We start from the raw sequence: 72,089 nt of genomic DNA on the forward strand, positions 1-72,089 counted from the left end.
ACAGAAGGAAGTCAGGGTATTTGCATATTGAACAGAATAGAAATTGTTGCATGATGCTCCCCAAAGAGCAGATGAAAATAGGAGCATTTATTTGCAGCTGCCAGTGGAACAGAGAGATATGAAACTTTGTTAGTATTTTGCCAGAAACTGGAAACCAGTGGGGAGCAAGAGCCCTGAGGGCTCTTCCTGACACATGGAGCAGATGAATGGAGGAGGTAATACAATTAGAGAAGCCATGAAATGTTTGGAAATGCCAAGAACTAGCAGGCATGCTAGTCAGGTCACTGCTCCAGACTACCAAATACCCTGGAGAAAAGGAAATGACAAATTCTGGGAGTAGAGATAAGCTGCAAGAAAGCTGTAGGGTTCTAGGGTTTTTCCAATTCAATGTGTTTCCAATGACATAGAATCAGAGTACCCATGAAGATGTAACCAAAACTGTCATCAGGAAAGTAATCACTTCAATTAAAAATCTGCATCAGACTCTGAATTTGAAGGGGTTAAAAAGGAAAGGGGTCTGGTTCCAACCACTTAGAGCAAGAAGAAAACTGAGAGTGTGTGAAAAAGTGGCTCAGAAATGCATCCTTGGCAGTTAGAATTGATTTGATACTGAAAGTGTATTTTCCCTGTGATGTGGTAAGAAGCAGAGGGGTAAGGAGGACGGAAATTAGATAAAATCTGGATGCTTTAAGAAATATGAATATGCTATGGCAAGCCAGGACCATAACTTGTTAGCTGTACAGAGCAGTACCTGCCCAAAGGAGGGATGTGAAAGCTCTTTGTGCTGTGACACTGGCAGCCTGTGGCTCAGCACTGATGGCAGGGTTGCTTCTGTTGCTCACATGCCCCTTCCTCTTTTTCAGCCAACACTATAGTCAGAGACTGCTCCTCAATTTCCATGCAATCCTCCCAGCATTACCCTTCACTGCTGCAGGAGCAGTGTCCCTCTGTCAACTGAAAAATTAATCATTAAAACAAATTAATTTTGAGCTGGGTGACCAACTGTCCACACTTTTGCTGTAATCACATGCAATACAGGAGGTTTTAAAGAAACTTCTCCATCTTGTTTTTGAGATATGACAATCTATTCATTGTAGAAAGGTTTGTCTTACTGCCTGGGAAACTGACATAGGACTTTATGAGCTGATTTCTACTCCAAACCAAGGACCTTGTTTCTCTCAGGCTTGTCTCAGCTGAAAAATATGGCATATTTCAGTTTGTATCTACTGAAATTTGATGGCAGCCTTAGAGATGCCAGTGTAAAGACTGTCTAAATACAGCTTTAATATAGCTTCGTGTTGCCATCTAAATGATCTTAAAAGAAAATGGTACATTTACAAGCAAAACCTGAATGGAAAAGATGTGCAGAAAAATGCTCAGTGATGTTGTCACGACAACAATAAAAGTCAATAGATTACCACTTAAAAGCATCTGTAATTTGAAGCTTTTCCTGGGAACAAAATGAAAGATGCCTATTTTGACATGTGATGAGTTTGTAAGAGTGAAGTGTGTTCCCTTTCTGGAAGAAACTACCATATTTTAAAAAAATTATGTTGATAAAATTGAAGACTAAAAGTATCAAGGGATGCATTGCACCACAACTAAAGGAGTCACATCCCTAGCAATTAGACTGAAATTAAATAGTTTATAAGTGTTCTAGAAATGCAAATTCCCATATAAACCTGAAAGTTTTCATGGAGAACTGCCACTGAATACATTATAAATAAGTAAAAGCATTATTCTGGAACTAAGTAGTTCAGAATTCTTCAAGATATGTTTATAAAAAATTGTAGAGGTTTTAATCAGCCAAAAATATTCAAGTTACTTAGCAATCTGATATCAGATAAACATGGAAAGCAGAAAGTGATTTTAGCCAGAACTCTCTTGCAATGAAGATTGTGCAGGAGACAGACCTTGCGTCTCACAAAGGATTTTGTAGTTTTCAATCTTGACTTGGTTTTGAATCTAAATGAAATAAAATAAAATATAGAAAGGAAAACACACACAAAAAATCATATCAGTTTTTTAAAAAACCATTTCCATTTGCTTTTATCTGTTATATTTTTCCTCTTTGCTTCATGAATAATCTCTCTCCCCCATCCTTGGCTATGTCTGTCTTAAATCCTGGCTATTTATTTTCTCCTCCTAATCTCTTTATTTAACTGCTCACTCTTCAATTGCTCTTCTTGCTCCACTGAGACATTTTTGTCAAAGCTCTTAAAGACTTTTATATGCCTTGTTCCATCACCAGCTCTCCATTCTCATTCTCCAAAGTCTGCCAGCTATTTTGAACCTGTCAACTGCACCTTTCTTTTCCAAAGCTTGTGCTCTCTTCCCTTTGCCTGCTTCTAAGACCTGCCTTATAGCAAAGTCCTCTGTGGTTAGAGCAAGTTCTCTTTCCTTCTCTTGCCGTCTACAACCAATCTCTCCGTCTGAACCACAAATATAATTGTCACATTACATTGACTCATTACCCCAATTGTTCTAATAAAGTCTCTTGTGTCCAGCTAGACCAACAGCGATGACTTATCTTTGTATCCAGCAACATATTGATGGATTCAAGGATAATCCAGCCTGTGGTACAGTTTTCACAGCAACAAAATGGAGGAGACCTACCACAATACAGTGCAAAATTCACTTCCTGCCACCACAGTTTTCCAAAGACACTTTTTGTTCTAAAGTTGTTAATCAAGAATTTTCAGGTTGTGGATGAATGGAAAATTATACAAGGATATGAGGACATCTTGTCAGTTTTGCTTGGAATCCTCTGGATACTGTGATATAGCCAAGAGTTCCAGCACAACACTCTTAGAACCTAAATTCACAAATTGGAGAGAAAAAGGAATATAAAAAGAAGATACTTATCTACAGTCACACAGCAGCCCTGTAGCAGATTTCTTTACAGCCTGCCGGAGTCCTGAACTACTGACTCATACACAAGGAATAGTTCTGTATGCATTGATTAATGTATTGTCCTACCAACTCTATACAAAGCTAAGGAGAATTTAAAAAAAGTAATTTTAAGCTTCCATAATCCATTGCTGAAAGCATTCTTGGAAATAAACCCTTTGTTTTAGCATTTACTTTATGCCACAGCTCCTTCAGGGGCAGATTTGTAAAAATGCCCAGGCATCTAATGTTGTTGACAGATTTCCAATTACATTTCTAAGACAGAATGTGTATAAATTCCATCATGCAGATCTCTGCAGCATTTAGGACTGACATTAATTTCCTTTGCTGCAGTTTTAAATTTTTCAGTGTTATTTTTTTAAACTTTGTCTATTTATTTTTTGTTCCAAATATTTTGTAAATCTTGAGAGAAAAATAGTCTTATGACATTGAATTGAGTTTTCAGAGTCTGAGAAAACTTGAGACAAAATAAGTACATTGGGCCCTTCCTTATCAGGAGAAAGGCATCTCAGGCCACAAAAGTAAGACCGATAATCTGAGGACTGAGGTGCATACTCAACTGCTGTGCCAGGGCTCCAGAGTGATGAGTTCCCTAAATTGGAGATGTAGGTGATCAAAAATTATGAACAGGTCCTTAGTTCACTTGCTGTAGAGTGTTTGTCTGCAATTTTCTGCCATGGTGCATTATGTGTGGTTGTTCTGCCTTTTAAGCAAAGGCATTTTGGCTCCACTGTGTCAAAGCTCAGTGCTGTGCTGTGCTACCTAGTGGTCCAGATTTTCAGTCCTAATTGCTAAGAGCTGTATGGCCCAAAGGAAGTATCTTGGCTCTCCAGAGAACTGAGAATGCAGTGCCTTCAAACAAAGGTGCCTCTGGTTTACGTCGTGCTGGTGTTAGCTTCCCCAGGGACTCAGCAAGCTGGAACAAGTGCAGCTGCCTAGCCTGTCAATGGCATTGTAAGGTTTATGCCTTATACGAGATGCTGGGAAAAGGTATATTCTATGAAACCTTCAGATGAAAGCTTCTTCAGGAATGCAGGGAATGATGATGAGTATTCCTGCCCCCATTGGACCCAGTGCTGGTTTGGTGATGTGTGTGTGCCTCAAGGAGGAAAGGCTGTGCTGTGCCCCTTTGCATAGCTGGCTGAAGGTAGCAGGGAAAAGCAGCTTTTAATGGGGCTGTGTTGACACTCAGTGAACAATCTAAATGAACTGATCATCTCTTGCCTGTGCAGGGAGGAAAAGGGAAAGTAATTAACTCCAAGCCCAAACCCATGCTGTTGTTTTCATGGTGGCAGCATTGGCAATGTATCTGTGCTGCTCATTTAGACCAAGAAGCAGCAGTCTCCTTCCATGTCCTAACTGGGCACTTAAGCAGTGAGGATTGAATTAAACAGTGTCACACAAACACTGCTGCTCACAGCATCAGATGGCTTTGATGTAGACGATACAGGAAGCAGCGGCTCTCCGTGGTGAGCTGATACACAGGGAAAGTGAAATCTGTAGAAATGGGATTCAATTGTGGGAACTTTGTGGGTGTTAAATGAACCTGATTTGGAGGACTGCCAAGGGAGGAGATGCAGGAAAATCTGATGAGAGATACCAGGCATGAGAGTAAATTGTGTTTCGGAGGTTGGTGAAAAAGCTAAAATTAAACCATTATCAAAGAAAAGCCTTGGACAGTTTGTTTTAAAACAGAGTTAATGGCGAGAGCCTACAGAAAACCTAATTAAAAGAGAAAAGAAAACAAATGGAGTTTAGGACTGATGCAGTGCATTCAGAAACAGTTTTATATGTGGATTTTCTCCTGTTCCCTGCTGTATTTCTGTGACTAAAAGAGCCATTATGGTGGGGCTCATTAAAAAAGGTTTGTATCTATGTAAGAGTAAGGTGTTTTGCATAGGGCTGCAACATGAAGCCTCATTGCTATTTTTTGTCATGAGAAAGGTAGAAAACAGACTTTTATCTTGGAGATGATTCTGAAGAAAAGGTACCTTAGAGATCCTTAGAGCTTTGCATCCTAGGACTGCAGCAAGATCAGAGCTGCCAAAAAAAATGGAACAAACTGTAACCACTACAACTGCCTTGAGATGGAACACTACAACTGCCTTTTCCTAAGCTGTGTGATGATGTGTGGGAGTTACACCATGTAAGTTAACCTGTTTGTACTCTGGGTGTTTATATCTTTACACACCATCGTGACCTATTTTTTTATCTGAATAAGAGAGGTTGGCATTTTTAAGTTGTGATTTAGCTGGCCTAGTTAGATATTTACCTTAGGATGACATGAATCACACCCTGAACGTGTTTGTCTCCACTGACTTGTTGAAGGAATCTAGAGAAATAGTGTGGTGTAACTACATTTACATTCGATCAGATTTAACACGTTGCTGTGAATCACCTGGAAGGGAGATTTACTTTGAATTTGAGATAGTTTCTCTTCTGACTTCCTCAGAAATACAAGTCCTGGAGAGAAGCAAGGATTGCTTTTCCTTACCGCTGTGCTTTTCACTTTCTATGCTCAGTGGGGGTTGAAACAGTTTCCAGAAAAAGGTTAGCCAAAATTTGAGACTTCTTATGAGTTTCTCAGCTGCCTAGAAATACCTCTTGTCTGCTAAAACATGCCTGTCTTCCAGTCCTAGCCCTGTGTAAGTCTTCCCTGCAACTTATGAGTTGACAAATTCAGCCTTATACAACTGTCATCCACCCTGTACCAGTCTGGGCCACCAATGCTGTGGATACCTCATCTTCAGCTCTCTGCTGTCATTTTGGTAAGGGTTGGATTCAGAGAGCCACTGAGCCTACATCTGCAGGAACACTGGGCCTGGAAAAGGCATGAAGGCACCAGCATTGGTCCCTCCACACCCTTCTAATGTGGGCCAACAATGGTGCTGGGCACCTCAGCCTCAGCTTCCAACTGTTATTAGGATTAGCATTTGGGTTTAGGGAGCCACAAAGGCTGCAGCTCCAGGGTCACTGGGGGTCCAAAAGGCATGAGATGGAGATTTCTACAGGTTGTTGTCAACCGCAACTTGATGTTGCTGCCCCCAGGAGGCAGCACCTAACAGCAGTGACTGGTGCCTGGGCACTAATTCCTCCAGGGGTCCTTGTCCAGAATCGCTGAGGTAATTGGCTCCTGTGGCAGAGGAGCTTGTTGGGGATGAAGGGTTATGTGCTCCTTGTGGCTGACTTGGTGCTTATCCTGGCACTGCCAGGGCTTAAAGAAGTCTTGACATCTACTGGAGTGTTTAGCAGCTCCTCTCCTGTAAGGCTGGGACCCATTTGATCCCCCTTTTCAGTGTCTGGGCTCCAATACCATTGTGTAGTGGATATCTAGAGGGAAACATAAGCACAGGACGGCTGTGTTGGTGATGCATCCCCATGATGATCTCCCAGCCTCAGGACACCTCTGGCTAAGGAACCTGAGGGATGAGAAAAGGTGTGTGCATAGCTGGGAACCCCTGACAGATTTTTCTCCTGTTAATATGTCTGATGGCATCCATGTAGACTTAAAACATCTAAAGATGCCAGCGATCCCCAAAGACTGCTCAAGCTATTGCTCTCCAAACCCTTACCTGTCCCTTTCTGTCTCCTTTTTACCTTTGACTGGTATAAGAGAAGACAAGGAAGAGCTGCTTTATGGCACGGTTAGGACCATACTCACCAGAGACACTCCGAGCTGTTTCCATGGATTTTCTGTAGCCTGTGACATTGATGTTGGTGTTTACCGACCCAAGTTGTTCATCCTGGTCACCATTCTTTTAAAAACTATTGTGCATTTTCTATAACAATGAGCTGGTTGTTCTTTGTGAAAGCTCCATCAAATATATTGTGCATATATCTGGCTGGCTGTCACAGATAATCTGCTCTTTTTGCTAATGGCTACAGTTCTCTCAAATTGTTTTGCACCTCTAGACTCTCTGAATAGAAGAGTTGTTTGCCATGTGCTCATTTCCCGTTTTATTACCTATGTAATGGTTCCTTTGCAAAGATTAACTGAGTCACAGGGCCTCTTAATATAAGCAACCTCAGAGCAGAAGAAAGAGAAATTGAATAGTTTATCCTACATCTAAAAAATACTTCAGATGTTTATTTAGTAAGTGGTGGCATGAATAAAATACCCACTGTGCAAGGTCAAAGGAGCATCAAAAAGGTTACAGTGAGAAAACTCCAGATCTCACCAGAAATCATTCTTATTATATAAACATTACACCTTTTTTCTTATATTTATGCATAATTAAATCTGCTAATTGCAGATAAAAATTCCTGTCACAGACTTTCCTGGTTCATACACTATTAGAGTCAAGTATGCCTGCCCAGATAAACTTTAAAGAAAAGGATAATTTGTTTCTAAGGAATCACAGGACACCCTGATGCTTATAACCTGTCCTGATGAGTGACACAATAGCAGAAGAGAGGGCAGTAAAATACAAATAAACTAGAGTAGGTTTGCCTGAGATGAGTGTCTCTTCAGTTGAACATGGCATTCATAGACTGTGCTTCATACAGCTGGTCTGAGTCCAAAATAATAGTTATGGTCCTTGATACATGCAAGAGCAAATGGGTCCCCATGAACTTCATGTCACATTCTGCTGTGTGGTGTTGACAGTTGATTGCTGTTGCCAGACATGAGGATTTCCAGAAAACCTCAGGTCTCCATTAGGGAGTGCCTACAAGAGAAATTAATGTCTTATTACACAGTGCTCTGTTGCTCTGCCAAACCTGACCTTCCCGTGCCCTCCATGAGTGCCCATCCCTAGGTGGGGAGGGCTACCCCATCACTGCAAAAAATCCCTATCAGTAGTTTGTGTTGGCCCCAGTCCCCAGTGAGTGATGTAGAAATAAGGTAACAGAGGAGTTCCTGGCTATAAATATTGTGCAGCTCTGCAGTGTCATGGGGGTACAGCTGCCCACATGGTTAGCAAGCCAGGCATCAGGATGTTCTACTGGAATAAACCTGGCTCTTTAGAGAATGATCCTTGTAAGGCAGTTGATGAGAAACTGCTGTGATGCCTAAATCTTCAGACTTGAGATACTAAAGCAAGAACAGAAAAAAGCCCTAGTTCTTAACACTTATTGTTATTCCATGTGGCAAACTACTCACACACAGACATAGAATATGCATCTGAGCTAATGTGGTACACTGCTATATTTAGTTTGCATATATTTCATAGTGTTGCACAGTCTTTCTGTAAAAGCTAATAAAACTTGAAGAATTGCTCAAGAATTCATTGGGAGCCTAATTATCTCACTAGTAGGCTTCAAAAATTGCATTTTTTGAAGAGACTGGGAGCTCTGACATATCAGGACTAAAACAGAATACACATTTTTCCAAATCTCAATGATGCTTGTGTTGCTGGAGCTGAATTGAACAGATCTATTAAAGACAAAAGATTAGGAAAAAAGTTCATATTCACACAATGACCCCTACTTACATTAAAGGCTGGTGAAGACTGGATGAGAAGCAGAAAATAGTATCTGTGTGTAATATTAGTTGACATTTTTATGCCTAGGAACTCCATCTGCTGTCAGAGGAACCAGGTATTTTGTTCTCAGAGTCTCTGAGAGCTGTATTGCCTTTGTTTGCCTGTCTCATATATTAAGTAATACGATGACACATCTTATTCATGTTTTTATTACATACCAGTGTTTCCATCTACTGTGCCTTCTAGCCCAAACCTGTGCCTCAGTACACAGAGGAGATGAGGCTCCTCTAGACAGCAATAATAGAAAACTTTTTTGTCTCTATTCTTTGTTGTGGCTTCTACTTTGTTTACCATATATTTTTCAAACTGTCTCCTACAAACAGAATCATTAATTTTTCATGGGTTTTTTAGTGGAGCTTATTAGTAAAGACTTTCAGCTTTTCATGAACTTTCATTTATTTTGACAATACTTGTAAAAGATAAGTACTGTCAGCTGCATTTTGCAGTTGTCAAACAAAGGTGTGGAGCAAATAAAGCAAAAAAGAGAATTATTTGGTGTGGGCTTTTTAAAGTGTGTAACATGGTATGGTATTTTAAATTTTTGGAATTTTTCTTCTTTTAACCACCACTGCAGCTGTGAATCTTCGGTTTCTCACCTTCCTACCAAATTTCAAATATCTTCCCTAAGAGATCACCGGCATTTCTAACACAGAAAAAATCTAGCCTCATTCAGAGAAATACTGTGAATGGTTAGAGACAGAATGCTCCACAAAACTTCAGTCTGAGGCATGGGACTTACAACATTTCAATCTGTATTACTAGGATTGGACAATTCACATGCAAACAATAACATTTTACTGCAGTGTTTAGCAACCATAGTAACAGCTGATGCTTTCAGACAAAGAGCACTTTAAAAAAAGTGCTATGCCTGATAACCTAAGGGTCGTGAAGGATTCTATTTCAGTCCTGAAAAAAAGGCTTGTGTTTTGAATGCTTCTCTGTTCCTTACAAATAAAAAAAATACTGCCTCTCCAACAGCTCAAACAAGATGGTGGTTTTTTTTTTTTAATAGAAATATTCAGTTTTAGACCAGGTTGGAAATCTCATTCCTTTAAATATTTTAAAATTTACTTCTTGAAATTTGGTATTTCGGTGAGAAAAAGGTGGGTCTAAACTCCTCCAAAATTTCGCTGCTGGCCTGGACAAAATTAAATATTTATATTAGGAGTTTTACATGTATTCTTATATTTTTGCTTTTTCTATGCAATATTTTCCCAACATGACCTTTTGTTTTGAGCTGAAGAAGGGTCTTGTAGTTAAGGCATTCAAGTGGGATGTATAGCACATGAATCCATTTCCCATGCCTGCTTAAAAAATGTTTCATGCGGTGGCTTTGCTCTGTCTCTGGTACATTTTCCTGTCTGTCAGGTGGCTACCACAGTGTAAAGCCTGCCAGCCCACCACCTGGCAAGTTCCTAACCAGCTGACATGGCTTTACTCTTGCTCTGCCACCTGTCACCTGTTCGTGGGGTAACTCAACCTGCCAGTTCCACACCATGTGATGGGCTCAATGGACAGTGCCTGGGTGGTGACCTGTTTGTGACCCACAACTGCAATAGATCTCAAATGCATCAGATTTCTCTCTCATGCACAGGGCAAAATGCACATACACTGTCTCTGACACATCCCAGGCCCACTGGAGATAAACACAAGTTCCGTATGTGTAGTCTCTTTGGAGGGGTCTGGATCTGGTTTTACACTGGGTCTGAAGACAGCAAAATTCCTGATTCCAGTATGGTACTCTTTTCTTCTAACAGAAATCAAATTAAATAGAAACATCAAGGTATCATTTTCAGTTTTAAATGTACTCGTGCTCTTAGAGATTAATTAGTTGAAGAGGCAATAAGGCTGTCTGTGTATCCACAAATACCTGCACACTCAAGGTGCACTTAGTTACTAGGCTGAAGGAAATAATGGGTAGGAGTTTCGGTGACATTAACTGCAGAATCAGAGAATGGCTGGGGTTGGAAGGAGCCTCCAGAGATTATCTGGTCCAACCCCCTGCTAAACCAGGTTCCTCTAGAGGAGGTTGCACAAGTTCTTGTCCAGGTTGGTTTTGCATACCTCCAGAGAAGGAGACTTCACCACCTCTCTGGGCAACTTGCTTCAGTGTTCAGTCACCCTCACAGAAAAGAAGTTCTCCCTCATATTCAGATTTTTGCCACTTTCCCCTTGTTCTGTCACTGGGCATCACTGAAAAGAGTCTGATGCACTTATCAGGGCAAGAACAAGAATGAGGTTATTAAAGAAAAAAATTGGTCCATTTTAATGATGCTTGAATTCCAGAATATTAATATCAATGAAAATATTTATATTAGTTACAAAAAGAAAACAGTAAAAACCTATGCCCCTTACTCTTATATTGCATTCTTTTCTTTCTGCTAAAAATACCTCTTCAACACCATTTTTAGAGAGATTATAAATCTATCTATAACACTTTCCTATGTACTGTACAACTATATTGCTCTAACTAATCTTGATATAACTATCAGAAAGTGAGTTAGCTGTTCACTCTTTTGTATTTTATGGATCCCAAGTCACATTTTTCCTAGATAATGGAAATGTGATGAGTATTCTGACAAATTCTCTTTATATGAATCTTTCTTCATTTTTATACAAGAAATAATGACAAACATTTATACAATCTTACATCTGAACTAAGTAAATTAATTCAAGATTTTCACTCTAAATTTGTGCTTATGAAGCCATGAATATATTTTCTGTTCTCTTTATTTCTCCAAAGGGATGCCATCCATTCTCTCACCATAAAACTGCAATCTAAAGACCATTGACTGGCAGCATGATGCTATTTTATTGGCATATGGGGTTAAGAATATAGCATGAAAGCGAATGGGTTTTGAATATATTTAGTTGTTTGATGTCCATCACTTAGAAACACCAGTCCTAATGTTAGCAATTATAGACTTTTTTCTTTGCTGTCACACAAAACAGGTTTGATTTTTCTTTCATTTATTGTAGCTGTATTCTGTCACTTCACTGAAGTTATACTGACTTAAATGTGAGTTAAGAATTTTATTGAATTTGGTTTTGCCAGAATAAATTACTCTCAGGGGACATGACTGAAGATCAGAGAAAAAGAATGTTGAAACACTGTCCTTCAATATGTGTTGGATCAGGCTCATGACAAACTTTAAAATGCTTCTCCTCAGAAGTCTCTAGAGAGCCTTTGAGAGAGATTTTGGTGGACTCAGATGAACTCTATTGGAGAAACCTGGGACCTTTCACAGTCAGAAATCAAAAGATCTGAAGGGCAAGTCAAGAAAAGATGAGCATCTTATGCTGAGGAAGAATGACCAGATCATAGCCTTTTATTATTATTACCATGAATAATAACTGCTGGACGTGGCTTAGGAGACAGATAACAAAACAAGAGGCTGTCAAAGGTTAAAGTTAGCATGAGTTACATTGCAGTGGTCGGCTACCAAGGGTGCAGCTCCGGCCAGCCCTGCCGCCACCACAACCCGGGGGCCACTTTGCCAGAGGAGTGAGCAAACCCGACCACAGTGCGGATAGTGCGCAGAATAGAGAGGCGGGACTCTCAGGATGTGCAACCAAGGGGGTGCGTGTTCCCCAAGGCAGCGCTCCAAGAGAGACGCTGACCTCGGGATGACACGGCTCTTTATTGAGTGGGTTACAGGGGTGGGATTGAGTGGGACCAATCATAACCTTTTGCCAACTTATAATGAGGGAATGCACAACTTTTGAACCAGTAATAAGTAACTTGGGGAGGAGGAATGCATGATGAGGGGGTGGGGAAGTTATATAACTTAAAGATTGACATATAACAGAAAAGTGGTAAACAACTATTATGGGATAGGGTAACCAGGACAACCAAGGTTTTGGCGGGAAAGTCTGAGGGAAGGAGAGAAGGAGAGGCCATCTTAAACAATAGTAATAATTACAATTTTCCAAAACGATTATAAAACACAACTTATAAAACCAAACTGGAGCAGTGAAAAACCCAACTGGAATTGAATTCAAGCATCACCACATTACATGACAGCAGGCTGAACTTCATGGGAATTTGGAGGGGATTGTAGGCAGCCTTTTGAGGGTGGTACTTTACAAGGACAACAATACACATCAGAAATATCATACAAGGTTGAAATGACTGAGAAACCTATCACAAAGTCCTCACATTTGTGCACTGATATAACAAAAATAGAACTGAAAAATAGCAGAAAAAATAACTATGGATGAGTTGTTTATTTTTGAGGAGACTAGGTCAGGAAATGAGAGGCTAAGTAACTGGAAAAGGGATAATATAGGTTAAACTATATAGTCCTGCCATTCAGCCCCATGTTTCATATTGCCTGTCTAACTGGAACAAGAAATGAATCGTGTTTGTCTTAATGTATGACACACATCAAAGCCACTGCCACAGTCTGGACTAGGGTGGGGACAAGACGCTTTCTCGTGTGTTTAGGGGTTACCTAATGAGCAGACTGAGCTGTCAGTGCCCATCCCTTCTCTGATCACATCAGCATCCACTCACGCTTTCCTATCATTAATACTTAAATAGATTATGTTCACACAGTGAAATATTTGTTGAGAACTCTGACCAGCATTAACATTGCAAAGCTCAAGGCGCTGCACACATCCTTTGATTCCCAGGGTCAATGATGGGCAATGGTTTGAATAAAACTTCTTGGATGTCTTATGCCTTACTCTATCATAGCCAAGCCATGGTTCATCACAGAGTGTCACATAATACTTAAGGATTAAATATATATATATAAATCAGCCTACAATGCCAAGTAATTTTGTCTAAATCTTTGGTCTTCTAAAAAGATGGCTGCCCAATAAGATGCCCTTCTGAATTTATGTACAAATATTGAAAGATCCCCTGTCCTGTAGATAAGAATTTTTAGATATTTGGAAAAATAATTCTGAAATCATGACTCCACAGATTTTTAGATTCCTTTGGAAGCACCAAGTCATCCAGTAGAGGGAGTGCATGCTACCTTAAAAATTACTAAAAACTAGTTGAATCATATTGGTTGAATAATTTATTGTACAATTCTTATCTTTCAAATAAATTATTCAGAAAATATATTTTTCCATTATTCACCAGTGTCTAGTGCTCCTGGAATAATTCACAGCTACATTAATCACAAATTTTACTCAGTGAATTCAATTATTATTTAAAATAAAACATCCATGCCCAGAATTGTGCAAACCACAGAAAGTGGTGTTGAAGGCAAATAAAAGCATCATCAGTTAACTATTCAGATGACTTATTTGATACCATAGAACATGAACCACTATATATTCATTTTAATGATGGGAGAGTGGATCAAGACAAACATAAAATGAAATTATTTGCCAAAAAATATAAAAAATGGAGAAGAGCACTAAGATAGCTGCTTCTAAATTTGACAGTGACCAACTATCTTTAGAGTGTATTAGAAGACATATTCTACATATTAAGACCAAGAGAATGGCATGGTTTGTCAGTGAATACAAAATGATACTTTCGAAAATTTGACAATTAAATGACGTCTATGTTAGGAAGGAGAGAAGATTTCATTCATTGTATTTAGAAATTAAACAAATTAGTAGAGGTTTTGTGTCAGACTTTCATAAGCCCTTAGGCCTGGGCTGTTACTGCAATGAGAGCTGGATGTTAATCCCATTAGGTGAGGGAAGAAGAACTGCAAAACAGGGTAAAATTATACACCTTGACAGTTTTCCCTCAGATTTTAATGTGGCAGAAAGAGGTGTTATTTCACAATGAATCATAGAATCATTTAGATTGGAAAACTCTCCAAGACCACTGAGTCCAACTGTTAATCAGCACTGCCAAGCCCACCACTAACTGTGTCCCTAAGTGCCACATGGAGGAATGGGGTGAGCCTCAGCCCAAACCAAAGGCTTATTCTTCTAGAATCTCTGAAAGCAACTTGCTTTGAGGGTACTCAATTTTCAGTGTGAGTTCTGTCAACAATAATAGGAAATTAATCCCAGGGATCAAAATCTATTTCCATAACAACAGGTCCATACTATCAGGATTCTGCACAATGACAAAATTAGTCTGCACTTATTTAAATTTTGTTGTACATTGTGGCAGAGGTAATTAATGCTATAACTGATCAACTTATTTTAGGATTTTATAAAGACTTTCAATCACTAATCTTTGTGTCTTGACTTGTCTTATTTTTCACTGGGAGAGCAACATCAAAAAGCAGTTGCTGTTGAAGTAGAAGTTTCAGGAGAGACCTCACAGACAAAAAAAAAAAAAAAAAAAAAAAAAAAGATGGGTGGCTTCTTTATTAATTTATTTTTTATATATTAGAGTTGTGAATTGATGTTAAATTATAGTCTGGCTGAGTTAAATGAGAGTACTAACTTCTACTAAATTCAAGTTTTCAAATAGGTTTAGGGTGTTCTCACTTACAACTCCAAGTCACATGAGGAACAGATTTAAGGCTACATAGAGATTTGTTCTTTAGTATCACAACCAGCCTAGTATTACTTTTCACTTGTGCCTAATGAAATCCTGCCCATCTCTGAACTTAAAATGTTGCCTACGCTACATCTGTCATTAAAGTAAAATTTTTTGATATTCTTATGACCTGCTTTCTTTTTCTGTGTTACATTAGGAAAAGGCTAAGGAACAGAGTATTGTAAGCTGTGCAGAAAACTTTTGTTGTGAAACACCCTTGCCTACCCCCACACTTCCCGTGCTGGGGTTACACTCGTGCTGATGCTGATCTGCTGATCACACTCGCCCTTGCAGGACCTTGCAGGACCTTGCAGGACCTTGCAGCCCTGCCTGCAGCCAGTATCAGTGTGAGGCTGGTGAGACCAGGCTCAGGCAGGACACGGTCCTCGAGAAGGCTCAGGGAGGGGTGGATGTGCCTGGTGCATTCCAGCCTCAGTGACCTTGGGTTGGCATGGGACCCATAAACCAAAGCTTTCTATTTCAGGCTGTTGCACACTGCCCCTTCCCTTATAGTATCAAAGGCAGAGATTCGTATTCTAAATGAAGCAATGACCTTTGATCTTTCTTGCTTTTTAATTAAACACCTAGCTAGAAGGTCTCACAGGCCATGTTATTACCTGTGGGTATATTATTAGATATTAAGATAAAGGATTCAGAGTATATGGTTCTGGCCCTTTATCTTTTCTCACAATGCCTTACAGCTTGTTTCTGTCTGTAATTTTAAAGATTTTATGCCAGTAATAAAATCCAAATTAAGAAAATAATGGCTCAGCCTTATAAAGAGATTGGGCTAACTGGTATCAGTGTGGTTTCTCTGGAGGTGGTATCTTGAATTTGTCCTGTGGTGTTTCAAGGAAATAGGCATATCAGAAAAGTGTTGGTCATTGAAACAAGTCAAGCTAAATGAGACAGCAAAGCTGATTCTAGCCTGTCAAACCCCTTCCCACACATGGAAGCTTTGAAGTAGAATGAAAAGATTAAGTGAAGCTATAATTACATCTTGTTTAACTTGGCCTTTTAAACAACCAACCCTTCAACTTGGTTTTCTTCTTCACATGTCTGCATACAGCATTCAGCTTAACCAACAAATGACTAAAAACCAAATCTATATGCTTCTGCTTTGCTGAATATTACGCACGTATTTAAAGCTAAACCTATGTTTCATGGCTTTAAGGAATCAGGATTTATCTACTTTTTCTCCAAAATATCTTTCTTTTTTCTTTTGAAAAGGGTGGTTAAAGTCACGTACTATGTGCCCTTGTGGGAAAGAATTAATCTTGGATTGGAATGTATAGGGATCATTGTCCTAATAGGATTTGAGCAATTTTTTCTTCTTACTTTTCAGTATTCACAGTGGTTGGGAAGAAGTGGGTTTCCATGGCTCTTTCCCATATTAGTTTCTGTTAGAAAGGTGCTCTAATGGCCATTTAGTTCATAGTGATTACACAAAGTGCTGAAAATAGGATTAATACTTTTAACTACCTTCTAAAAGATAACTGACTGTCATCGTGTTTTGTTGCTGGGTATTCTATTATTTTCTTTCTTGGTATCCTACACTGCACCTCTGCAAATCTCAAAAATAAGCAGACTGGTTACTTGAAGTCCCTGACTTCTTTGGTTCCAGTCACTCAGAAGGCTTCTATCTGCACTGTAACTATCTGAATAGAGATATTTTGAAATAGTTTTAAGAAGGTGCTGGAGGAGGAGACTAAGATGAGAAATTAGTATCCAGGAAAAAAAAAAATACTTGATATTTTACTGGCAGCTGTATAGAGATCTCTTTAGGAGAGAGTTGCATGATGGATATATATTCAGGTTACAGAAGGCTCGTCCCACTGGTGGTGCTCTCATTCAGTCTCGACCAGTTAGTTCTTCTCTTGTCCCAGAGTCATTAGAGCTGTTTCTCTTGCTCAACTGAAACTTCCGTAGCATGAGATCTGACTATAACCTGAATATTACTGATAGCAGGCTCCCAAAAGATAATGAAATTACTTCACAATATTCCCATCCTAAAATCCTTTCTCGCTAAAAGCAATCTAAAAAATCCACTTATCACCTCACATGCTAGACTTCCTTCTTTGGGAATTCAACATACTTTTTCTCCATGAAAAAATCAGAAAAAAAATTGAGTGCTACAGTATCAAGAACAACCTCTGATGCTTCAGATTTCCTCCTGAAATATGATGCTTGCAGCATACCCAGATTACATAAACTTGCATGACCTGTATAAAAACCAATTTAGAACGTCAGGAAATATGTTGCTTTTCTTACCCACCGTTTTTTTTGCCATCCATGTGGCTTGCAGAGGTGAAAAGAGATGGCGAATTAATTTTACTCTGAGAGGATTTTAAAAGCATGAGAGTTTTAGAAGTCTCCCCTCATTCTGGTTACTCTCTCCTGCTGACTTCATTAGCTTTTCACCCTGGTAAGTCACAGGTCAATCTCATATTGAAAACATGCTCCCACACTAAGTAATGTCCTTGGTGAGAAACTGCAATTAATAAATAACAAACAGCAATATGTGAAAGACAATGTGTGTCCTGAAAAAACAGAGCCTGAATTCTGTATGGAGCTACACAATGTATTTCCAGTTTCTAGAGGAAACTAAGACAGATCCCCTCTCTCCTATGTAGCAATATATTGCTCTACGAATTTATTGCAAGAAGTTGTGTTTTTTCCCTCTGTAAACAATTCAGATAGATGTGAACAACTTCCAAATAGCAACATGAGTTTAATTCATCTGTCTCAAGTGACATAACATATGCCACTAGTGCCTGCTGCAGAAGTAAGAAAGTCTGCTACATTGTGGAGAATTATACTTTACAGCCATGCAAACAATGTTGTTAGTACTACAGCATTTTGAAAGAGGAATATAAGTGGCAACTATGGCAAGCCTTTCTGCATCCCTTCTGCAGGGTGTAAAATTTTGCCTTTTTTTTTCTAAGGGGGCTTAGTATGGAACTTCGAATTCCTGGAAGAGAGTGGGTTACTGTACATTTTTTTAGGTGAAAAATTCCTTTTGAGGCTAAAAGGCAAAGTTTTCTTCACCTTTTTTTTAAACTGCTGTAAATGTAAAATGAGACTTGGATGAGAAAACTGAAGTTGTTTATTCACTAAATTGGTGAGTCTACTTTCTGAAAAATGAAGCAATTTTTAATCTAAATTCTACCACTTTAGTAGTCTGGATAATAGTTTGATAATAATAGTTTGGTATTTGACAATGTAATTGTTCGAATGAAAAAAACACAAAAGCTGGATTAGAAGTGAGATTATATTTGTCTAGTGGACACATTTTTCATTAAACTCAATGGGTGACACTCACCAATTGCATTTCTACCATGAACAAATGTCACACAAACTCAGGTTCTGTAGCCAGCAAAGCAGAAACTCTAGCCTGCTATGAAACCAATGGCCAACCTAACCCACCTCTTTACAGAGAAATTTTAAACCAGGCAGGTAGGAAGACCTTGGGCATCTGTGCTAACCTTCCCAGTTCCAAAACTATTTTTTAAAAACTTATGTCAGTATTTATGTAGTATGATCAACCAAGAACCTGAACCTGTTCTCCAGCTCTAGAACGACCAGAGGCTTTTTAAACTTGTATACAATTTCAGGGTCTGCCTATGTAGCTAATAATATTAGCTCTTTAAAAACATCATACCAAAAGACTTAAAGTAAGGTCAAGTCATGGCATGTAGTATCTATCATCCATATAACTGACCATAATATTTTAATGTGAAAAGCTTTTCAAACAATTTAAAAATATTGAGATCGAGGAGTGGAAAAGAGCCTGAGGACATGAGAGTTCCACTTTTAAGAGTCAAACAAGGTATTGGAAAAGTAAACTCTCCATTTAGCCATTTTTATACAGAGGGAACCCCAAAACTATTTATCAGCAAGAGATGACAAAAACAACTACAAAGAATATATACAACCCTCCACATCGAACAGATGTTTTGCCACTTACATGCTGCAGTCCTGAAATTTTTAGAATTACTCAAGACACTGCAGAAGCTGTGAGACCTCATTGTTTATTGCTCCTAGTGGATATAAAATCAAATAATGATTTGTTTGTCATTTAATTTTATGGAAAGTTTTACACTGTTTAGGCCAGAACAACTGTGTGGATCCTTAAAATGAGACATAGAACTTGAGGTTCTAACCTCAAGTTTTTCATTAATATCTGTTGAAGATATGAGGTTGTTTTCTTTTTTCTTGGAGGTGAGGCAGGTGTTTAGTTTGGGGTTTTAGTTTTGAGATTAGGAGTGTTAACATCCCGACTAAATTACTACTCTGGTAACTACATTAGTATTATCTACATATCCTCTTGCAGCTTCAGTGGAATATGGTTTGTCCCTCTCCTGATGTGTTGTGCAATGTTGATTTGCACTACTAAATGGTTTGCTTAAGTGTGCCCAAAAGTTTCTACTGGCAACATGTAGCCTGAATTTGCTTATTTGGCACTCTTTGTACATTTTCTTTCTGACTCTTCAGTCTGGAGTGGGGCCGGAGCCATTCAAAGGATGGGTGTGGAGAGCACTGGCCTCCTCTCCCAGTATAAGCAGAGCCTTCCTTGAGCCATTTGGGAAGAAGGAACAAATTCCATTTCTCACATCATATGCTGTCCACAGTTTTCAAAAAGAACCACAGGGGCAAATCAAAACTAAGGACAAAAGCTGATGGAAGCACATAGGAAAATCTTCAGCTCACTAATATTTCCTGTGCTGCATACTGGCTGCTTTTCAGTTTCCTTCTTTCCTAGAAAAAGTACGGGAAGGGTCTTTCAAAACAGCCTAAAGGACTGAAGTGCAAAATTTACATTCGATTTCTGTGAGAGTAAAGCACCTAAACCCACAGGTCCCTTGGAAATCCTAGCTATTGAATGTAATAGCAAGGAGCAGAGCCAGAGGCTCTCTGTGGTCTCCTGGGAATTAAACCGTTGCCAAACCTTTTTATGTGTAAAACACTCAGATGCTGCAATAGCAGGAGCAATACAGACCCTTGAGTAGACAGATAATAAACCATGATTAAATATAAACTACTGTCCTTTCTTTCCCAGAATAAATGGTGCTGACCTTACCAGTTTTGAAGGATGCTCTTTGGCTCTGCTCTTGGGGCAGTGGAAACTGATGATAAGTCAAGCAATACAGCAAATAAAAATAAGGTGACATTGCACAAGTTAGTGAGACTCTGCTGGAAGAGATACCTTGGCATGCACAGAGAAGTCAGCTCTAACTAATCTGTAGATGATGGTTCATGTACAGTTAAGATATAGGCAAGGAGAGACTGTTTTGGGGTTGTGACTAAGGACATTCTGGCTAAGAATGTGGCCAAGCCACTTCTGCTCTTTATTTGGGGTGAAATGGTCACCAGGAACAGCCTACCATTGCTATATCTCAAGCCTTAAAGTTTTCATGATTTAGAACAAACTACCAATATGTTCAAACAGTGTTTATGATAGACTGGAGGGAGGTATAACTGAAATAGTGATGTATTCTGTGCATGGGTACAGCAATTTTTTTCTAAGTTGCTCTGTTTAGATGAATTTTAATGTTACAAAGTCGATTAACAAATAAGTGTTGATTTCTCTAGTGGCAGTTTCAGTTTTCTCAATTGTAATTTGTAAGGGTGACCAGTTCATTGAGACCTGATAAAAGAGGGGGAAAGTAGTGTGCACATATCTGCTCAGCTTTATCTTCAGAATTGTATGTTTTGCAATAGTATAAGTAGCATTATTGGGCAACATAAGACACCTTTTTCTTAAAGAAAATGGCAGAAGAACAGTTAGCTATATAGTATTATTTCATATGATTTGTCTGGCTTTTGAAAAAATCATTAAACTCTATGTTAGAAGGATAATAATGTAAGACAATATTTCCGGCAAATTAGTTATTGTTGATATTGGAGTGCAAAAAAATATTAAAGCACGAACATCATTCATCTTTTCTGCAAGTAAAAGCAAAATAAAACATGTTTTGTGTTTGTGTGGCTTGGATAAGTTATGAGCAACTTTCTGTAAGTGAGTGATCCAGAGTTCTTTTAACTTTGTTCTAGGAATGAGAGTCATAAACTCCCAGACAGTGCGTGGGACTCTAAACCAATAACCACTGAATGGAAACAGGATTGAGTGAGAGTCTTTTTTGGAGACTGATGTGAACGAATATTGCCAATTGTTTGTCCAATAAAGCCCAGTGTGCTTTTTAGAAAAAGCAGGAATGTGGAAGAGACTTGGTTAGGTGAGGACACCACGCCACTGGGTGTCCACTGGGATTCTCAGTTAGTTTGACAGAAGCACTGAGAAGTTAGAAGGGCCCCTGAGATCTGTGACAGGGATTTAAGAATCTGAGAGCAAAGAATTCCAGCAGCTAATTTAGTTTAGTTTACAAAAAACATGGTTCATGGCAAGCTGAAGAGATTCTCTAATGGATATGAAGGGAAGATAATTAGCTCCTTAATTTGAGAAGCAATATTAGAACTAAAAAATAGTTCTAAAATATAAAGAGAATGCTAGTGTTGGATATTTTCAAAAAAATTCTCTATATTTAAATTAATTAAATAGAAAAGTTACATAGCATATGTTAAACAGAGCATCCTGGCATAGGTACTCTTTTTACTCTGGCTCAATTAAGCAATTAACAATCTCAGAAATCAAAAGCAATATCCCAGCAGCAAGTGGTAGTGCCCCACATGCATTTGCCTCCACTCCTGGGAGCCCCTAACTACTCAAAGAGTTTCAGAGCTGGTGTTAAAATCTGGCTCTCAATACTTTGACACTGTCAGTGGAGAGCAAGTCCTTGTTCTTATGCATGATCAGTTCAGAAAGTAAATCCCGCTGTTCCTGGCACTTTGGTTAATAGCCTTAGTCCCTGAAGCAGAAAATATGTGAGCACAGACAGATTTACCTGTACTCACACAGGAGCCACTTTCAAATTTGTTAAGATGCAGATAGGAGATGAGTAGGGTTCTCAAAAGCTGGAAGCAGATTTCAACCTAAGCACATCACTCAAAGTGCTGTTTTGAACTTGGCCCTTGAGATAGTGAGAGTAAGCAGTCAGATAAACCTCTTCTGTTCAGCCTCCTGGCTGAATTGATTTTCCCCAGAAAACATTCATGGAACAAACACTGCTGGAGATATCAGTGTATATGCTTGGCTGGGCTTTTTTTTTTTTTTTTTTTAAGTATTGGCTGCTTAAGAAAGGTTTGCATGTATTAACCTGCCACAGAAAATTTTTGATGGCTTAGGAGCCATCTTTAGGGCTTTGCACAAAGATGCTGGCATGGCGACCACTCATCCAACCCCAAAAAAGCACAGCTACAGCAGTAGAGATTTCTCAGGTGGTCAGTTAAGGAAAAGTGGGTTCAGATTTTGGTAGTCATTCTCTACGGAATAGCTGAAACTGCAGAGGTCTAATTCACTGATGTGGTTTTTGTATTTCAGAAAAAAGGAAGTAATTCTGAAGCAAGAGTTTGGGTCACATCTACTCTCTGTAATAAATTAACACCATTTTTCTCAGTATAACACTGAATTCATATGACCTTCATAAATCAAAATTATTTTCAATGATATCTTTATAATGAATAAATCTATGGCAGTTGAGAAATGAAGTCAGCTACTTAATCTATGCACTAAATACTTGAGATTTATCTGGGTGTTTTGTTTGGTGTCTGTAAAACTCACTGGCTGTGAATTTTATGGTATTGCCTGAAGCATGTGTTTTCTATCAATACAGTGGGATCAGATAATCATTGAAGTTTAGGTAGTAAAATTCGAACACATCAGCTGCTGTGTTTTAAGGACTAGATATATAACCTCCCAATGCAGGGAAGTACCTGGAGCCAAATCCAAGAAAGATGTTGATGCCAAATATGGAATTTAGGCAGAATTGAGGTAACTAGACAGAAAAGTGTAATTTTGAAAATCTTTGTTTAAGCTTCTGTTTAACCCAAGGGGTGTTAAAAGTCTCTCAGAACCCCATTATTTTCATTTTCAATGTATCTCGTCTTGAATAATGCACTACTTAGAACTGCTGCAGTAACAGATTTTATCCACAAGTTAATTAACATTTTGGTGTGTCATTCATTCCTGCATCTAACCTTTAGCTGAGTTCCCTTGCCTAAATCCTTAGAGGGGCCTTAAGAGGGTAGACAAAGCTGATCAGACTAGAGGATGTGATAATTCTTTCTATTTGAATATGACCACTGACGTATTTTTTTTTATTTTTTTCCTCCTATCTTAATGGTCACAGTTATCTTACAAAAAGTTGCCAATCCAGGCTCTCTTTTCAGCCTCTCTAAGAGACTGAAGGCCAGGGAGAGTCAAGGGTTTGTTGGTGACTCAAGACAGTCCCAGTTCATCAAATTTTAGTCTTTTGGGAAGCAGATATGCTCCACTAATCCTACTGTAATGGGAACACAAGACAGAGAATTCAGGATTCACTAGGAGATATAAAGAGCAAGAAGAGTTTTAATTTTTTTCTGCAGGATGTGGATATTCACCTGATTTCTATCCTCCAGAGGCATCTCAGAGTACTCATGAATTCTAAGGAAGTGCGGATCAAGACCTTAAATATTAAGTATGATAGCACCTAAATATTAAAGGCTTTGGTCTTTAATTCTTTCTCTCTCGCAACCCTCAGGTTCAGGCATATGTTCAAGGAACTCAGTGAGGAGTTCCTGATGTAACCCTGCAACTCAGGTAAGCGTTGTGCAAAGGAAGTGCAGATGATGGTGCAACATTCAAGTTCCACCAATTGCTCCATTCAGATTACAAAATGTGAGGCTTCTACTAGGTTTGTAGTTTACCTGTGGACTCTCCCATAAATTACTCCAAAATATAATAATTTTGCACAGGCATTCATTCCAATTTTTAATAATAAAGTCAACAATCAGAAATCACTTACAGTGCTCTTTACATTATCAAAGTGCTGGACAAGTATTATTTCAGTCTCTTCATAAAACCATAGGCTCCTTGTGATACTAATAGGCTGGCTGAGTCACACCTTCATACTCACAAGCCATAGCTTTTTTCTCAGTATATTTCAGAATTTATACAAATTGCTCTTACAGCCATTTGTTTAAAAGAAATGCAGCATTTCTGAATCACAATTTTACATTATTGTACTTTCTGTATGAAATTAAATTTGCAACATAAAACTGACAAGATATTTTTTATTTTTACATAAGACTGGAATGTCTTTGAAAAATAGTTTTTACATTTAATTCCTTTAAATGTTGAAAATGTATCTTTCTCAGCTGAAAATGTATCTTTCTTAGCATATTTTTTAACAGACATGGAAAAACTTCAATTCCAAAACTTTTTGGAACTTTATGCAATAAACCCTATGCTAAAACCCACTCCAAACCAAAACACACAACTTAGAACAACCAGAAACCTTGTCAGTGTCTTGTTGCAGCCTTTCATTTCAACTGATAACCAGAACTGCAAAAAATATATGCTTTGAAGATGGCAAATTTCCTTGAACAAATGTCTTACAATACATTTAATTTTATCCTGAAATGTGTGAAAACACTAACTATGGTTTATAAATATGTAGGTATGACTCAGACAATCTAGTAGTGTCACGCTGGGAGCCTGGGGTTTTACCAAGAAATGAGACTGACTTATTTAATCTTCTTCCAGTTCAAGGCCAACTTCAGTTCTCAGATACGCAGTATATGCAAGCAGTTCCATGACCTGAAAGCCCCAATAACTATGTCTTTGTATTGAATCAGGGTGGTCAGATTTTCAAGCTGTATTGTAATCTATCCATTATGCTCTTGAGAATAAAATCTAGCACTTTGGGAAAGCTATTTTTAAAATAAAACATGTCAATTGTTTTATTGGTTTTGAAGTAACACAACTGCTGGCTTTCAGAGCAAGTAATGCATAGCACCTACTCTAACAGGGCTGAATGAGTGCTCTATATCACACCAGGAATGTTTTTATTCAAGGGAAGTTCAAAAGGATATAAAATTGGCAGAAGAAAATGTGCACCTCACTTGCACCCTCTTGCACGTGAAATTGAAAGTGCTCCTTCCCACTCCAAAAGTTGTTAAATATTCGTTGCCATGGATTGAGAGAAAGTCTGTGAATTCAAATCTGTACCCAAATCTATTTATGTGTTTTCTCTAATGGCTTTTTAAAATGAAATTTATGAACAGTGTCTAGTTCCCAAGATTGTTTCTCATCTTTCCAGCGCAGTACCTTCATCAGAGGTATGAGATAATCAAGTTCCTTCTCATTTATATTTAATCTGATCTTATTTGTCTTACATTTGTTGTTACCAGGGGATCCTACCTCATCAGGACAGATGGACAGAGATCCCATTGGCACTGTGTTTCATTTGGCTAAAGCTGTCCCCTGGCTGTGGGAGTACTTCCAAGAAGACTAGGTGAATATGTTAAATCTGCATCATGATCCTTCTGTCTCAGTGCTTTTCCCGGCATCTGTCTGTCTGGGTAATGACTCTTTCCTCTATTTAGGTTCAATTTGCTGAAAGTTTGAAGGAGCAACCCCGACAGCAACTCCCAGCCATTGCTTTTCCTCCTTCCAACCTCTGCTTCTTTCCATAATAACATAACTCCAGAAGGAACGGGATGAATCACAACCTCGTGATTCTTAACCTTTAGGTGTGTGGAAGCTTAATGGGATTCACAGCTCTCAAACGACAGCCCAAGGCTCCAAGAATGATGGATTGGTTAAGCATGCATCTAAAAGGTAATCTGTTAAGAGTCAGCTTGCCAAAAGGTCACTTTGTGCAGGAGGAAAAATATGTGCCCTAAATGTAGGTCCCTTAGCCTGGGTTGAGTGGTGCTGCTTCCCACTGCTCAGCCCTGAGCCTGCTTCTGCAGTTGGGTACCTAACGTCTTTTCTTTATTCAGAAGCTACCATTGAGTCAACCAAAGCTTTGGAATACAGTAAAAGTGTTCCCTTTTTACCCAGTAAAAGTTAGCCAGTTAAATTATTCACAGATGGTGAAGGAAACCTGTCTTCTTCCCAAAGAAAGTGAAACACCAGCTCCCATCTACCACTGGGAAATGCCCAGACTTGGCAACTTAGGAAAATCTGTGGATGGAAGTATTCTTGGTCCTTTGTCTTTGAACTGTCCCACACTGCGCAAGTTTAACTAAATATCCATTAAGAGAGATAATAATAATAAAAAAAATAATAGACTTATATTCAAGTCTACAGCTTTCTGGCTAGGACATTCACCTTAAAGGGATGAATCTCTGTTCCCAAATGTATGCCATGTAAATTAGGGAAACTGTCCTTTGAAGTAGAGCGTAGCAGTCTAATTTTCTTTATCCTGGGTGAAGGCCTTCACTATTAGCCCAGAAGCTGCTCTCTCTCCATGCCTGACCAAGTTAATGTTACTTTTTTATTTCCATCCTAAAAAAAGCTTCAGAAAGAGGTTCAGGGAGTTTACCTGCAAATTCCATTTGTCAGAGTGATTTTTCAAAAGCAGTTCATTGGCTTGGGAGCTTCAATTCCACTATGTTTGCTAATTAGAAACTATTTCTAGAGTGGGTTGAATTGAGAGAGCATTACCATTCCCAGGAATAAAATAGAGTTGACAGTTGATAGGAGTTCCAGAGGATGGGCCCTTGATGAAATGTTTATGATTAAGCCTCCAGAACATTATGTGAAGAAGAGATGTGCCACAAGGCATGACACAACTGGCAGGTGTAGGGGCTCTGTATGAGCTTGTAGCATACAGTGGCAACTCAAGTCCAACTCAAGTCGAGGTGAAGAAAGAGGAGTTCTGTGACTCACAGGGATCACATGAACAGGCCTGCCACAAACTCAGTTACTGTGAGCAGTTTGTGGAGTTTCTGTGCCACCCTGCTCTGCCCCAAGGCTCCTCAAACAGCACCTTGGGTGTGCTGCTGTTACCTACAGAGGTACTGGGCACCATAATAGGTGAAACATCCAGAGAACACACAGATTTTGAAGATCATGGAACTTGCTATGAAGAGACAACAACACAGAATGACATTCAATATATTAATCACACAGAATTTATGAAGGATTTGGCAATAGATGGCTGGCCAGTAGTGTAACTGTCATACTTTATATTTGTCAGGATTGTCTTGCTGTTACCTCTACGTCTGCTACAGCCACCTAATATCTGATATGGAAGCTCTTCAAGCCAACATTTTTCTCCTTATTTCAGATAACACAATGATCCACCTCAGCCCCTAAGGTGCTTCCCCAGCACTGATCCCATCAGAACAATTGTTTTCAAACTATGGATCATAATCCCTACAGGGTTGTTCATCTACTATCAATACTTGTATTTGGAGCTGCTTGAAAACATCTGGTCTACAAGTGAGTCAGAAACAGAAAAAAAGGTTGATAGTTACAGCATTAGATCATCTTCTGGAGATGTATTCTATCAACATTTTTTTTTTCAACATTCATTATCACATCTTTCTTTCCTCTTCAATATTTTTGTTTTTGCAACAGAATGCCAGAGTAGTCCAAAATCTCTTGTCTTTCATTGGTTATCAAACAATGCTTATATTAGAAGACATCTACTTAGGTCCCATTCCCCACTCCCATTTCATGTACCCATCTTCAATATTCCTTGAAGTACAAAAAATTTTCCCTACTGGCTTTGTCTTTTTAGAACATTTCTGCTATATAAGCTTTCTGTTAATGTCAATAAAAACAACTTAGGGTTGCGGGACCAACTGTAGTGTCTACAAAACTGACTCCTCCTCTGAGAGGAATGTGCACTCGAAAAATATCTTGAATGAATTTATTATTCTAACATATGCTAAAACTGCCAGTGCTGCAAAGAAAACTCTCTGCATCCTCTCTCATTTACAGCAACAAAAAGGATAAAAACTTTATTCTAATAAAGTGTGGTGTGTTTGCAGCTGCAAGTGGAGTAGAATAAGATACATTAAGTAAAATAGACATTAAAAGTGCAATGTAACAGATGGGTACAAAAGTGAATTTTTATCATGACAATCCATTAGTGTTTTGCAGCCAGGCAGAGAAAAACAGTGACCTGGAACAAATCAAGAAGAATGATGCTTGACTTATGCTTCCTTTTGCAAAGTGTGACCCATATACATAGTTTTAATTAGAAATGTATTTCCTTTACGGAATGATGAGCTAATTTCTGTTCATTTTTATAATTCATTAAATACCCAGGTTAAATTACAAATAAATGGGGAAAGAATGGGCTGTCCTTTGGACCAGCTACCAAAAAAAAAAAAAAAAAAAAAAAAAAAAAAAAAAAAAAAAAAAAAAATCTCTGTGAAATAGAGAAATCTATCAGCACATAGCTGTGTGCTGACTAGTTGCATAAGCCACTGTTATCCTCAGACAACCTTGACTAAATCTTGCCATCAATATTTAAAATAAGTATAGCACAAGCCATGTTTTTAAAATCCTAAGCTAGTCATCTAGAAGACTGATTTTTTTGTCCCATAAATGACCTCTGGAAGAAAAAAAACTTGCACAGCACTTTCTTCCACAAGTGGAAAGATGTTCACCACATATAGGACTGGCAAGCAGTGGACGGAAAAATACATTTACTTAAAAGCACTTTAAAGGACTTCTGAATGAATGCAGCAGTGCTGTCTGGAGGGATGAGTCCATGGGGCCAGCTCCCTTTCCAATTTTAAAAAGAACTTGCCCCTGTTAATTACTGTGTCTGGCACTGGGCACAGTGATGACTCTGCATATGTGTTTTTATTGGTTGATCTGCACAAGTTCAATGTCACAGGCAGTGCGACTGAGCTCTGCAGGATGATTTTGGAGGGATATAACACTCTATTGTGTAAAGGCAGACCTCAAAGCTGGCTCCACACTTTCCCACAAGCCCTTAGGTTGCATTGCTTAGATCAGAAGACTGAGCACTACATCAAATGTGCAATACCAGCAGCCTCTCCAGGGGACATGCTGTGACTGTGCTCTCACACACAGTCACACTGTGCATGAACACACGGCCACGTTGCTCAGAACAGCTCATGACTCAGCAGAAAAGCACCATGTATGTCCAGAGCCTTTGAAAACCCACAACAGCAACAGCAATCATTCATTGATTTGTACCTGTGAAGTTGGAAAGGGTTCATAGAACCACAGAATGGTTGGGGGTGGAAGGGATCTCTGGAGATCACCCAGTCCAGCCCCCCTGCCAAGGCAAGGTCACCTAAAGGAGGTCACACAGGATTCTGCAACTGTGTTTGCATCAATAGTTAACATGCAAGTTTCCACATTTCAGTGTCAGTCTGCTGCAGAGGAGGCTGAAGCAACCACTGATCCATATGAACCATTTTGCCCCTTAGATTATTTGAAAATTTTGACACTTAAATGTTGGCTTGTAATTATTCTTGTTTTGGGCTGAAAGGACTCATGCATTTTCTGTCAAGAATGTCGATACTCTCAAAAAAAAAAAAAACATTTAAAGTTTCAGCAATTTCTGTCTCTAAAACTTTGAAATATCAGCTAGTAGTGTCTTACCAGGAGATGATAAGACAATACTCAGCCACTGGTTAAAGAGAGGCAGCTGAGTGTGAGAAGTGATTGCTTCTTGAGTGAGATTGACTGGAGAAATGTCCTTTAATTATGTGAGCCTAAGATGTGTAGGTTTTGGTTGACCTTGGCCCTTATGCACTTCTGTGTCTGCAAAAAACAGGCTCCTTTGATTATCAGTAAAAATAAAAATATTACAATTTATTTATAATTCCCTTGAAATGGCAACTTTGATTTCATGGTAGTGTTTATAGTTCTAGACTCACTACTTGTGTCAGAAATCCATGCTCTGGTGAGCAAACCCTCTAAGCTTCACTGGAAAAAGCTTTTGAACTCACTGCTTCTTGCTCAAGAGGATGAAAAACAAACCTTGAAGCTGCCAATATTTATGTTTTGGGGAAACCAATTGAAAAAGAGAAAGAGATTTTCTGAGCTCAGAACAAAAATAGCATTTAAAAGAGCTTATTTTGTTTTCTCCCTTTGAAAATTCCCTTTTCATTTTAATTAAGCTCTCACAGGATTCATGGTATTGGAGAGTTTTCAAAAAACAAAGAACTTGTTTGCCAGATTTTTTGTCTTTTTCCCCCCTCTGCTAGCTCACACAGATCTACTTGTTGCAAATATTTATTTGGTCTGAGAAAAGCAGCTGAGGCAGAGGAATTGCTGGGAGCGTTCAGGAAATCTAAGTAATATGAATAACAACTCCTACATATTATAGAAAGAAAAGTCCATAAGATTTTTCTGTTGTAGAAGCACTGATCCAAACTGGAAAAAAATTGCCCCAATTTAAACTTTGTGTTACCTTGCAGTTGTAAACCAGAGTCACAGAAGCTTGAATTTTTTCACTAGAAGTAGAAAGATATAGCTGTTGCAATAACACATTGATTTGCAGTAAATTCTATGTAGTTTTGGCCTCAATTCCACAAACATCAAGCTGGTCATTTCAGATATGTGTTTCCTGAGGGGCTGACAAAGACTTTATCTCTTTCCCAATAGCTCTGGCAGTTACTGTCTTCTCAGTACAGGACCATGGCTTTTCTCTGCTTTTGGGAATTGGATACTGAGTGCATCCAGAGAGGCTCAGTGTGGCTGCTCAGCAGCTGCAGGGCTGGGACTTCCTGACTCCTTCCAAGAGTACTGTGTTTGGTGAGCCCTGAGCAGAGCTGCCAGGGCTGACATCTCCTCTGACCATAGGTCACAGTATGAGCAGATCCCACAGCACCACTGGGCATGAAATTACAGACAATAAAAGGTCTGAGGCCTCTAAAAGACTGACTTTCATACTAACATCCAAGGCAGAAATTAAATACAAGAATAGAACAGAATGGTTTCAGTTGAGAAAGACTGTTAAGATCATTGAGTCCCACTGCTAACCTTACACTGACATATCCAGCAGTTAGTCATGTCCCTAAGTGCCACAGGTCTTTCACATACATCTGAGGATGATGACTCCACCACTTTCCTGGGAAGCCAGTTTGAGAGCTTGACAAAATTTTGATGGAGAAATTTTTCCTAATATCTAATCCAAATCTTCTCTAGTAGAATTTGAGGTAATTTCCTCTGATCCTGTCACTTGTTGTCTGGAGGAAGAGATAGGCCCCCACCTGGCTACAACCTCCTTTCAGGGAGTTGTAGAGAACAGTCAGATCTCTTCCCAGCCTCCTTTTGTCCAGGCTAAACACCCCCAGCTCCCTCAGCTGCTCCTCACAGGACTTGTGCTCCAGACTCTTCCCCAGCTCCACTGCCCTTCTCTGGGCACACTCCATCACCTCAATGTCTTGTCATGAGGGGCCCAAAACTGAACACAGGATTTGAGGTGTGGCCTCACCAGTGTCCAGTACAGGGGGACAATCCCTGCCCTGGTCCTGCTGCCACACTATTGCTGGTACAGGCCAGGTGCCATTGGCCTTCTTGGCCCCCTGGCTCATGTTCAGTCACTGTCACCAGCACCCTCAGGTCCTTTTCTGCTGGGCAGCTTTCCAGCCACTCTGCCCCAGCCTGTAGTGCTAAGGAGGCTGTGTACCTTGAGAACAGCTGATGTTGCTGTTAAAGATTGAGGCAAGAAGGCATGAAATACTTCAGCCTTTTCTCCATCCTGTTTCCCCCAGCATCCAATAAAGAATGGACATTCTTTGTCAAAATAAGTCCATGAGGATGTTTCAGGTTAAGTATTACTTAAATGTAAAAATCTTTATTATACAGCTTGAAAATTGATTTGTATATCGTCTACTAAACGTAAAAACTTCTTTCTTATTTCCTGGGACATTCTGCTGCATTTAACAGGAGTCATGTTTGTATATGTAGGAGTAGAATTTGGTCTAATTAGATATTAGAAATGTGGTCGCACTTGACACTTACACAAGGCTCCAGTCATAATCAAATCTCAAAGCACTTTATGAGGGAACAAAATAGAACCGTCACCTTCGGCTAAAGACAGAAAATGACAGAGGAAAAAGATGATGGTCCGAACTACCTGGGCCTTCTGATTTCACTGGCTGATAGGACCAGAGTAGCTTCATTCCTGAATTAGGGAAAATCAGTATGACATGACTCAATTTATAAAAATCTAGGACAAACAAAATGGCAGCTGGGTTTAGAAACAAGTTTTTCCTAAATGATTTCCTTCTATTTTTGTCTTGGTAGAAGACTATGTATGAAAGGTTTTCTATGACTAATACTTAAGGTTTCCAAATAACATATTAGACTTTTGCATATGAACTTTTTTCTTTTTTTTTTTTTTTTGAAGATCATCCATGGAAATGGAGGTTTGCTGTAACAGGCAAATTCCTCTCAATTTATAACACAGCTCTAAGTCCTTTTCTGGAAAAACATTGGTGTTACAACAGTGGAAAGACCTGGCCCTAAAGATGGCAGTCAAGCACATACTCAGGTCTCTTCTCTCCAAAAATGCATGCACACATGGATATACAGGAAAGGGTATTGTCAAAGGCTTGTGTCAATTTGAATTGTTTTTAATGTTTGCAATCTAGAAATAAAACTTTTTGTCCATGATTGAAAGATCTTCAGGCACTACTGAGTAATGCACTATGTGCTGCAGCATATAAGTAATGACTGAATAGAGAAACACCAAACAGGCCTTTGCATTAAGATGAATAGAACAGTAGAACTCACTGAAGGGTGTCTGTATGGGTGAACATAACAGCATGTTTGAAATACATCAAAAGCAACTGTTGTATATTTCACTCTTGAAAGTGAGGGCACAATATATTGCATGCACTACTATGCAAATAAGAGTTTTTAAAAAGTGATGCAGGATAAAATGCCTCTGAATATTAAAACTAGACTCAGAAATGGGGCTTTACTTTTGGCAACTGACTGATATGCCAGCAGCAAACAGACTGGAGAGAGAGTGCTGAAATCAGCTCCTGTCTCTGCTAATATCTTGTCTATAATGAGGTCCCAGATTTTTCCTTTTTGTTTGTTATTTAGCAGTTCATCTGAACAAATATCAGTACTCACAGAGCATTCATAAATGATTGCAGCCCTTTTTCTGAGCATTTGCTGTTTGGGATTTGCTTGCTGAGCATGCTGGTTGGTCACCTAAGGACACATCTACATTACACAATGCCATGTCATGGGAGAGATAGCCAAGATAGCCCAGGAAAAAGGACAGTATGTCTGCCTGGCATGGTGCCACTCTGTGTACTCATTCCAGGGGTTGTATAAATGAGTTAGCTCAATTCAGTTGGCACAGCTCTGTGCTGACCTGGCTGTCCTGATCCCAGGACTGGAACTGGCTGGTATAGGTAGGTCAGTCTACAGAGACTTTATCTTCCTCATTTGGCTGACCTCAACTTTCCTTCTGCACTTTATTTCCAATAAACAAGTTATTTTCTCATTAATTTCTCTTTTGTTTCATAATTAAACGACAATCAGGCCTAAAATTTACTTTCTGTGTACATTTACAGAAAAACATCTTTCCTCAGTTGACTTGATGGAAAAAGTGAAAAAAAGGTGGGAAAAAAGTTTACAAAAATACAATTCAGAATTCATAAACATTCTTATAAATACATTTTCCCTGTGCTCACCCAACAATAAGTCTTATGCTTGGCAAAGCTTGCTTATGTCTTTTATTATTAAATATACTACCATGAAAAAACATAAGATAATTCTTCCAATTAAAGAGTAATGAACAGAGCTACATTCTGGTCATTTGAAATTCTAACATTTTCCTTTCCAGGTTACAATGCTTTGATAATCTAATCACTCAAAACTATTACTTTTCTTTTTTATGACATGAGTGAATCTAAACAAGAAAAGGATAGTGATCTTTTAGAATGATCTATAAATAATCCTGCTATGAAACTGTTCTGACTTCTTACTGCTCTTGATTGAAACTATTTCCATCAGGTTCCAACTACGTCCATGGTTTATCAGATGGCACAAGACCATATGATAGCTGTGAAAGAATAAGTCAAGGCAAACTTTGTGTAAACTTACCATAATGCTAGTTTGCTCAATGGTGCTAAGTGTGAATGTTGGTGGGCTCGAAGCATTTGGCACAAAGGGTGGTCTTTTTCATTGCCAGAAGGGAATTCAGGTGGGATTGGAAGAGTTCAGGCCCTGTGAGTAATACTGATGAGTTGGGTGTGTAAAGATATTGTCCCAAAACTGCTGGGGGTTTTCTCTGTACCCTTCTTCTTTGCTGCTTCTTTACAGCCCTGTTACAAATGAACTAGAACCCAACATCACCATTAGTCAGCAAAAAAAAATCCACTAAAAGTTATGCAGAAAACAAATTTCAAAATATATTCTTTCTTCTCATATTCTGTGATTTTCAGCTTAGAAAATAAAGCAAAGTAAAAATATAGGATGCAGAGGAGAGGAAGATTCCATAAAATTTAAATGGAACAAGAAAAAGTTTTCACAGAAGAAACTTAGGAAGACAATTCTTTCACAATCTCCCAAGAAAATCTGACAAAGAAGCATATTTCATGGTCCACATCACAACAGCCTTTTGCCTCAGGCTAGAGAAAAGGAAGACAAATAAATTAGAGAAATTTGTGTTCTAGAAGGGAAGGATATTTGTATCCTCTCTGCTATCTGATGCTGGAAAGTTTCATTGAAGGGCTGTTGTTGGACAGACTAAGAAGCAGAGAAAAGGAGCTGTTTAGGGATGGAAGCCTAAAATAACATGCACAAACCAAGAAACTGAAATACCAAAGATGGAGCATCCCATCCCTGCTCCATTCCAGTAACAGTGGCGAGCATGGGATTAAACTGGAAGTTTAATGAAAATTTCTCCATGCAAGGAGTTTTTGTATTACTCCTGACTTTGCTTGGCAGGCACAGGGGCCCTACAGTAACAAGTAACAGCATACAAGTTGGTGCACTAGATTACCTGGTATCGGTTTGCAGGTAGCTGCACTGGGCAACGCTGAGCCTGAACAGATTAACCCTGTCAAAGAGCAGGGATGATGTTTAGCCAGCCTAGAGCATGAGCAGGATCCATCATAAGCAGTGTGAATAGAGGGTCTCTCCATACTCCCTCAGGTTGGATGATCCTGAGACAAATTGATTGAATGCTTGCAGGGAGAAAAACCTGGAAATGTGCATGTATCCAGAATAAATAAATGTTTAAAAAGGAACCTAATTCTCCTACTTCCCTCAATCCTACTAATTAATACTTTGACACCAAAATGAATGCAATACATATAGATTAAAAACATGGCATTCACTAATGGACTAGTAAATGAGTATGTACCAATTCAGCTGAAAGGTAAAGGGTGCCAGATTCACCCCCGGGTTAGCTCCATTGCTTGCAGTTATGTTGAATTACATTGGCAGTGAATTTAGCCCTTTTACAAACACTTCAGCTGCACCATAGTCAACATTTTCTCATCACACTCACTTTCTTTCCTGCAGTAAGCCCTAAAACAAACAATAAAAAATAGTGGTAGACAAAGAAACCGCCTTTTCTCATACACGGCTTGGCAGGCACAAATAGCAAGGCATCAGCTAGCCGTTCTCTTGGCTTCCATCTGCCAATTTCCTCCCTTGTAACATCAGCCTTTTCTTTGTTCACTCCAAGATTTTTGATGTCTGAGCAAGTGTTTCAGGGTCCAGACTCCAATCTAACCAGACTTTCTCTGACTAGCACAGGAATCAGTATGGGTTTTTTTGTTTTCCTGTAAACAAGTCTGTAGAGTGTTGCAGCAGCTTATTTTATATCACCAGGTAAGAAGTGTCTGTACCATAACTTGGTTACACATTATTCTCAGAAAAAAAAAGAAAAAAGAAAAAAAAGAACAACAAATAAAACAACCATCCCAAAAGGACTGTCATTTCTGTTGCTTGCTGAGACTCCTTGCAGCCTTGCTAGCAATGAGTGAATGACAGCTCCTGTCTTGGTGTAGATTAACCTTCATTTTGATGAGCTTCAATTCTTGCTAAGCACATCAACTTACCTGAGAAACTGACTGGAATACTGTCAAGCATAAATACCACTTCGTCTACGGGAAGCCACACAGCATTCACAGGTGAATAAAATGTTGTTTTTTGGGTGGTGAGCAAGTATATCAGGACAATAATAAGACCACTATTAAATGTCAGTATGACTGCACTATATAATTCTGGATCACAAATGAAAAAAAAACCTACCACAGAGCAGATTCAGCACTTTGCCCATCAGAAACAGCAGCAGTACACAACAGCTGAAAATGGTCTATTTTTACATCCCTATCAATAGAAATCTGAGTAGCTGCTAACAATGTTCCATCACTGGATTTACAGCTGCAGTTATTAAGACAAAATTTCACCTATCACTGTTATTTGTAACTCTAAAAGATTTGCAGAGTAATATCTTGAAGATTAGATCTTTTCAGTTTACTCACATGATGTACATGTATTTCCACACAGTTTTTTCCCAGGCAGGAAACACATCTAATTCATTTATTGTGGTGAATTTGGCAGCAACTCCTGTATTTAAGTTGCTCAGCAATACTGACTGTAATGGGATTGTTGTAGCCTTTCCATTCCTCCACTATTTGTATCCATCTTTCTGCTGAGATGAATACCTCTGGGCTACAGCTGCATCTTTTCCACATTCTGCAACATTTCTTTAATCTTATTATTTTTTTTTTTTAATATATTGAAGTTGTTAAAATATTCATTTCCATTCTGTGTGTTGCTGACTTAGGACAACTGAGTCAATAGCAGAAAACAACAGGCTAAATGTGTGAATATCCTGTAACTAACTTTCAAGGCTGTGAAGACTTTAAAACTGTCTTGTGTTTTATGTCTAAGGCCAAAGCACATGACATAGAACATTCAATTCTTGCAAGCCACGTTGCTCATCACCACTGTGTAAGGATACTTGTAAGGAACTGCATATTCAGGTCTCCTGCCAATGTGTGTCCCTTGACAAAAGAGCCTTTTCATTCTAGATTGTAGAGAATCTTAGTCCAAGAGTCAAGTTGTGATTTTCTTTCTGTTCAAAGTTTTTCTGTATTTTTTGGCTACTAAAAAAAAAAAAAAAAAAAAAAAAAAAAAAAGGAATTGTTTCACTCTTTAAAAAAATCTCACTTTCGCCCAAGGTGAGACACGTTCTCTTTAACATATCCTCCTCTGGAAATGTGTCTTTTAGCCATAATCTCTGTTCAAATAAACATGATGGGGTCTCACTCACACACAGAAATAGAAGCAAAATAAATATTTATTAACCAGATGCTGAAGCATAAAATTTTCCAGCTCAGAAAGAGCTTAATAATCCCTGCTGATTTCTATCCTTGTGGAGCTCTAAAAATCATTTGTATCCTCTCTCTGTCAGTGTGAGTGGAAGATCAAGATGATGTATGATAGAAAGGCAGAAAGTTTTCCCTGGGAAAAGAAATGAAAGTAAATAAAATGAAATGAAAACTACTATTTCCAGCACAGCCAAGCATATTTTTATCAGTATGTAAGCCAACCTGTGCTTTGTTTACATGTTTCTCATTACAGGTCAATATTTACAGATATTTGATCATGACAACATTGTCTTTATTATTCGATAAAGCATCATGTGCAGCACCCATTGCAGGCAGCTAATCCCACACTGTGATATTGCAGATCTATAAAAGGTAAAACCAATCCTGGTAAGGGGTATAAAAAGGGTCTGGTAAATTACCCCAAGTTTCTGTTCTCAGAGTGGATGTCAGTCTGAGAGATGGTCTCATCAACCAAAGTAACAACTATGCTCTTTAAATAATCGATGCCCAATTACAATGATGACACCCTCACTGCACAGCTTTACCCTGGGCCTTTGCACAAAACCCATGAATCAATGAACATGGAGAGAAAGAAAGAGGAGTTTAAAACAGACAAGCTGATGAGCACAAAGAAGGAAGATGAAGGTTCTAGGGTCTCTGATGAAGAAAATATTTGTCAAAGAATTAATACTTTATTGTCTGTCATAGACACAAAAAGAGATACAGGCACACTTTTGAGACCTTCTCTACATTATTATCCAGAGTTTTGCCAAACAAGGAACAATGATTTAAAACTGCAGTGGGGGAAAAGGGGTTTTTAGGACATGATCTCTCATCTTTATATTTTGGTTTCAGGCAAAAATGTCCTTTAAAGTGCTAAGTGGTTTCCATTAGGTCATGAGGAAATCTTTACTGAATTAGGAAAAACTTGGTAACCATGAGTGCACTGATGTTCTGGACCACTGGGAGAGGAGAACCTAGTTGCTTCATGATTTGGGCCTAATTTTGTAAAAAAGGTAATAATTTTGTGAAAAAGGTGATGCAAATCAGTCTTCCACAATAGCAGTTACTGGGAAATTTTGGTTTGGACCACTCAATGGTCTTCACTAGCTTTCTGAATAGTTATGTTTGTGAATGTTCCATTAAACTTCTTGCACTTTGTATTATTATATCAGTTTTGTGGTCCTTTAGGGAAATGATGTTAGACTTCTAAAATAGGATGGGAAGCTTAAAGCTGCATAAAAAGCCATTATATACAAACCTGGGATAAGTAACCAAGATGTGTAAGATAGAGCTCTTCCCAGACAGCTGATTGTTTTGAGGCCGTGTATGGAACTCTCAGGTAGACCTTTGTTTTGCAAGCAACTGTAGCAGCTGAAGATGGCACTATGCTAGTGGGCTGCAGTTGTTGCACAACTGGTTTTCCAGTTGAAGGGGTCTGTTCAGCACACCTCACATGGCAAAGTCAGCCAGTGACTTTGACCTGCCAGCAAAGATGAGCAAGGCAGCTTTACCTGTGGTAGGATATGAAGCATCAGAAGTGTCCCCAGAGCTGTGGGGCAGTGCTCTCTGACTGGGGACACAAGGACAGTACCACTTCCAGCCAGCTGAGATAGACTTGGGAAACACCATCTGCCTGTGGCCTTGGGGAACCATATGAATGCACAGACAGAGGGTGGCTTGCTGTGTGCCCCGCAGAAAACAACTGCTGAAAATATCTTGACTTGAATTTAAGACTATGAATTTAAGACAAAAAAGCCTCTGGTACTACATTAGATAGTCAATTATTCCAAAACCCCTGCTCGGTTGCCTCTATATATTACTCTATGGTTTTCTACATCACCATGACAAGGACTTATTTTCCAAACAGTGTTAAGGACTGTGTTTTCTTGGATGGTACAGTTTATAAAACTAAAATAGGGCATGCCTAGACTTGCTCAAACTTATTCCAGCAAGCCTGAACCTATGCTCTTGTAACAGATATACTTTTTTGTCTTGCTACTTAGTAAAACTTCCAAAGGTAGGCTCAAAGACTTTTTCTGCTTACCTTTCACTGACACAGTGTTTCTTGATCCCAACAGACTGGTTCAAATGTATTGTAAAATGCATTAGAAAGAATAGATTTATTTTAACATACTTTTATTTTCAATATTAAAAAATACTCTAAAAATTTTACATACTGAGTTAGAAAACTTTCTCTACATTTCAGATTTTAAAGGAGAAGACAGAACAAAACAGAAGTGATCTCCAATCTGTCCAATGCATGTTTAAAGACCTTTCTGATGTTCCAAAAGTGCATTTATTATTATACTTAGCTAAGATATATCTTAGACCATTTGTGCAAAACTTTTCTAGACTTTAGGTGTGAAAAGAGCATAGGTAATATTCTACCCCAAACTGAGTACACTACAATCACTAGCAACTAAGCTTTTATGTGCAAAACCTCATCCAGCATTCTGAGAAATGTATTTGAAATCAGCCCAGTGTTTTTAGCAGTACTTCAGCATTTCCATCTCCTGTAATATTTACTCACACTTCCCAATACTTCCTGGACAGCAGAACTGCAGTTGCTTGGCATTCCCAGAGTTTGGCGGTTGTATCTGCAGAGGCACATTAATTTTTCTTTTGTGTGGATCATCCTGCCTCACATACAGCCAATATTTACAAAGCACAGGGTTAGGAAATTTTGCTTTTATGCATTCAGTTGAAGCTGCTCTTTGTAGATAGTTCTGTTTCAGCATCCTGGAGGTGAGAATGTCTGTGCCTCTGGTATTTTCCTCTGCAGGAGAAATGCCCTAATTACCCTAACAGGTGGCTGGGTCCCAGGCAGGCTGGCGTCCACTGCTCTCTATGCTTTACCACTGGCTGCTCAAAAGCTTTCCTATCAGAAGGACAGCAAAAAATTAGCAGTCCTGATAAATCGTGCTAGAGACCACAAAAGAGGTTTTATTTTTAAAAAGCCTGTTGCCTTTTTTTTTTTTTTTTTTCTTTTTTTTTTTCTTTTTCCCCTGTAGATTAATTTGGTTCTTTTATTTGGCTGTTTGCCTGGTTTTGCGATGAAAGTAAGGCACTGAGAGCTTTCTCCTAAGATACCAAGAGCTTTTTGTGAGTTGGTCACTACTTAAATAGCCAGGAGTCAAATGCCATGGGTACTTTAGGGCCTTTATACAGAAGTGTAAAAGAGGCATATTCTCATCTCTCAACAGCCGTGTTTTCAGGGACCCAGAAGCCTCCAGCAAAGAAATTCTTGCTTTTGATATTCTATTGTTGATTTTTTCAAAGCTTCAACTGCTGGTTGGTCTGAAGGGAATAGCTCAGTTCTTAAGCCTTAAATGTCTCAGTTCTGCCACAGAAAAGTTATCTAGCTGGCTCATTGGTATCATCTTCAGAAGCTTCTGGAGAGAACTCAAGATTGACAGGTTCACTTGCTGATGAGGGTTGTGATCTCCACCTTGTTTCTAAGGATTTTTAAAAGCCAAATACCAACTGTGCTTAGCTTTTTTTCTTCCCCTGGCCTGGCTGTATATGTTCTGATCTATGAATATGATACTCATACACAAATGACTAAGTCCCTTCTGAATTTCATCAGAAAGTATTCATTTCATTTCAGAAGTAGCATCCATCAAAGTCATCTACAATTAATGGCATTTCACACACTGAATGCAAACAATTGTCTTCTATAAAAGCCCTCTATAAACTGAAAAAAAAGCATTCAGAAATGGTTCCTAAAGCAAAAATTACTGGTGTTTGAAATGCCTGATACCATATTTCAGACAGAAAGAATGCCAGGTTGATATTTTCTAGCTTTATTTTCTCTGTAGACAAAAGTTTCACATAGTAACTTAACCTTAAAAAATGCCTGAGAAAATAATAAATTTTGTGGAAGTCTTTTAATTTCTTTTAGCAATCTTCTGCTCCTGATGTGGGCTGACTGTGGGATGCTCTTGTCTCTACGCTGATCCTGTGGAGGGTCTAAGCAACAGACTGAAGCTTTCAAATTCTGAAAGGTAACAATTTCACCAGCCCCTTTAGACAAAGAAGTGCCTTCAGTGCTCATGCAGGCCATTCAGCTTTCCTTTTGCTCACTCTGGTGATGTGGTTGTTCTGTTCAGAGTATAGCTAGTCAGGTCCTTTCCATAAGCTGAGGTTCACAAATATCATAAAAGCCATGTAAGGGTAACAGCTGTAACAGATTACACGTCTGGACACATAAGGATAACACAAAAGCAGTTCTGAGAAAAATCCTTCCAATAAATTTTTGCATTTACTTCCCAAATACATTAAGCCATTTGTAAGAAGTCTTGGAATGCAGCTAAAAAAATCATATTTAAATAAGTCATTAAAAAAAAATCTTTAAGGGCAGTATCAAATAGTTTTGTTCCCTATGTAAATTTTACCACTAAGGCATTCAGAAAAAATTTAGCAGATTTTTTTTAAGACAATGCCATCATAGCCTAATAACTTATTTCTTACAAAAATAAACTATGCATAGTTTTTGTTCACTAAATAAGAAGCCTTGACCTTTCCTACCTTCACTGAAGATCTTAAATTGGGTGCTCTTGGCCAGCAGCTGGCTGCCTATATTAACAAAATCTGAGTCCTTGCAGTCCTTACTCAGTTTTATAATCACATTTGGTTTTGCTGAAGTTTACAGTAACCTTCTCACACCAAGTATATAACTTAGGTGTGTGAGATGGAAGGCACTGCAAAAAACTGCCCTCGTAGCATCTAATAACTCTAGAAATTGCACAGAGGGTGAGGAGAAAGTCAGGGTTCTCAGAGCAGATTACAAGGAGTCCAGGATAGATTTATCTACAGACATGTTCAGACATGTAAAATCACAGCTAATTTTGTTTGCTGGCCCTGAGTTTGCTACACAGAGGTATTATCTTTCCCCAAATAGATCTTCATGACAACTGCCAGATCAGGTCATACTCCAGCCGCCCAATCATGCCTACAGAGATTTAACATGTTCAGTAAAGCTTCTCTTTCTTGGATAGCTCTTAAAGGCAATGAAACTAAAATCAGGAACTCTTAATTGCATGAGTACTCTTTGATACAACTGATAATGCATCTGGGCTAGAATAAAACTGGTAGTTAAGTTTTTCAAGTCTGACTTTACTGGCAAAGATCTTTTGAAAGCAGGGGACACCTTGCTGCTTCCAGCAGCAAACACTAGCAAATGCACAGAAAACGTTTAGAGCATGTGAATAGCAGCCTTCAAATAGCCTGGGTAGAATCTCACTTTTTCTGCTTGAGGTGATTATCTAGTGAGAGAAGTTTCCTGGATGAAGGGATAAAAAATTTAAGCTTGAGGCCAGCATGGAAAGCTTCTAGGTCCAAAGAAAATCTTCAGCTTGTTTTCAAACTTGCACTGTCACAGCCACTTCTTTCACTGCTTTTAGTAGAGGATGTAGGCTTCTTTCAACATTTTTGCATCCTGTTGGTTGTGATGAGCCAGATCCTTTTGGAGGTCACATATGCTATTTTGAATAACTTAGCACCTCTCTAGAAAACCTGTCTTCTCTCTTTACATCACAGAGTTAATAGCAGGCATGCTATTATATATATATAATAGTCTACTTCAGGCATGCTCCCAATATATTTTTGGCTTTTCAAAGTGTTAAAAATGTGGAAAGCAGATTTTGAGCCCCTCAAAATGCATAATCTTTATGTTCCTGAACATAATGGGATTTAATTAATCTAAAAATTCTTAATTTTATTAGTTTACCTTTGAAAGCTCTGAAGTTTTGCATCCATGCCTTCATGATAAAATACCCACCATAGCCACTGGCATGCTGAAGCCTCACACCAAAACAAGGTTTGTTATTAAAATCATCACAAACTTTGAAACACATTCTTCACTCCTAACTTTTCATGAAGCCTAACCTGTACCTACATGCTGGAGTTAAGTGAGTTCATGTTAACTTCCTACATATGCTTGACATCTGGGTAAAGAGTATACTTTTTTTTTGTGATTTTTGGATGCCTTCTGCTTCTGTAGTTTAAGTTCATCTTTCTGCAGTGGCATATAAATGTGTAAATATTCACATTCTCCTGTACTGTTATTTTATGCTGCTTCTGTTTTATTAACCTAAGAATGTTGCAAGAAATGATCAAATGGTTATGTCTCAGATCATTATATTTTCCTGTGGTTTTTGACAGAGCTTTTTTGCCCAGCTTGAAAATTCAGGTTATTTCATAATGATCCTATTTAATATTTTTTTACCAATTTAGATCTGGTTTTGCCTCAAAATCTGTACTGATTGCATTTATTTATATATATATATTTCTATTATTCAAAATATATTTATTAAATGTTATAATTATAATTAATATGTTTTATATTGTTTTTTAATCACAGCTGATCACTATAGAGTCATCACAAAAGTTAGAGCACAATAATTTTGCAATGGAAAAAAGTGAGGCGTAAAGTACTATCAGTGTATTATGTCTTGAAACTGTAATGTCTTTTTGGGTGAACAACTTTTTTATTTTGTGGGAATGCATTACCAGTTCACCTCAGAGAGGGAAAAGGTATAATATGTGGATTTGTATGATGAAAATCTAAAGATTCTATCCATTAGGATTAACTCTGAAACTTCAAAACAACATAGGTTATAGAAAAGTGTGGAGAAATTTCCTTTCCTCTCTAAGATAAAAGAAGTGTTGTACGTAATATTCTGTGTTCCAAAAAGTTATTAATGACTTTCACAGTTATATTTTTAACTTGCTGTATTAAGTTTCTTCTTAAGGTTGTTTATTCCCTGATAAAGTGAGCACAGTGCAATAGACACGTAGCATCACCAGAAACGAATATGGCTCAACAGAAAAAAAATGGTGTGTATTCATATTGGGAATGGGAAATCAAAGCTGAAAGTTTCATATTCCCATAGCAGCAGCTACTCTTTCAGAAGGATTTTTGATATAAATTCTCAAGAAATAACTAAGAAAACCATTGGGCAAAAAAAGTAAAAAAACCCCCAAAGATCCTGTCTGCCTATTTGCCTTTTATTCCCCATAATCCAGCCATTGTCTGCAGCTTTCTTCCAAATACCTGTACTTTTAATTAGTTGCTGCATAAATTCCACCTTCACTTCAATTTAGGAGCCAAAGCAGGCAAGATGAACCTTCTCCAGTATCTCAGAGTCAGCCAGGAGGTCAGATCTCTGTTAATATTTCATACTACTTTAAAGACAAGAAGATATTTTATAATATAATTGCGATAACTGAATCACAGCCCTTCTGTTTACATGTATATAATTGACCATGTTTTCATGATGACTTTTACTCTGTACTTCTGCACTGCCTGTATTTTTGCTTAAATCTTTCATCCTGGTTAGAATAGACTTTTTAAATAAGCTACATCCTGCAGGCTGGGAAGTACCACTACTCCCTTGGTTTCTACTTGTTATACTTTTACCTGGACATTTAACACTGGCTATGCTCAATGACCTCTGTTCTGATCTGCAATATCTCTTGTGCTTTTGTGTTCACTGTCTCCTTTTCCTACTTCAAAGGACAGATACTACATTTGCTCTTTTGCTGTCTGCAGGTGCCTCACCCATTTTATGATGTCTCAGAAATAGCCAGTACTGGCTTTAAGATTTCTTTAGTCACTCTCACATAACATTTATGATCTCAAATCTAGCCAATTTGAGAGCATCTTTTTTAGCTATGCACTGTGCATTTCCCTTTATATATTCCAGCCTGAGATAGAATCCTTTTAGCTGCCAGTATTAATTGTGCTAGTCCTGTACTTGCAGTTGACCTTTTTAGTGAGAACTGAGTAATAGATCCACTAAACACTTCAGGCTTCTCTGTGTCCTTCAGTGTCCCTCCCTGCTGAGCAACAGAGAATATAACTTCCTGGCCTTATCTATTCACTACTGATAGGATGCTTTTCTGTGATTTCTGTGTTTCTTTCTCTTCATATCTCCCTTTGTGCCATGTGCACTGACACTTGTTCTCATGGGCTAGTATCTACCATGTCTCTGAGTTTCTTGAAATCAGTCTTCCTCAAGTGCCAAATGGGTTTTTTTGCTGCTCTCTTCTCTATGAATTACAGGCTCTTCAATTTTATGGTAGTTCTCTCTAAGTTGTTTCTCTGTCATGTTCTTAATCAGTTCTGCCTTATTATTTAGAAAAGCCTACTCTCCTGGACTTTAATACAGAAAAAAATAAATGTTAACAATGCACTCAAGGCACCTGTTGGTCACTTCTTGTCCTCCTTTCTCATTAAATGACAGGGTAATTGGGTTACTTTTGTATTGGTACACGTTTCAGATGGTTTAGTTTGTTGCTTACAGAAAGCCTGGGGTGGCTGGTTTTTCTGGCTAGGATGTTTACTTCCACTATTAATTCACTTCTTAATTCTTTATCTTCTAAAATATTTCTTGAATGGTAGACTTCTGAGACGTCATTAACATCATTGTGCCATAGCTGAATGTTAACTGCACTCTTTTCATGCCTAAGTAGTCCTTTCTTGTAAACACGTGAGTGAGATTTAATTTAGAAGAGCTAAACTGTCATCCTGACTCCAGATACCTCAGCTCAATTGTTTCTGATGCCCGTGGCTGTATCTTTTCATAGCCAAAAGCTATTGGCAACATCAAGAGCACAACAAGAGCTGCTTTTCTCACAGCAACCATCACTACTTCAGGTAGCTCGTTCCAGTCCCATTTATTTCATCTGGGAAGGTTTTCTTTAATAGCTCTGATGGTGTTAACTATGTTGGTTTGCTTAGAATAACATTTCAGGGTGAATCACAACGAAGGTTGCCAGATGTTTCCTTGAAACCTATGAAGTTTCTATGTGGTTTTTGACAGTTAGTGGCTCTCTTTCAGCATTATTCCTGAGATGGAAACCTAGTCAGCATTTCACAGCTTGAAATACAGACTCCTCTGCACCAGGGTTCAGCTTAACTGCTTTCCTGCTTTCTTTGTTCTAGTTATAATTGTTCTGGGAAGGACTTTGTTACTGAAAGCAATTTCACATTGTACAGTGTAAACTGAAAAATTGTTCCTGCTTAATGAAGTTTTTGCTTCAGTTGCTATGGTTCCCATCACTGTTAATTCATTACCAGGGAACAGAAAAACAGATAAATTAGAATATTGTTGTCCTGGCATAGGTAACAAGAATCTAATGAGAATATGAGACTGACAGAGAAGAAGAATAAATAAAGAGCTATCATTCTCAGCCTCAGGTTACTTGAATATTTCAAAATAACAAGGTATCAAAATTCTTATAAAAGAAATATAAAGAAATAGTCTAAGTAATGACTCAGGTGGACTGTAAGAAAATCATCTCTATTAATTTATTGATTAATGTGCTTAATTTTACTGAATAAATAATGTCTGAGAAAAGCAATCCTTTCTTTTTCCTCCAGGATGCTTTGCAGACTTTTCTGTGTTTCTCTAGGGCCCCATATGTATTTATAACAAAGGGAAGAGAATAAAGTATATTGTGTTTTCTTACAAAGCTTTGTATATACAAGACTGACTTTAAGGCATGAATATGATAAAAGATTATAAGTCAAAATAGAAAGGAGTCTTGTTGGTGGAATGTTAATTAGTCATGAAAGTGATACTACATCTGTGCTTGCAATCTACTTGTTCTATGCAGCACCTAGAAGCTGCAGCCGAGCCTGGTCAACATTGTATCATACATTCACACAACACAAACCATGTGGTAATTCCCCTAAAAGATTTTATTTACAGTTTAATAGCAAAAGAGGCAAAAGTTTAAAAAAAAAAAAAAAAAAAAATAAATAAATAAATAAAAAAAAAAGCTGAGCAAAGAGATTAACTCAGTATTACGTGGGTGCTGAGTGGTGGCAGATTGTAAAGACTTCTCCTGTCGCTGTGCAGTGGGAAACATCTGAAATGTGAAAGTTGAAATGAAGCTCCAGTTAAAACTTCATCTTTGATGTGAGCCTCATTCCCATTGGCTTTTGCTTTAGGGAAAACTTTTTCTTAAAAGTGTTGGTTTATAAATTAATAACCCTTAGAAGAGCAATTGGTCTATGTTTTTGTCCCCAACACATGAACTCATGTTTGATTCTTCCTATAAGCCCTCCCTCAGTTTTTATGAAAATACCGTTTAAAATGTCTATCCATAGATGGTTTTTCTCCTCACTCAGTTGATCCTGAGATACAGAAAGACTTCATTTCCCTCAGCCTCTGTGCTTCTCCACTGTTGAGATATGCAAGTACTCTGAGATAGTCGCTTCTGATTCCAATCAGGCACTGCCTGTAGCTGGCTCATACCTGCTGCTTGCAAGTCTTCATCTAGGCTCTGTGGCTCTCATGGGAACCCAAGCAAGTCTCTTCAATCAGAGATGGTACAGACCAGAAAACTGTTCTTTAGTGCCTGGTAAACATCACTGGCTCAAGAACTCTTCTGTAAATAAGCAACCATCTTACTTAAGGAGTATATTTACTGTATTGGGATGAAGTGAAGAAACCTGTAGCATTTCATTAATCCTTTGTGATACAGGAAATTTTATTTATCACCAACCTGTATATAAAATTATTACCACAATGATGGTCCTATGCAAGAAGGAGATACGAAATAGTAGTGCTTGATATGGAGATATAAGAACCCAGCTGGCAGAGCTGTGGAAGTCAGCTGTGGCCTCAAAACCTCATCAGAAGACATTTGTTTACCTTATCAGGGACAGTGAATGATCATTTATTTTATGTTTTATTCCCAGCTTCCAGGATTTTATAGACTATCTATTTTTCCAGGATGAAGAGTCTATCGTTATTTGAATCTTGCAAGAAAAAATCATGTCAAACTGTTTTAACTGGTTGAGGAATAAGGAAGAGACCACAGCAGCCATATATCTTACAGAGCCTTTTGAAACAGCTTCACATAAAACTTGCATAAGCAAGTCAAGAAAACTAAGTGAAACTGCTACAGGGTGGATACAAAGCTGTTTTTAATTTAATGTCAGAATAGAAGGATGTCTAAGTAGATTTCAGCCAGTTTTTCCTGAGCCTAGCCAATATTTTCACTTATGTCTTGGATGAAGGAATAGAATACGAGTTTATTAAATCCACAGGTGATCCAGAATCATCCAGCCTGTAATGAGATTGAAGAACAGGATTAAAGTGCAAAATGATCTTGATAAATTGAAGAAATGTTCTGAAAAAATGGGACTCAATATTCAATAAGGACAAGTACAAAGTTATATATTTTATCAAAGATTATGAACTGCACAAATACATAATGAGGAACAACTCGCCAGGAAGTAGTTTGGGAGAGGAGGACCTGGCAAGAACAGTGAGTCATAAACCCAAACCACCATATTACTGTTGAAAAGCAATATCATTGGGGTGTATAAGGTACTCGGGGAAACATCATATAGAAGTGAATCTTTCTGTGCTAGTCAGCATCGATAAAACTGTCTTTCTTATGGCCCAAAAAAGACAGAAAGAGAGGAGTGGAGGAGTGAGTTGGAATTGAGGTATGACCAATGAGGAAAGGTTTTAAGAAATAGAATTTTTAAGTCTTGAGGAAACTAAAGAGAAGTACACTAGTGTTTAAATATTGTAAAATAATTCTGTAAGGAGACAATAATCCTTTCTTTATGTTACTTGTGAATGAGTTACTGAATTTCTCTCTACTGAAGACAGAAATGAACTAGGAAAGAATCTTCAAAGCAAAAACGTTTAGGTTAAATGTTCACAGATTATTCTGAGTTGGAAGGGAGCCACAAGGATCATCAAGTCCAGCTCTTAAGTAAAGGGCCCATATAGGGAGTAAACCCACAACCCTGGTGTTAACACCATGCTCTGACCTACTGAGTCAAAGTCAATGTTAGGTAAGACTTTTTGACATAAAGGGTAGTTAACGACTGCAGTAACTTGAGAAACTGAAATCAATATTGCTTGAACTTTTTTACAGAGAAGTTTAATAAATATATTTGTTATACAGAGGTATCAGGATAGTTTAGATATTCTTGATCCTATTTTTTTTTTTAATGGATGGATTCTGATGGTTACCTGATGTACTTTTTATCCCTGATTCCTTGCTGATTTATACGCATAGGTAAAAATCTGCAAGGTAATAAGAAGCACAGTATTCAGAGTAACAATATGAGCTGGCAAGATGCTGGCTGCACTTTTCTGCCTAGATAGGATATGATAATCTGCAGCTCTGAAGACTCAGCTCAAACAATATTCCATCTTGAGCTGAAAATGGATATAAAAAATATCAATCTACCCAGTAAACAATCAGGCAGCTCTGTAGATACTCTCTTCAATATCTTGTTCATTAAACAGATTTGATTAATAACAAATACTACAATTTATGCCAGCAATGAGCTACAGCATAGGTAACAGTGCCTCTTGCTGAACATCTACTTAGTACCACAGAGAAGTCATCTAGTTCCAAGAACAAAGACCTACTGCTGGATCTCCAGCTGAATTTGGATAAGATCCTGCATTGATGTTACCAAAATAATGACTTCAATTTGATCACCCCTGAACTAAGCAGGTCTCAGAATCACAATTACATTTAATACATTCAATGGAAGAATGTTAAACACAAGGTTATTAGGGTTTTGAGGAGTATGCATGCACACAGCCAAGAAACTGTCAGCAGTCCTCTTTGCCTTCTCCAAGGGACCTGCTTGCTCTGACAGTGCACCCCTCAAATAGGTCCGGGGGATACTGCAGTGTGAGACTTTTTTCCTTTGAGTCAAATCATCACCACATGACCTCAAAAGTTGCACATTTTCTTTGTTCTGAATTTCCTTGGAACAGTTGCTTGTGTTGACAGAACTGCTGCCTCCTAAGTAGATGAGATGAACCAGTGGGATCAGTAGGTCAGGGAGCCTTCAGTGTGTCCCATGATACAGAGTCACAAAGTGAGGTCCTGCTGATCCCAAAACAGCAGGTTTTTTTTTTCAGTTGAGCTGAAAAAAAGTATACATATAAATTTATTGGCATATTCAAAGTCTCTGAGAAAACATTTCAATCACAAGTACACTTTGTTTTAAATAAAAGCTACAGTTATCTTCATCAATCAAATCAACATCCACAGCATACAGTCAATACTTGTACAAAGTACTACCTGCCTACAAACAAACAAATCATACCTCTACCCTGTCACACAAGAATGCACTTAAATCTAATGAGTGAAGAAACCAAGGAAAAGAAAGGAAGTGAGAGCAGGACTTCTGTAAAAGAGAAGTGAAAACTATGTTAGCCAAGAATTCTGTCACATTGGTATAAGACCATTTGAGAGGATTTATACATTAGTTGTACAATGTTGGAGAAACAACCATTAGAATGAAACCATAACCTTGAGACTTTGGACAGTTGTTTTCTAAAGCATGCAAGAAGTCTAGTGCTCCAGAGACACTCAGATAATGAGGACTGAGTTGTAGTGACCCTGTAGGGTCTGATATTTTGCTTCCTAAATTTTATGAAAATATTAGGATTTCAATGTTGTAAACATTTACCCCAGCTCCCTGCCTAATGTAGTCCATAGGATTTTCCTGAATTAACTTCTCATTCAGGTAAAATGAGGGGTGTCTCTTGGAAACAATCATCCAGTACTCCGACACCACCACACCACACACTCCCACTGAACGACCAAATGTTGTATCTGGTAAATTGTTCCAATCATCTGTTCATGCTTAAACTTTGAATCTTTTTTCTAGTCTGGATATATCTATCTGACATAGATAGATAATAGGGAGTTTTTGATGATTTGTCTGGTACATTGATTGGCACTCCATTTTTAGAGTTTTCTTTCTTTCAGAGGTTCTTGCAAACAATGATGAAATTAAGCTGAGTCAGCTCATATTTCCCATATAGCAAATTGGTCCATTAAGATAGCAAATTCACAGGGTTTGTTCTATTTACACAGGACAAAGGCAACAAAGTCAGTCACTTGGCACTCAGTATGCCTCAGCTTTCACATTTATAATTATTGCATTTTTATCTTGTTTTTTGCATTACAGAATGTTCATCTTTAAAATTAAAAATCTCCAAGGACATGTCAACAATGTCAAAGTTGACAATTTATCACACCTAAGTTAAATTTATCCCCTCACCACAGTGTGCATTTTTTGTCACACACTATTAGAGAAAGAATTTTAAAGATCCTCTTGTGTACTTCTGTAGTATCGAGTGATCTGTGTCAGACACTCGTACTCCACTTGATGGTTTTTAAAATTTGTTCTACAGGTATTCGTGATCATTACTCTGTCAGGAAATTATGGAGAGGTCATGACAATTTTCCTTCTCCTTTTTCCACAACACCCTTCCCACATAAAGCAGAACTTGCAGTCTTAAAATTCCAGTCAGATCTTGCTGTTTTAGTACCAGTGTCTAAAACAGATAAATGGTCCTAAACAAGCAATTCAAATTCTTCTTGATTATTACACAGAATCCTGATATTGATATAGAGATATATTGATGCATAAAGGATGTTTTTTGTTCTGTCCCTTGAGAGTTTGCCTAATTTTGGAGCCTTTGTATTTATTTGGCATGAAATGAATACTATTTGTCTTCCTCTTGTCCTCTCTGAACCTTCAGACTTTTGGAAGTTTTCCATTTTTATAATTCAGCCGCTTCCTCAGCAGAAAGCTTCTTCCATAATGCAATGGACACTGAATATTTTTCATTATTCTTCCACTATGGGCATCATTTCTTTATATCAAACATCATCATGCAGGTGTTTGACCTGGGAGTCTCCAGGGACAGAGGATCACAGTGAATTGCCTTCCTACCCAGCCCCTTCAAACTCTTCACGTGTTATCATCTACAGAAGTGTCATTTGTGCTAATGTGCAAGTTTACTAGTGAAAATTTTCCTGCCAACCTCAAAATGCCTTCCCAGAATGATGTCATGAGACTTGGCTCCATGAAGACAGCACAGTTTGTTATTGTCTAGTCTCCTTTACAAGCTGTTCTTTCCATTCCTTTTAGCATAGTAATCTTGGACTGAAGGGTTCTTTTTGGACCCAGCTTTAGCATCTTACAAGTGGCCCTGAATGACAAGCTCATGTTTCTGTTGTGCATTTCCCAGCTTCATTTGACCAGATGAATCTGTAAAGAAATCCTCTCCAGTTTGCACTTGAAACTTGTTGTACTTGGATATTTCTAAATGTATGTAATTCTTCTTAGCTATCTCCTTCTTAGGGTTTGCAAGCAGTCTACTTCCCTGTGTTTCCACCATATTCAGTGCCACCCATTTTACCTCCAATACTTATGAAATCCTCTTTTTCTGTTTTGGCATCCTCTCTTCCAATTCTTCTTTCACCTTGATTCCAGCTGACCACACACTATCTGGCTTTTCTTTGATTTCCTGATATTTTCTGGTATCTCTGAGGTTTCATAGCCAAGCCAGCAACTTTTATTGCATATGAGAGAAGCAAATTCTAGTCTTAGCGAGCAAAGAAGGTGCAGCACCAAGTCCACCTCTTTTCATAATGGTAATATGGTGGCAATAAATATTAACTGTATGTAGGTCAAAAATTGCCCAAATATTTTTGAAAACCCTTTCTAAATACTTATGTCTGCTGCCCTTGTCCATCCAATCACAAAGCCAATCCAGGCTTCACAAAGCAGTTGAAAAATACACCAAAGTTCACAGCTTAGCTCAACCTGCTATTTGCTTCCTGTGATTAAGAATTTAAAAGTTTAAACCCCAGGATTGATGTTAAGCCTGTAGGATGCAGCAGCATAATCCTTAGAGACAAACCCATGCAGGTATACTTTTTTCCAGCCTGTTTAGGATCTATGTAACCTTCCAAGATGCCAAATAACTCTTGTCATTTCACTTGAGGGGTGAGAGTATTTCACCAGTGGGTAGATTAATTATTTCCCATAAAAAGAACACTTAAACCCACTATTTTTCCCTCAAGGTGTATGCTCATATTCTCACATACATCATTATGTGCCATAAACACTATGCATATATACATAGGCATAGCTATGGGAACCATGAATATATAAAAGAAATTCACATAACTGCAGTATTTTTGTAGGTACAAGTACTTAGCTGCACTTTGAAGGTCTGTCTCATAAGTCATAGTGTTTCAGGCAGTATTTTTCCCCTCAGATTGAAAAATAGGTATAATTATCATAAAAGGCACCACTATTTCCAATGCACCTCTGTGAATAAATATCAATTAATTCATGCATCATGGAATGATAATGAAATATTATAACTTCATCTGTGATAACAGTGTAACTTTTCATGCCCGTTCACTTGCAATCATCCTCTCTAGATTGCTAATTATATGCCTGAAGCTGTATTTAGTGGAAAAGATTGAATCATTTGTTCTTTTGTATATTTTGTCAGAATAGAAATAATCCTGCATGAAATATCTTTGGACTTTTTCACACAGGAAAAAAACTCAGGACTCAAATCTACTGCATTGTTTACTGGTATAACCGTAAAATACCTCGATTCTGTGTGCAAAAACACTCCTTGGAGAACATGGGTCCTCTAACCACATACCACATTCTTCTTGTAAGTCTTTGGGCTATTACGTTGTTGTTATGCCATGTCATGTGTGCCAACACATTATGACGACACTACTCAAGAAACAGCAGCATGTACGGATCTTACAGGTGTCCACCACAATTTTTCCTGGATCAGCATCATTGCCTTATGGTGTCCTTTGCCTCACAGCACAGATTTAATCACAGAAGCAAAATCCTTCCACCCCTTTACCTGTGCACAGCATAGAGCTTACTTGTGCTATCTCTTTAACATTGAGTAAAACCTTGTACGTCAGTAATCTTATTTCTGCTTAGCTCCAGGCTAGTTTTGTCAATCCCCTCATTGTAGAAGTTAAAGCTTCCAGATTCAGTGTTCAGGTTTGATGTATCAAGGTTTGACTGCAGGGATGAAGCTCTGGATTTAGTGGTGGATCTGTCTCTATGGTGACTCTTATAGAAATTGTGTTATTTGTGTTACCTGCAGTGATGGAAGAAAATCGAGGCTAGACACCGAAGGTCAATCTGTCGGGGGAAATGGAAGGAGCACTGACAAAACGCTAGGGCCTGGTTATACAAAGGGCAAAAGATACCAAGTGATTGTAGTTCTCCCCACTGACTTTAAATGTTGAGAAACCACATAGTCATTAGTGATGTATTCAGCTGAGACCAGTTTCAGGGAGATGCACATTATTCGACTCTCTGTATTCTGAGGAATGAACTTGGTTGCAGAGGGAAGCCTTTAAAGACTACTTTATGAGGTATCTACATTTATGAGATATTAAAAAAAAAAGTGAAATCCTGAACAGAACAGAAATATCTTTCAGATATTTTCTTTTAATAAATTAATCTTGCAAACTCAGCTGCTCCCGAACTCTACATAAATATCTGCTGTTTTAATCTCAGTGGATATGTGTAAAGGCAGCAAGTTTGCTGCACAGGTAACAATGTTTAAAGGAGGTTGAGTTTTCAAATCAGTCTTCTTACAGTGGAAATTCATGCTTTTATGTCTCATAACATAATTTTCTCTACATCTGAGGTGCTCTCAGCATGTATAAATGCATATTCAATATCTCCTGTTGATCGATATAAAACGACTTCTGCAATATGACAATGGTGTATGTATAATTCCATAATAAAGGGCAGGGGGCTGGATGACTTATGTGCACAGTTTACAGGATTAGGTCTTCACTTCTCAGAAATGCATGTTAAAGTCAATCATGTCAGGAATATCTGAAAAGAGTTGTCATCTGCCATGAATCTGGAAGCCTGTAGGGAAGAAATCTGTGATCTTTGCCCAGTTTCTAATGATTTCACATCACAACTGGCACTAAGCAGAGCATGTGGTGATGTTGCTGCCCCTCGCCCTATGTATGGTGAAGCACAGTAGGGATCCACGCTGTAGGCAGCTGCTCCTTCATGCTGGGCTCACAGCATTAGGGTGAGAGGGTGCAAACAGTTCATAGTCTCCTTTTCCTGATGCCTTAGCATTGCAAACAGACAGTATCACTCTCCAGCCTAACAGTCTACGTAAGCCCTACTAGCTTTGCAAAGAGGGGCAAGAATATTAAACATAATCATCAAGATATATGCAAAGGGAAACTGTGCAACCATGTAGTTTGCAGCTCTAAAGGAAAAGGAAAAAAGACCTAATCTTTTCACAAGAGTAGACCTCTTTGAAAGATTTTTTTTTTTTACTTTTACCTGCTGATTTTTAGCAAAATAATTTTATTCTGGGCTGCCTGTTCCTGGAAATGGCCTCATAATTGCTAACTTTATCTTCTGCTGCCAGTGTCTATTTAATCACCTCCTTGTTGCATTCACAGCCCACACACTGACGCAAAATCTCCTCCTGTTCTGATTCTTCACCTATTAAAGCCTTGGCCCAAATACCTCTCTAATGCTGAATGAGGAAACACCAAGTCAATGTGAAAGTCAACCAGGCATAACTTGCTGCAGAGAGTTTTTCTATGCACATTCCCCCTTTGCATTTCAAATATAATAAAACCTAACAATATAGCCTGAAAGATGCTGGAATTCAATAGCTATGTTTAGGTACCTTTTAAAAGCAAATACTTTCCCAGTATATTATAATACCCTGGTTTAACTTCCTGCACTGATTAATTGACAATTTAAATGTGACTATAAATTTAGTTCCTTAGAAGAAGGAATTATAATGCATTGTCAGAGTTCATGTCCTTCTCCCTGTGGGTGCTGACCATCAGCAGATTTGGTGCTGCAAGCCACCAACACCATGGAAAATGGAACTGTTTTACTCAAATGTAAAATTTCAAAGTTAGGGTTTCTAAGACTTGAGTTAGGCACTGTCATATCCACTTATGCCAGTTCTGGAACAACTACATTGGCGCTGCAAGTCCAGTTTTAGGTGCTTGCAGATTTTGCATCTCTGGGCCTTGAGCTCTCTAAGCTTGGAAAATAGATGAAGAGCAGTGTTCCACAATTCTGTTGTGACCATTTTGTACTCAGGTGCCTGAATTCCTTCTAAGGTCCACTGTGGGTACCTAAGTCCTTGTTTAGTTATGGCCTTGAGGCTTAATTTTAGGTATCCGGGAATTTGGCATAATGCCAGCATTTTGAAGCAGAGGAGTAATTCCTGTCCCTAATCCAGGAGATAAGGCTGTGATATGTGTCCCTGGAATTGACAGAGACATGCCCAGAGCCAGTGCTGGACAGCCAGGCAGCCTCCTGAGAGGACACGAATCTCCCATGCACTGCAGGGCTGAGCACAGGGCCAGACACCTTCCACAGACTCAGAAGCCATGTCAGGCAGCAGAACAGAGTTAGATTTTGTGGCTGCCAAAAAACCAGATGAGTAGGAATCATTTTGATATTCATCTGTGTGAAACCGAAGCAATGCAGAGAGAAATCAGACTGATGTGCTTACCGTGTGTGTACTTTAACTGTGCATGAAATGTGCCTTCCATTGTCTTGCTGCAGAATATGTTATTTCCCCAGGAAAAGGGTAAATACCATATTTCCAGGTGGGGAAGCAGTAGTTTGCTGGATTGGAAGGGACAGCTGGCATGTGTCTGTTGTGGCACTTTTCCTCAGTGCAGTTGTCAGGATGCAGCACAATGCTGGCTGCTGGAGTAAAACAGAATTTTAATGAACAAGCTGCAGGGAAATACAACAAATTTGTCTCTAGCCAAGTAATCAGCCACTAAACATGCACATAAAATTCATATATGGCAAAAGAACGAGTAAGTGTCTGTGATCTATTTGAATTTTTCTTTTCACTGACTTTCTCATATAAAATCTAACCCAGTACATCCATGTGAATTCAAATTTACCTTGAAACTGAAATCCTAGCCTGTTAGTAACTAACTTGTTATTGCTGTTAGTAATCTCTGTTGCTGTTTCACACCTTACATTTTTTTCTGTTACTTAAAAAAGCTCATTTTATGTAAACAATCTATTTATGTGGCATTTTTGCCTCAAATTCAGGCTGCATTTTCAGAGGGTTTATTACTTTGTGGTTTCCACTGTTTACATGAAAAACCAGTTCACAGAGTTTGCTTGGAGAGCGTGACACAGCCCAAGATTTTGTTTTCTTTTCTACATAGTCCAGCTGTGCCAAGGAACAACCTTATAAGTGGGACTTCATGGAATCTGCACAGGATGGAACATTGGTGGGAGGTGGGCTCTTCAAGTCTAGCATTGGGGCACAATCTTTCTGCCAAAAAAATAATTTCCATTTTAAAATCTAGCACTGTTCTGTCAGCTCTGTTTTATACCTGCTACAATGGTAGGGCTGTAGGGACCAGAGACCAATGCCTTTGGTATGGCTTATAGAGACACTGATGAGAGAACAAGGTTGGATAAAGAAACCCAAACAATAACTTTTAGTGGTTCCTTCTGCAGTTTTGATGTTACAAATTCAAAATATCCAATACCACAGACAAAATGCAGCAGGACGTTGCACCAGCTGCAAAGATGAGTCAGAGTAGGAGCACAGGAGTGAAACCCAGACCCACTGAAATACTGGCAAAGCTTACATGGACTAAGAGCAACCATTATTTTGTTGCAGATGTGTCTCTTTCCCAAGGCTAAAGCACTGCTATTCTACAAATACGGATAGTAGCTGAGAAGCCAAAATATAGGCTGGTGAAAGGGAATATGTACTGCATTCTTCAGAGTTGACAGTGGGACTCCTTAGTTACTTTTCCTGACTTCAAAAATTTTATAATATTTAGTTATTCAGGGGCAGGCCAGACCTCAAACTTATGTTCCTGCCTTTCAAAACTGCAACTGTAGCCACACAAATATAAGTATTTACCTTTACCCCTATTTACCCTTCTTCTTAGGTTCCTGCATCTAGCTTGTGCCTTTTCCTAGGAACATCTATCTCAGCCTTTTGGATCTCATGACTTTAATTTCCTGCAGCCTGTATGTACTTTCCTAGGAACACTCAAAGGCAATGAGAAAGTATTGACATTTTGATAAGGAAAGTGCAGAGATACAACATGCCCTACAGAGCAATGCGCTGCCAGCCAACTGCTTGGCAAAGGGGCCAAGCAGCCTCCTACAAGAGTGAGTCACTTTTCTTTCCACCACTTCTTTCTCATTGCAGTGAGCAAAGGGGAAATGAAGGGCCTGATCCAGAGCTTGTTGATGAAACACAGAATCTCCCTGCTGGATTTGACTTCATCATGGGTTTTGGCAGCTGTTCAGCCTTTAACATTTTCCACTCCTGAAGACATGCTAGCTGCTATTAGCCCTGCTGACAAGTTCTTCCTTTTCCTTTATAACCTGTAATTCTTTTTCAATTGGAGTTGTCTGTAAGGTAACTAAGTTAGCATTTTGCTCTGGGGTGACATTTTCATTTCCAGTGTAAAATCTCATAATGAAAGTAGCTTACAGCAACTTCTTTCTCCTTCCTTATGCCTCTGAGTCTTGTGGAGGCTCCATAACTCCATGAAGTTCTGTGCACCTGAACCCTACCCTATGACCTTTTGTAGTCTCTTGTCATATTCCAGTGTCATCTCAACCCTTTGTTTTATTTAGTGTGTGTGGGTTGGTAGACAGGAGCATTTCAAAGCCTCATTCAGGAATGAACCCCCCTGCCCCAGGAGATAGTATCTAGTCTGACAGACATGCCTCTCAAGAACACCAATGGCTGCATTTTGTGATGCAGCAGGACATGTTGCACCAGCTGCTGTTGGCACAGAAGGAGTCGAGGCCTCTTAACTTGCTTCTATTTCTTCCTGTTAATCCTATGTGGGAACTGGAGTCCCACCTGAGGCAAGTTCCAACAGGAGATGATAACAAACTACAGAAGGAAAAAGAGGAAATGTTCTTTTCAGGTTACACAGGCTAAGAAAGAGACCTGGCCAAATGCCCAATAGGATTTTCACTTCTAATGTTAACAGTCTTTATACGAGGACCTAAATTTACTCCATTTTGTTGAGCAATGGTTTGCATATCATAATGTGCCAAATCTACCTTGGGATAAGACATTGCTGAAAGCCAAAGGGTCATTCCTATTCTTTGTGCATTTGTCCACAAGGAAGGAGGTGAGCAGTTAGCAGAAGGAGGTTTGATGAATAAGAGGTCATGACTTGTTTTCAAACAGTAACATTTATTCAGGAATATGCAAGGAGAACAGGATTTCTTGCATCATTTGTCTCCCTCAAGACTTCCTATGTATTATGGCCTAAACTTAGCAGCTAAGTATGTTTTGCCCAGTGTTTGGAGAATGCAAACATTGCCCACACATCAGAACTCTAAGAAAACAAGAAGAACATAAATGAGGAGAAAAAAATAAGGAAAAGCCTATTGCTTTGCACCTCTGCAAAAGGCACTGAATTCTAATGCTCCCTCTCAGTTCATGTCTTGCTGTGCTATCTCTAATGTAGTTTATGAACTCCTCAGTGCAGACACCTGCTTGTTTTATTTGCAATCATAAGATGTTCTTTGAATAAATTGCTAACAACTACAACTCTAATAATATTGAGCAACACTGGTATTTACCATAGCTAAAGCAGACAATAGGGAGTTCCCTAACCCAGAGCAAAGAGGTAGGAAGGAGCTTACAAGTGCAGCACAATTAAAAGGTGCTAATATTGTTAATTATTATTAACACTTGTATTTCTGAAGCAGAAGGAGTTACGAGCAGATTCAGATCCCAGTGCTGCAGTGTTGTTCAAAAGCATAATAAGATCATTCCTGCCCTGTATAAGAATACATTCAAAGGCTTTTCTCTTGTAGAGCATTCACAGATGAGGGACTATTACGAGTCTGAAGAGCAGCTTGCAGGACTCCTAGGCAATGCAGACAGAGGAATAATAATGTTCCCATTATACAGATGGGGAACATGGATATTTGCATGTTCCAAAAATGACCTGAAGCAGCGCAGTGAATCCAAATCTCGTGATGTCTAGTTCTGCACCTTAACTACAAGGTTGTTCTAAAGTTGCTGATTATCAGTGTTGAGAATTTCTAAAAATTTCTTCAGTATTCAATCTTTTAGCCATTCAAAACCAAGCAATCTAAATTTAATTCTCTTGAACTGATACTGGATTCAATTTCCTAAAAGCTTGAGATATAAAGCGTAGTGCTATGTGGGTAGGGAGAATAAAAGAACAGCCTTAAAGACAAAATTAATAAGACTCAGATAGAAAATTATAGTAAAAATTTTAACTGCCATCTTAATGAAGGATAATGTTACAGTGCACTGAAATCTGTATCAGAAAAATTTTATCACATCAAATATTATATGACTGCAGGGCATACCTGGCTCTTCAGGTGACAAAAGATATTTGTTTTTGGGAATGCTTTTCCAGATCTATTTTGCTTAACATACACATTTTTTATTTTGTAAATGTTTGCAATCCTTCAAATGTACAATTTTCTTTAACATAGTTTTTATTTTTTCAGATCCTAACATTTGCCCTTGATATTTATTATTTGATAATATTATCTAGAAAAAAACCCCGAAATGCAATATTTCAACACTGTATGGTACACACATATGAGAGACTCCATGTTTTGTACAAGCCAGGAGGAAAATAATTAATGCCACAAAAATTTCCTCCATTTTAAACTCCTGTTGGGGCAGCATTAAAATGAAAATCTAAAGAAGCCATATATTTTTCCGTACTTTGATATCGATGACCCACCAATATTGTAGTATGGGCCTTGCAATCCAGACCTTCTCCTCTGTCTGATCTCTGAGGTTGCAAATTTATTTCTTAGATGATTTCTTATTGCTGACTTTGCCTGTACTAGCTCAGGCTTTAATACCAGAAGATTCCTGATCTAGTCTCTGGTGGGTTAAGCAAGATGACCACCAACATATTAATACCTATTAATATCACAAAGTTCATCAAAATACTCCTTTCTTCATACTGTAAAGCAAGCACTGCAGAGGTAGTAAAGACTTGTATTAATACAGATTTTGGAACCAGTAGTACTACCCACACAACCTTCCAGAATGGATGTTTAATTACTTGATCATCACTTATTTTTTATCATAGTGTGTTGAACTATGTTTTCTGTAACACTTGCTAAGTAACAATATAAAGGCTAAAGTTTATAAAGCTAAATCATCTCACTGTGAGTTGAATAATTTCTTCATGAAGGAATGTAACTAGGATTCTTGACACCAGAAGTAAATGGATTTCTGGATGCATTTACCAATTTTATTCTCCTACCATTTATTCTGCTCCCTCAAACTCTATTCATGAACTTATTATCCAGTTGGTTCTTTGTATTGTTAATTTATGGGGATTTTTTTCTGTGTAAATTTTTAATCCCATCTCAGGCCAGATGATACACAAGATCAGAAGTCACATCATTACCTCCTTATGGTATTGGCATCTGACTGCTGCTCTTCTGCAGTTGTCTAACACTTTCTGTGTTTTCTGGGCCTTCCATGTAGCTGTGGCCCTTAGTGACGTGTTTTAGTGTTGGGCTTGGCTGTGCTCAATGGCTGGACTCAATGTTCTTAGGTCTTTTGCAATCTAAATTATTCCACAATTCTATGTTCCTCAACATCCTCCATAGTTGTCTTTTTCCTGCTTTCTGTGGTAAGGCCAGCAGCAATGGAGAATCTGTTTATCTCTGTGGTCTCTAGACTTCCTTGTGTCTTCCTAGCACCAGCAGCTGACTATGCCTTTAAAGGTGCAGAGTGTCTAAAACTCTTCACCTTTTCTATGTGAAGAAATAACTGCTGCTTAATAGCAGGGTTCTTTGTGGAGGTTCAACCACACAATGAGGAGTGCATTCTGGGATCTCTCAGCTATGTCATCTGGGCCTTGATTCTCTTAACGTTGAGCTAATTGTTGAATTCAGAGGCAGTACCTTCAGGAGATATGTCCTGTGTTTACCTCTGCATTTGGTATTACTGTGGCTTAGTACTTGAACACAGTGGGGAGGGTATGTTCCTGGCTAATGTATTTGCAGCTTCTTGGTGACAAATCTTCTCAAGTGTCCTACAGACAGTACATCCCCAAAGAAATAATGCAATTCTGTACTGTCAATATGACAAAATATAAAAGATGTTCCAGTCTTTTTCTAAAGTTGGTCTACAGTTTTCAAAAATACTTGTTGCTGGGGAAGGGAAAAGCCTTTTCCTATTTCCCACTTTCTCTCCTACTAGTTTCAAACTAGTTTTATTTCACTAGCCCTTATATATTTGTCCATCTTGTGGTGGTAACTCTGTTTGCTCACATTATTCTTGCTTGACACAGTAGTAATTCTATAGTTGGTGAAGGTGAAATTCTTTTCACAGCACTAGGTCATTGCAGCCTAGTGAATTCTGGAGTGCAAGCTTTTTCTGTATTCTTCTTGGCATTCACTCCCTTTCTAGAAAGGTCAATGTACAGCACAAAAACAGACCATGAGTTTCATCCAACTAATGCAGATGTCTGGTGTGCAGAGAGCTACTCTGTGTAACACTTAGTCCCTTTAAGGTTGTCTTATGGTAAAGAAACAGGACCTCTAACATCAACAGTACAATTCCTCTTAGACAGGTAAAGTAGGTCAGATGAATCACTACTTAAAAGCACCTATTTCTTACCACAGATTTTAAGTTGAGTCCTGGGTGACTTGTCTAGCTTCTGGTATCTGCACTGTAGGTGCATTTAAATGAGATGAAACCCTCTCCTTGAGCCTACTGACTTTCCTGATCACTTGTTCAGCCATTACTGCACATTAGACATAGTGATGCCCACTAGCATGGTTTGAATACAGCATGCAGTGCTTTCCTCGTGAGGATTTACAGTGACTCATCATCATCCTGCATATTGCCCTAAAGTCCAAGTTAAATCAATGGACATATTTTTCTTTAAAAAATGCATCAAATAACTCCTTTTGTGAAATGGAAAATCTTCAACATCTAAGAAATCCACCAGTAAATTGTTTAGTGTTCTGGTTACTGGAACAGTCCTGCCTCTGAAGTTGGGGACCCTTTGTAGGAAAAATGGGAGTATGCCGTGGCCAGAGTGATTATAAGCGGTAAGACATAAGTTCTGTCTCCAGTCGGGTTACACAAGAGCAAGCTGCTATTACAGATGCAAGAGCATGTCTCTGTTCTGCCCTAGATGAGCTTTGTGACCCCCCTTTGGGTGCTGCCTGCCAAGTCAAATTTAAGCTTGAACAGTTGAAGCTTGGCAGAGAGTAAGCAACAGAAAGTGGGATCTCTTCAGGGCAATGGATAGATAACATTAATAATAGACATTGCTACCAGCTCTTTCCTAGTTGCTCACTGGCAATATTTCATTTGTGGTCATTCCTATGCTTAGTTTAAAATGAGAGATTCCTCATAATCCTTGGTGATTTTCTTGGATCAGTTAGATTGATGTGGTTACACTGAAATACCTTCTTTAGAGAGAATATTTTCCTTCTTTAACTTGCAGAGTCATGCTCTGCAATGGAGAGACATAGGCAGGCTCTATCCTTGTAATAATAAAGGTGTAATTCCAAAGTTCTGCCTCTCCTATTAAGGTCCTGAGGCGAATCATATTGAAGCACTGCACCAGGAGAGGGTGCAGAAAGTTTGGGACATACCTTCAAAGTACCCAGGTCCTTTTCTCCGAACAGATCTGGGATTGATAGGTTTTTTTCTTGGAGGATGGAAAAAACCCAATTTAGTTCCCAGTTCTTCTGACTTTCAGCAAAGCAATATCTACAGCTTGCAAAAGTCTTTGAAAAATCCTTCTCTAATCCTGACTTATTTTTTCAGTTTGTAACTATCTGACTGATTTATAACAGTTTCAAAGGGAATTGAGCACCCCATCTATTATCAATCAAACCTCACCTCTTGCTAAACTGAAGAAAGACTATTCCAGCTGTATGTCTGTTACTCACCAGGCACTGTGTACCAGCAGAGATATTAGAGGTCTTGAACTTTGCAGAGAGCATTCTCACAGCACTCACTGAGTTACGTAGTATTGCCACAAATTCCCCATGCGTCATGATGGCAGTATGTGACACTCATGCAGGACAGCCTAATTTTCAATCAAAATTGTGTCAGGCTGGGATATGATAATATATTTTTATTCATTCTGTTACTTGCAACATCAGGTACATCAAGGAGATGGAAGAAGTTTCATAAGCCCAGGACTCCCAAACTAGCTGGTTTTCTCAAGTGACTGAGTGTGGAATTCAGTTAATCAGACTTTAATCTAAAAACCACTTAAATTAATTCCTAACATTCAGATAGCTGAAATCAGGTGAGATGAATCTCTTTCTAATTCTGTCTTGGGACTTCTAGGTTCCTAACTTATGGAAGTCAAGAATGGCAGTGTTAGAGCAAACAAGAAGTTTAGCAATCCCATGTTTCCATCTCTGGTGGTGGCTAATATATCAATGTGAAACCTTTGAAAAAATGGAGCATCACATCTTGGTTGTTTACCCAGCTTGTATACCCTCAGTTTACTCTTTTCCTTTAATTGTGGTCAACAAGTCTATAAAGGAAAACTTTCTTTCTGGGAACAAGGCAAGTAATGAACATGGCTTAAAATCCAGAATGGCTATATCTCCAGTAGATTATATTCAACTTCTTTGTCCTCCTAGCAGCTGGTGTGCTACAGGCACCACAATTCAGCTGCATTGATACCATGGCTGCAGCAGTCCTGCACCTCCTTTAACTGAGCCAAAGTCAGAAACCTTACTGACATAAAGGATTTTAACCACAATGGAAAAAAAAACCCCAAACTATTAGGTTATTTTTTATACTTGCAAATTCAGGGGATTTTTTTTCCATATAAAGTATTAATTCATCAGAAAAATGAGAATCTAACTTTGAATTTCACTTTGGAATAATTAATTCTTTATTAAAATGCTAGTGTTTGGGGTTTTTGGGTTTTTTGGGGTTTTTTTTGGTTTTTTGAGAACTAAAATTTCTAACTTCAAGCACCCCAGATCCTGATATTTCTGTTGCAGGATGGAAAATAATTGCTCATGATTAACTTTTCAGCATTTTATTCTAATGCTTGACCCTCTCTGCAAACCCAAGTTCTGCAGCACAGTGCAAGGAGGGAGTCTCACAGCCCAGTTTCTGAGAAATGGCTGCGGAGAGGCCAGGCTCTGGTTGGGCTTTCTGCCCACTGTCTGCACATGGAATGTGGGTAGCAAAGCTTAAATCAAACTTGTACTTTACATTCAAATGCAACATGGAGTTCTGTTTCTGCTATAGGACAAATCCTGTTCGCTCATTCCTGTGCTGAATTCTGCTGCCTTCAATAGGATTTGACACCTGGAAAAAAACACTGGAGAAAGACAGCACTGGCCCAAGAGCAAACTGTTGCCCTTCTCACTTCTAAAAGATGCACTTTTGAGTGCAATCAAAATAGGTTTCAATGACATTTGACTCTAGGTTTGTATATGGCAAAACAAACCTATAAAACTCCACTTACCCCTTCTACTTCCCTCTTGATTTACAAAGGTGGAAACTTTCAGGATGTCTTAGCTGTAGACCATAAAACTCTTTTCAAAAACACACTAAGAGTGTCAAAAACCACCTTTGAGATGAGTAACATCTTTTAAAGTAATGGGCTAAATCAAACCAAAACCTTTGCTGACATTTTGATTGCGTTTGTGTTAGTTGGTATAATGAAAAATTAACTTTACACATAAAAAATTTATTGTAGCTTCTTTTATTGCCTAGGAAGAAAACTTTAGTGTAGCCAACTGAACGATGCTTCTTCATGGGTTGTCACTTTATACACTTTATTATTGTAACTTATGGGGATGTTTGTAAGCAAAGAAGTGTTATTTATTCTGCTGTACTCCCATTTGCTCACTTGTTATGCTCATCATGGCTCTAAGTAATAAACTTCATAATATCACACATTAATGGGCTTATTTAAACTAGAAGTACTAGAAGTTAATGTGCAAACGCCTTGCAATTTTCCCATGTTTACTCACAATTTTTCAATAATGTTCAAGTCGTGCTCTGAGTCTGGGAAGAATCACACACTTTAGTGCAATAATATACGAGGAAATGTATGGTTATTTAATAAATATAGAGGAATTGAAATTATTGTCTGTGTATCGTTGGGTGTGCCCATTCATTAAAATGATTACTTGATACTTATTTGTAGGAGATAAAAGATATTTAGTGCCATTTCATGCAAATTGCAAATACTTGTCCACACCAGAACAAACTTTGAAAAAAGAATATTGTTGATGTCTCCCTTGTTTTTCTAAGTGTTAGCAAAAATGAGAAGCAGTTAAACTGCAGTTACCCAAAGGCAAGAACTTTGGTGATTAACATTATTATTGCTTGTTATGCATTTTCATTTGCGTGCTGCCCAGATCTATAGATCCATAGTTGTCCTGCACGCTTTCTGCTTGAAGGCTCTTTTGAAAGAAAAGTGTAAGAATTTAAGAATTCCTAATAGTTTTTGTAAGAATCTGTTATTTTTTGACTGCCTTAAATGTACACTGAGTAATTTTTCCTTTGTTCTCAAAACCAGAATGGACAGGTGTGATCAATAATGTAGCAAGTTGAATATTGAAAACACAGATTTTTCTATTGCCTAATAAAAGTAATCAAACTTCCTATGATGCTATGCTTTTGTGCTGAAATTCATAAACTCCAACTTGACTTTTCAGATTATAATTATTTTATTTTATGAGTTTCAGATACCATCACTGTTCTTTAAATCAAGATCTAGCCATCTAGCAGTGTACAAAACAGTATGTATCAAAAAGTTGATCTGATGAAATTACATCACTTTCAAAAGCAGATGTTCCCATTATTCAGAAGAAGCCACTGATTTTTCAGAGCACTTCCTGATCCTCCCGAGAATGTCAGCTAGTGATGAGGAAACCTCTTGGTAAAAGTCAGTGATATAAATTTGAAACACCATTTTACATGACAGATGATAGCTATTAATTTGTGAATAAATGTGTGTGCTGTAGGACATATGCCTGTAAGTGAAAAGTCCAGCACCATCACAGCTCAAGATTAGAGCAAAGAAATAGCTGGGTGGAGGGGATGCCTAGTGCACCTTGAAGGTCAGATCCTCTCAGTTTTACATGAGCTATCCCTAGCTTGCTTGCTTGCTCCCAGTTTGAGATTTGGATTCCACCTCCCCCTGCCCCACCACCTTTCCTTGAAACAGATAAGACAGGATCTTCTGTTTTGAAATGACCCTGAAAAGTTCAGACCAAAGCCCTTTTAAATTCTGTTATCTGAAATGCAGAAATCCTCTATGAAAGCTGCCAAGCATTGCCATGGCAACATGATGTCACCTGGTGACAGAACAAGCATTGTAGCATTTAGCTGAGAACATGTTGCTTCCTCCATGAGCAAAAAGGTGATTTTGAAAGCAGAGACCCATCTGAGCAAAGGAACATCTGCAATCTAAGCATTTCCACTCATCTTCAGGGAGAGAAACCACTTTCATTTCTTGTCTCTGAACAAGGGGGAGAGTATAAATCACAGTCAGGAGACTTGATAACTTGCATTATCATGAAGGGGAGTGAAAGGAGGATAAACTTTTATCAGTCAGTGTGTCCTAAAGGCAAGTGAGCAAGGGCTCAGGGAGCCTGACTCTGCAGGTCCTCAGCAGTAACAGGTTGGGCACTCAGGTGCTGCTCAGGGACTCAGCTTGGGCCCCATGAGCTTGGCTCACTTGTCACATTGCACACATTGACAATATTTCACTATATTTAGCCATTTACATGCAATTCTGACATGTATTAAATTATGTGCTTTTCCCCTGAGTGCCTGGCAGATTTTAGACTGTGCTTTAAACTTGTGAGGGTGGATCCTGATTACGTGGGTGCACCGCTTCACTATTATGGGCCTCAGCCAAGAAAAACCTCCCAGTCAATATGCTTTTCCTCCAAGCTTTTAATAGCCTCCAGAGCAAGACAAGTACAGAAATTACCCATGAAATCTGCTACAGCACGAGGAAAATAAGATATTTTGGCATCGATTGGAGGTGAAGAAAACAGGAAAGGGGCTGCTGAAAATCTTGGCCATTAGAAGTCCCACATACGAGCAATTGCAGCATTCTCTGGAGAAGTGTAATGCACATACATTTGCCTTTTTTTTCTCAAGTGTGTTTTTAGCTTCTTTACCACCTCCAAATTCTGGAATACATGAGGCTCCTCAGAGGTGCAAGGCAGAGCCAAAACTGCATTACAATGCACTGAGGATTTTTTGCAAATGTGCATGTCAAAGTTCTCACTAATTTTAATCTGAATTTACAGTCCTTGCAGCATCAGTGAAACTAACACCTCATAATGACACCCAGGCAAAACTGCAAGGCAAATGTAATTTCAATATTTACAGCAAAGTTCAAGCACATTTCAAAGCTGTGAGCCAGTCCATCTTTGTTGGGTTTTATTTGGATTTACACCAAGAACACTTAGAAAAGTTATAACTGGGATATTAATTTCTCCCATTTTCTTCCACTCCCCATCAGTTGTAGTATAAATAAGAGCATGTTTGAGTGGAGAAGAACTCTAAAAATTATATTTAGGAACCCTTGAAATCATCAGAATTTTAAAGAATTCTTTCTTGTGCTGAGAATCTTTAAGATTTGCTTTTCTGTATTTCTGCTCAATATCTGAAATTAAAATATGTTTATTCTGACCTTTCAAAATCCTTGCTATTTTGATGTGTGTAGAACAATCTCTTCAACTTTCCCATTGCTCTTTCCTTGTTGATTTAAACCCAACCAAATTTAGTTGTATATTTTCTCCTCACACTGAGTGAAAACCAGTCTCTGATGTCTCTGAGTCCAGCCCCTCACCATATCTTTCTACATCATATCACTCATTTTGTAGACCTACTGAGGTTTATTTTAGACTCTACTAAAGTGACCTTTCCAAAATCCAATTTTTCTAATAATTAACAATTGTCTCCCGGTTTCCACTCTTTTTATATTCACACTTTTCTGCTAAGTCCCACTGAGTTTTGTTATCAAGGCAGATGGAAGTCAAAACTCACTCTATCCTTACAATTCATAATCTGTCTTACCTGGCTATCTCTATAACTATTTTTGATACATAATTTTGCTGCTGTACATTTTAACAAGGCCATACCCTTACCTCTCTAAGAAGTGTGGACGATTCTGTGCTATACTTCAGTGGCAATTTTTTGCAGCAAAACTGAGCTGTTTTCCAGGGTGTACTATAATTTGCTACCACAATCATCTGGGATGAAGTCAGTGAAGAATAACCCGGGTTATTGCAGTTTTACACTTTAGAGGGCACTAATTTTCTTTGAAATCAATGATGATTACTCTTTACTTCTTAAGGATTTATCTGAGATCAATTGCTGTTCAGCATCTCTCAAGTGTAGGTTTTGTATAAAGGTGCTGAACCTTGGATTCAGGTATCCACTGCTAAGGACTCTTATTTGAAAACACTTGAAATGTGGATTTAGCCCGGAAGGAGTAACTCAGATGGTGTATATACTTCTGTGTTCAGTGACAGTGACAAATGTGAAGGCACTGGGCAGCCAAGATCAAGGATTTTACCCAGTCCACTTCATGCTAATGGTCTGTTGCAAGTCCTATTTCAGTGGGCAGGAGTTAACTGTTGAGCTGAAGTCATATTTCATCAGATTTTTGAGTTAACATTACATGAATTATACACGGTTTATAAAATGATTATTTAATCAGTGGAAAATTAAGTTCATAGATGTTTTCAAAAATCTGAACTAGGACATTCATCAGCAGAACTGCTAAATTTTTAATCAAGTCTACTGTGCTTGATGTAGCTATCATTCTAAATTGCCCTCTCTCTGCTGGTCCTCTCACTGCAGTATATATTTTAGCATTATCCTTCCTGATGGCTAATTGAATTTTTTCAGCTCAGATTTAAGGCAGAGTGACATGCCACTCAGCATTTTCTTCAAAGGACAGCCTTACTCACTTTTAACAGATGAAATGCTTTAAATATTAGGAAGAGTGAACTCCAAAGTTCTTTGGTTCCTTCTTACGTAGAGGCATAGTTTAAAAGGAAACATGACAGAGGTATAAAGAGTGAGGAGTTTTGGTTATCTTGAAGATGAGGAACAATTTGAAATTCTCTGATTCTATTTGTTTAGGGATTTTTATTCCTTCAGTCATTTCTGGAAAAGGTCTAGATGAGAAGCAATGAGCAATACCATTTCTCCAGGTATTTAACCATCTCTCATCCAATGTAAGAATTCAGTTACAATCACAATTTTTCCTGTTCTATAAAAACCTTTGGGAATTCTCTTTCATTAAAACCATGAGAAAAAAATATGTTCAAAGAGGAGAAAAGCTCCAGAGAATTTACTCCTTGTATAACCTGAAAGTCTAGATACTCCAGTTAAGGGAGAGACTTTAATGACTTCTCAGCCCTTGTTTCTCACACCCCACTGAGCAAACTTTTGAGGAAGGCCAATACATGAAGATGGGAATTTTTTTTCTGGTAGAGATACCTTCACTTCATCTTCTCACTGTACCTATAACCCAGTCTGTTTCTGAGGGAATTTGGGAGGCATGTAGGAAGCCAAGAAATCTCATCTTTACTCACCTGAACAAACATTTACCTAAGTCTCCTTGTAAGCACTCACTGTCTGCACAAGCATATTATGAAGCTCACTGTGCATTTTTAAGCATCCTGAACTTGCTTATCATCAGAATGGGTTCTTCTTGCCTGGGACTTCCACCTATTACTTACTACTTCTGAATGGCATGACTTGTCATACTATTCCTGTAGTCTAAAGCTTGGGGTCATTTCTTAATTCAAGAAGAGTGCTCAGGAGGAAAACAAAGCTGTTGAAATGTCTGGAACTAATGTCCTGTGAGGAGCATCTGAGGACTCTGGGCTAGTCTGGTTTGGAGAAAAGGAAGCTGGGTGTTGACCTCATTGATTTCTGCAGCTTCCTGAAGAGTGGAAGTGGAGAGGGAGGTGCTGATTTGTATTTGCTTGTATTCAGTGACAGGACACTTGGGAATGGTTCAAAACTGAATCAGGACAGGCTTGGGTGGAACCTTTAGAAACATTTATTTGCCGAGGGGGTAGTCAGACTCTGGAACAGGCTTTCCAGAGAAGTGGTTGATGGCTCAAGTGTGTCAGTGTTAAAGAGGCATTTGCACAATGTCCTTGAAAAAGAGGTTTTGACTTTTGCTCAGCCCCAGAGTGGTCAGGCAGTTGGACAAGATGGCTGTTGTAGATACTTCCCAACTGCAATTTTCTATTCTGTTCTATTCTGTTTTGGGTCCAACAGAAAGTGTGGTATTAGTTAAGAGTTTCTTAGCCACACAATATATTTTTGAAAAACCAAGTGTTTCTTTAAGTTAGAGATACTATGATGTATGTAAATTTTGCTCTCAGTTGCCTTCCAGATGCTGTATACTCCTCAAGTTCTTTTATTTTTCCCCATTCTGTTTAGGTTTTGAATGTCTAATGTAACAAGATAGAGAAAAGGTTCAATAGGACAATCCAGCATCTGTTTTGAAACAATTATTCTTCAGCAATATATTTTGAATATCATGTTTATTTTATGAAGATATTTCTTCACAGTTTTGTTATTAATTTGGCTAGTATAAAACCAGTGAAAATAAAGACCAGATGCTCAGCTGGAATAAAATTTACACCAACTGAAGATGTATCCAGAGTTACAAAAACCTCCTGAGGTGAAACACAACTCAAAGTGTCAAGCCACAAACTGTTATTTCATATCACTCTGAAACCATGCAGAAAAATAAAGACCTGTGTGGGTTCAATGGAGACTTATAAATAAACCTTCATTTACTCAAGGTATTTCATGAACCATTTTTCATATCTTGACAACTCCGAGATGATTTTTAAGTTGCTAAAATAACCGTAATGACTTGAGATTTTAAACAAAAATTTCCTTGTATTTTTTACACATAATGGACTAAGATTAATTTTACTGATTCTTACTCACTTCCCTCCACTTTGAATTTATTCAGCATGTCGTCTAAGATTATACATATCTATTATCTCATATATATACATATATATATGACAAATGCTGCTGATTCCTACTGCACATCTAAGCTCAGATGCACCCAATGTATGAAGAAGTTTTTTAATGAAACAGCTCAATCAATTCCATATTCTGCAGGTCTATTTTTGGCAATACTACTAG

At 38.4% G+C, this 72,089-nt stretch overlaps 1 long non-coding RNA gene across 5 annotated transcripts; it reads right to left on the reverse strand.

The window, feature by feature from the left end:
* Positions 1–6,977: 6,977 nt before the first annotated feature.
* Positions 6,978–47,781, reverse strand: LOC310910006. 5 transcript variants are annotated; one of them, XR_014590225.1, is made up of 4 exons: positions 38,568–47,781; positions 34,710–37,186; positions 33,809–34,029; positions 6,978–7,577 (listed from the first exon to the last, which is right to left on the reverse strand). It is a non-coding gene; the product is annotated as an uncharacterized lncRNA (long non-coding RNA). The 5 variants fall into 5 exon arrangements; XR_014590226.1 differs by having other exon boundaries at positions 38,315–47,781; XR_014590227.1 differs by having other exon boundaries at positions 34,710–34,910; positions 47,721–47,732.
* Between the last annotated feature and the right edge of the window lie 24,308 nt (positions 47,782–72,089).

Source organism: Zosterops lateralis (genome assembly GCF_965231275.1).
Source record: "Zosterops lateralis genome assembly, chromosome: 5".
Lineage (NCBI taxonomy): Eukaryota > Metazoa > Chordata > Aves > Passeriformes > Zosteropidae > Zosterops > Zosterops lateralis.